The sequence below is a fragment of the Ascaphus truei genome, chromosome 2 (genome assembly GCF_040206685.1).
Source record: "Ascaphus truei isolate aAscTru1 chromosome 2, aAscTru1.hap1, whole genome shotgun sequence".
NCBI classification, from domain to species: domain Eukaryota; kingdom Metazoa; phylum Chordata; class Amphibia; order Anura; family Ascaphidae; genus Ascaphus; species Ascaphus truei.
The window spans coordinates 468,531,620-468,603,341 of record NC_134484.1 but is presented as its reverse complement, the minus strand read 5'-3'; the positions used below and the strand labels follow the sequence as shown (position 1 = coordinate 468,603,341).

At 48.2% G+C, this 71,722-nt stretch overlaps 2 protein-coding genes across 5 annotated transcripts; one reads left to right on the top strand and one right to left on the bottom strand.

The window, feature by feature from the left end:
- Positions 1-17,351: 17,351 nt before the first annotated feature.
- Positions 17,352-21,611, bottom strand: LOC142487981 (uncharacterized). 2 transcript variants are annotated; one of them, XM_075588231.1, is made up of 3 exons: positions 20,002-21,611; positions 18,475-18,711; positions 17,352-17,435 (listed from the first exon to the last, which is right to left on the bottom strand). In XM_075588231.1, the coding sequence occupies exon 1, from the start codon at positions 21,224-21,226 to the stop codon at positions 20,021-20,023; it is 1,206 nt and encodes a 401-aa protein (XP_075444346.1). In that variant the 5' UTR covers positions 21,227-21,611; the 3' UTR covers positions 17,352-17,435; positions 18,475-18,711; positions 20,002-20,020. The 2 variants fall into 2 exon arrangements, with proteins under 2 accessions (XP_075444346.1, XP_075444344.1); XM_075588229.1 differs by lacking the exon at positions 17,352-17,435 and having other exon boundaries at positions 17,455-18,711; positions 19,950-21,611.
- On the top strand, positions 21,244-66,447 carry LOC142487975 (uncharacterized). 3 transcript variants are annotated; one of them, XM_075588218.1, is made up of 4 exons: positions 21,244-21,602; positions 47,445-47,465; positions 51,687-51,813; positions 58,966-66,447. In XM_075588218.1, the coding sequence occupies exons 2-4, from the start codon at positions 47,457-47,459 to the stop codon at positions 60,786-60,788; spliced, it is 1,959 nt and encodes a 652-aa protein (XP_075444333.1). In that variant the 5' UTR covers positions 21,244-21,602; positions 47,445-47,456; the 3' UTR covers positions 60,789-66,447. The 3 variants fall into 3 exon arrangements, with proteins under 3 accessions (XP_075444333.1, XP_075444332.1, XP_075444331.1); XM_075588217.1 differs by having other exon boundaries at positions 47,445-47,483; XM_075588216.1 differs by lacking the exon at positions 47,445-47,465.
- Positions 66,448-71,722: the final 5,275 nt, after the last annotated feature.

Sequence of the window (71,722 nt, the reverse complement as noted above, 5' to 3'; positions counted from 1 at the left end):
AATTTGCTGGTGATACACAGAGTTTTCTGAACAATTCCTCCTAATTCTAAGTGCTTGCCCCTTAGGGATATTCCGCAACCAGTTGGGGTGATGGTGGCTGGATGCCAATAGATACGTATTGGCATCTACTTCTTTGTGGAAGGTTTTGGTATGGATGATGCCGTTAACTACGTATAGGGAAAGATCGAGAAAATTTATAGAAGTTCTATTCTGACTGAACGTGAACCTGAGATTCCGCGTATTATCATTCAGATACAGCTTAAACTGTTCAAGTTGATCTAGTGACCCCCTCCAGACACACAGCACATCGTCGATGTACCTTTTCCAGAGCACCAGGTTTGCACCGAATGGGTTGGAGGACCTGATATGGTCCTCCTCCCAGATGGACATAAACAAGTTGGCATAGCTAGGTGCAAACCTGGTGCCCATGGCCGTGCCGCATGTCTGGAGGAAGAACTTATGGTCATGACTGAAGAAATTATGCGTAAGGATGAATCTGATTCCATCCAGAATGAATTTTTTCAATTTCTCGTCTACTCCAGCGTCCTGTTCAAGGACTCTTTTAATAGCATCTAGTCCCATCTGGTGATCTATCACCGTATACAACGAGACTACATCGCAGGTGACCCAACAGAAATCTTCCCCCCAAGTCAGATCTCGTACGAGATTCAGTACCTGCGATGTATCTTTCAGATATGACGGGATCTGCACTACATACTTCTGGAGTAGATAGTCTAAAAATTGGGAGAGGTTGGAGGTAAGGGAACGGATCCCAGAAATTATTGGGCGGCCGGGGGGTCTGGTGAGGCTCTTATGGATCTTCGGGATAAAATAGAACACAGGGATTCTTGGCTGTTCAATCATAAGGAACTCCATTTCTTTATTGCTGATAATACCATCCCGAAGACCCTGATCCATAAGAGCTGCCAATTCTTCTTTGAAAGAGTCGGTTGGGTTGGACTCTAGTTCTCGATAGGTGGCACTGTCCCCCAAAATTCTAAGGGACTCCTCTTTATAATAAGAGGAGTTCATCACCACGACTCCTCCCCCTTTATCTGCCGCTTTAATTACAATCTGTGAATTGGACTCAAGGGATTTTACTGCCACCTTCTCCTCCTTGCTAAGGTTTTGTTTAGGGCATTTAAAATTAGTACTCGCTTCTTCTAAATCCGAAATAACCATTTCGGCAAAGGTGTCCACGAAATTCCCTTTCATACCTTTTGGGTAAAAGGTAGACGGCTTTTTAAATGGAGTAAGCGGCGGGTTTTTCACCAAAGTAGTGTTATTTGGTAATAAAACTGATCTACTCACCGCATCCTTGAGATAGTATTTCTTGAGGGAAATTTTCCTCAGAAATCTGTGGACATCAACAAAGATGTTAAACATGTTGGGTCCACTTACTGGGGCAAAGCTCAAACCTCGAGATAGCACGTCTAGCTCTACTGGTTTAAGTTCTGTGCTACTTATATTGAACACATTACTCTTTACCATTCCCTTGTGGGGTTTGGCCTTCTTTTTTCCCTTTCTCTTCCCTGTACCTCCTCTTTTCCCTCGGGCTCTTCCAATCTGGGCCTTTTCTTTTCTACCCTTGCTGGTTCTTTTCTGTCTGGTTGTGCTCTTGTGTCTCTCCACTGTTCCCGCATTGGGGCTCGGCCCTGGCGCTGTTCTAAAAAAGAATTCGTATTGTGGTTATTTGTCTCATAGTTGCCTCTATGTGTTCTCTCTATGGGTGATCTTTCACGGTAGTGGTGGCCCTCATAATTCCTATAGGCCGGTGATCTATCCCTATATTCATATCCCATATGGCTTTTATCCTCTTGGAAATTCCTATGCTCACTAAGATCTCTCTGATCTTGCTTAATGGACTTCTTTTTTCCTTTGCCGGGGTTTGGGATGGGCTTATTGTCTTTTTTGGGGGGATCATCTTTCCTTTCTAATATTACATCCTCTATCCCATCACTCCTATTGGAGTCTGTCCTTCCTCTAGGCGTACCCAATGACTGGTTAGACTCACACCCTCCTGCTTCTACTTCTACAATGGTTACTACTTTTTCTATTTTCCAATTCCTCTGTCTATTTTCATCATAATCCTTCTTGTCTCGGATAAATTTCTTATGCTTGGTTAATTTAACCTCTTTTTCAATCTTATCAATTCTTGAAGATGTTTTCTCTTCTAGGCTTTTATATTCCGGAAGCTCTACGAAGGGTTCTAACTGTTCTTTGATTAGATTTATTTGTCCGTCCAGAGCTTCAAGTGTGTCTGCCCTACGTTTGATAAGGTGTAGCATGAGATTGACCGAGCATGTGTCTAAAATGCAATTCCATTCTTTCAGGAATTCCTCGTTATCAAAATCAGACGTAGGTGGTTTCAGGACTCTAAGTCCCCGTGGGATCCTTTTATTCTCAAGATATTGTTTGAGAGTAAAGGTCTCCCAGATCTGTCGCATCTCCTGCGTCAGTAATTTTTCTAGTTTGGAGAACTGAGTTTCCAAGCTTTCCTTATCTGTTTCCATAAGGTCATTGGTATCATTGAAAAAACCGGCTAAGGTCTGTCCTCTCAGTGCTCTATTAGTAAATAGTGCCATTAAATGTGTGGTTTGCTGCTGAGGGGTTAAGGAACACAAAAATAAACAAAACAAAGAAAATAACCCCTCCAAAAAGCGCTAACCTACACTAAAACAAATTAATATGTGCTAACGATAATGTGCTAAACAATATGTGTCATGGTGAACATCAAGTGAGAACAAAATCTATAACATAAGCAGCTTGGTGACAATATGACAGGCTATTCCAAACCAACCAACTACCAACTACCATCTTGAAAGATCAGAGACTTCCTTTAAGGTCACGGTATCTTGGACTTATAGCGCTGGGGACTATATATTTGTTTGTGCACTTTTGTTACCAGGTTTGGAATAGCCTGTCATATTGTCACCAAGCTGCTTATGTTATAGATTTTGTTCTCACTTGATGTTCACCATGACACATATTGTTTAGCACATTATCGTTAGCACATATTAATTTGTTTTAGTGTAGGTTAGCGCTTTTTGGAGGGGTTATTTTCTTTGTTTTGTTTATTTTTGTGTTCCTTAACCCCTCAGCAGCAAACCACACATTTAATGGCACTATTTACTAATAGAGCACTGAGAGGACAGACCTTAGCCGGTTTTTTCAATGATACCAATGACCTTATGGAAACAGATAAGGAAAGCTTGGAAACTCAGTTCTCCAAACTAGAAAAATTACTGACGCAGGAGATGCGACAGATCTGGGAGACCTTTACTCTCAAACAATATCTTGAGAATAAAAGGATCCCACGGGGACTTAGAGTCCTGAAACCACCTACGTCTGATTTTGATAACGAGGAATTCCTGAAAGAATGGAATTGCATTTTAGACACATGCTCGGTCAATCTCATGCTACACCTTATCAAACGTAGGGCAGACACACTTGAAGCTCTGGACGGACAAATAAATCTAATCAAAGAACAGTTAGAACCCTTCGTAGAGCTTCCGGAATATAAAAGCCTAGAAGAGAAAACATCTTCAAGAATTGATAAGATTGAAAAAGAGGTTAAATTAACTAAGCATAAGAAATTTATCCGAGACAAGAAGGATTATGATGAAAATAGACAGAGGAATTGGAAAATAGAAAAAGTAGTAACCATTGTAGAAGTAGAAGCAGGAGGGTGTGAGTCTAACCAGTCATTGGGTACGCCTAGAGGAAGGACAGACTCCAATAGGAGTGATGGGATAGAGGATGTAATATTAGAAAGGAAAGATGATCCCCCCAAAAAAGACAATAAGCCCATCCCAAACCCCGGCAAAGGAAAAAAGAAGTCCATTAAGCAAGATCAGAGAGATCTTAGTGAGCATAGGAATTTCCAAGAGGATAAAAGCCATATGGGATATGAATATAGGGATAGATCACCGGCCTATAGGAATTATGAGGGCCACCACTACCGTGAAAGATCACCCATAGAGAGAACACATAGAGGCAACTATGAGACAAATAACCACAATACGAATTCTTTTTTAGAACAGCGCCAGGGCCGAGCCCCAATGCGGGAACAGTGGAGAGACACAAGAGCACAACCAGACAGAAAAGAACCAGCAAGGGTAGAAAAGAAAAGGCCCAGATTGGAAGAGCCCGAGGGAAAAGAGGAGGTACAGGGAAGAGAAAGGGAAAAAAGAAGGCCAAACCCCACAAGGGAATGGTAAAGAGTAATGTGTTCAATATAAGTAGCACAGAACTTAAACCAGTAGAGCTAGACGTGCTATCTCGAGGTTTGAGCTTTGCCCCAGTAAGTGGACCCAACATGTTTAACATCTTTGTTGATGTCCACAGATTTCTGAGGAAAATTTCCCTCAAGAAATACTATCTCAAGGATGCGGTGAGTAGATCAGTTTTATTACCAAATAACACTACTTTGGTGAAAAACCCGCCGCTTACTCCATTTAAAAAGCCGTCTACCTTTTACCCAAAAGGTATGAAAGGGAATTTCGTGGACACCTTTGCCGAAATGGTTATTTCGGATTTAGAAGAAGCGAGTACTAATTTTAAATGCCCTAAACAAAACCTTAGCAAGGAGGAGAAGGTGGCAGTAAAATCCCTTGAGTCCAATTCACAGATTGTAATTAAAGCGGCAGATAAAGGGGGAGGAGTCGTGGTGATGAACTCCTCTTATTATAAAGAGGAGTCCCTTAGAATTTTGGGGGACAGTGCCACCTATCGAGAACTAGAGTCCAACCCAACCGACTCTTTCAAAGAAGAATTGGCAGCTCTTATGGATCAGGGTCTTCGGGATGGTATTATCAGCAATAAAGAAATGGAGTTCCTTATGATTGAACAGCCAAGAATCCCTGTGTTCTATTTTATCCCGAAGATCCATAAGAGCCTCACCAGACCCCCCGGCCGCCCAATAATTTCTGGGATCCGTTCCCTTACCTCCAACCTCTCCCAATTTTTAGACTATCTACTCCAGAAGTATGTAGTGCAGATCCCGTCATATCTGAAAGATACATCGCAGGTACTGAATCTCGTACGAGATCTGACTTGGGGGGAAGATTTCTGTTGGGTCACCTGCGATGTAGTCTCGTTGTATACGGTGATAGATCACCAGATGGGACTAGATGCTATTAAAAGAGTCCTTGAACAGGACGCTGGAGTAGACGAGAAATTGAAAAAATTCATTCTGGATGGAATCAGATTCATCCTTACGCATAATTTCTTCAGTCATGACCATAAGTTCTTCCTCCAGACATGCGGCACGGCCATGGGCACCAGGTTTGCACCTAGCTATGCCAACTTGTTTATGTCCATCTGGGAGGAGGACCATATCAGGTCCTCCAACCCATTCGGTGCAAACCTGGTGCTCTGGAAAAGGTACATCGACGATGTGCTGTGTGTCTGGAGGGGGTCACTAGATCAACTTGAACAGTTTAAGCTGTATCTGAATGATAATACGCGGAATCTCAGGTTCACGTTCAGTCAGAATAGAACTTCTATAAATTTTCTCGATCTTTCCCTATACGTAGTTAACGGCATCATCCATACCAAAACCTTCCACAAAGAAGTAGATGCCAATACGTATCTATTGGCATCCAGCCACCATCACCCCAACTGGTTGCGGAATATCCCTAAGGGGCAAGCACTTAGAATTAGGAGGAATTGTTCAGAAAACTCTGTGTATCACCAGCAAATTGGAGATTTGAGAACTAAATTTATTGAACGGGAGTACCAAAAGCAGGGACTGGACCTTGCAATCAAAGAGGTCAATGGAATAGATAGAGCATCACTACTGTGTGAGAGGGGACAGACAGTTGATAATGGTCGGGCCCAGTTTCCGTTTTTTATCACACAGTATAGTGGCATAGCCCCAATCATTTCAAAGACCCTGAACAAACATTGGAGCATTCTCCAAAGAGATCCAGTCCTTAAGGGCATTCTCCCCACTAAACCTAAGATTGTGTTTAAAAGAGCTAAAAATCTTAAATCTTCCTTATCTCCCAGCTGCCCGATAGATTGCCTGAGAGATCGCCATGTAACGTGGCTAAATGATCTCAAGGGCTACTATACATGCTCCAAGTGTATCGGATGCAAGCACAGTATAAAAACAAAGACTTTTAAGTCTAATGTGACAGGCAAAAGCTTTAACATAAAAACTTTCATCAACTGTAAAACCAATTTCTGTGTCTATTTGCTGGAATGCCCGTGCGGCCTGCAATATGTGGGCCGCACGGGGAGACCCCTCAAACGGAGGTTCGCGGAACACGTTTATAACATCAGGAGGGGCCTCGAGACACACAGTGTCTCCAATCATTTCAGGCAACACCACAATCAGAATCCAGAAGGTCTAGTATGTGTAGGGATCGACAATCCAAAAAGTAATTGGCGTGGGGGGGACAGGCTCAATACAGTTTCTAAAAGAGAGAGTTATTGGATCTACACACTCAAAACCCTGTCCCCCCTAGGACTTAATATCGAGTTCGATCTTGCAGCCTTTCTGAAGGATTTCTAAATCATTTTATTCAATGTAGTGGGAATTTGTATATGTCAAATGAACCACATCGATTTCAGTGTTTTAATTATTTTATTAATTCTAGTGGATGTCTTATTATTACAATATGTTATTATTTGAATTGTGTCAATATTAGACATATGACAAGTAATGTGTATTTTTTAATTTTTTTATTTCTTATTATTTGTGATACTCATATCATTTCAACTATCTATGCAGTAGGGATTTTGTGTTTAGAGTTGCCATGGACACAACCCCAGTCGCGCGGTCACTACCAAGCAGACATTCCATGGTATATTGATAAGCTTAAACTCCACCCCCAGTAGGAGTCTCTCTCCATTTGGGTTTGCATATAAGGCAGCAGCGACTAGGCTCCACCATCCCCTGACGAAGTGACCACGTGTCACGAAACGCGTAGGGAGGAGGAGCCTAGTGAATTGAGCCATCGCAGCACCTGTAGTCCTGACACGAGGAGGGTTTCCTGCATCACTGACGTCACACGCCGAGTCGACAGCGTGTCCGTGTGCAGTATACCTCCCCGCTGTGTTGGAAGGATTTGCAAGCTGCGGACGGCATTAGCGCGGAGTATCATCCACATTGCACCATGTGAGTGTATTTTAAGCATTGTTTAATTGTTTTAGCCCAATAAAGTAATTGCATACTACACCATATTGTGCCCATCTTATCTCACGTCGGTGGGGGTGTCGCAACGGAACCATCCCTGACGTCATTGAGGACTGTGATTGATCCCAGTAAGCTGTCTCCACACGGGGGTTCGTGAGAGGAACAGAGGAGAAGGGGAGCCACCACAGATTCTCTCCAATGAACATACAGACATAACTCAAAAGCTTTAATAAAGGAACCTGAATCTAGGATCAGCGGCCCTGATAGTTGATCGAATACACCAGGAGGAACTTTGTAATAGAAAAACTCTTGGCTGACCACTGCATGTTGGAATCTGCGAGGAATGTTTCCTCTAGAAGGCTCCCAGGTAATGGTTAGTAAGGGTATAGGCTGGTTGGAAGCATCTCCCGGTATTGGTATGGAAGGTGACAAGGCAAGCAGTAAACCAGGCATAGGGACCGAAATCTTGGGATACGTACAGAGTATTTCCAACTGAGAGGAAATAACAGGGGCAACCGAAAATTCCGAGGGACAAAACCATGGTTTAGCAGGAGCAGAGAAGCAAACAACAGTAGAGCTCTTCAATACTGGTAAATCTTCATTGGGAGATAGTATTGTCAGTGAATCAGGAATAGTCCTTGGGATTTTCAAATCAGTAGCTTGAGAAAAAGGCAGAGCCAGGGTAGTGGTGGGAGGGAAGCTAACATCAGAAGCTGAAGTCTGTACCTCAGTGACAGGGACCTGAGAATCAACCAGCAGCAAGTATGAACTATGAAAACTCTTAATGACAGGCACCTTAGGAGTACAAGAAGTCCTCTCTAAAACTGCAATGGCCCAAACCACAGGGGTACCTAACCTGACAAAAACATGAATAGGTGTGTTTTCTAGTGCAAAATCTCTGATCACAGGACTCCTAACCGATAGTGAGGGTGTCTGGGTTTGATTAGAGAAAAAATCAGATGTAAAGATAAGTGACTTAGAAACAATTACTGAGGTTCTAGATTTGCTGGACATGTGAGAAAAAAATACCCTTTAAAACAGGAGCTTTAATTTCCTCCCAGAGTAACCCCATGTTTGCTGGGACATATTTAGACACAGTACTGAGGGACTGGGTTTCAGCAAAGGCAGGACAGCTAAAAAGCTCAGATTTAAACCCCAGGACTTGTAATATATGCATGGTGTCCTCAGACAGTACTAAGGGAGTGACCACAGATATGCTGATCCCTGGAGAATTAGCCTGGAGAGAGAAATCAGGGGGACCCCCATACAGGATACTCATTGTAGAAAGAGCTTCAGTATCAGCTAATATATGAAATCCGCTGAGACGGAAGAAACGCGTAGGGTCACGTGGTAGAGGCATCTACGGTGGTCGAGCAGCTCAGACACCAGAACTAGGACGTCAGTTCCGGATCCCTCGGCTCTCTGACTGTGGAGAACTCGTGTACAGCCTACGATCGAGGAATTCCTTCCGGGTCCACAGAGTTTGGAGCGGCAGCAGCGTCAACATCTACATCCATTTGCTGAGATTACAGCCGCTTGCAGACGGAGGAGAACTATGACAGTGTGACGTCGGCTTGGTGCATGGGCTGGTCCCATAAAATGCTTTTAACTTATTGAGAAAGTGTGAGTTGGCAATTGTCGTTACTTGGCGAATTAAACCTTTTATCACTGATTTTATACAAGGATCGGGCGCTTTTTCTTTTCTTTTTTTCTAATAGGTATCGTGGGAGGTTGGTGAGCCCAAGAGAGAAGCAGCCTGGACTTTATTTTTTCAGTAAAAAGGACATTCAAGTACAATTCATTTTCAATTTTCATTGTTTTTTCATCTATGTTTCATGTGTTAACCATTTTTTATATTTTTTCATTGCCACACATCTTTTCCTCTCTTTTTTATCACATTTTTGGCTAATTAAGTAATATATTTTTTATACATTTCACGGTTTTTATTTAATATTTTACATTTTTTCATTTTTTTATCTATTTTTTTCTTAATTATCCACTGTTACCTCACCACAATCTATTTTGGATTATATTGTATTATAAATAGACATCTGTGCTGGGTGTATCATCTTGCTGCATGAGATCAAAATATAGCAGTTTGGGTGTCACTGACAGGGGCGCTGTCTTAATATCATATATATATATATATATATATATATATATATATATATATATATATATATATATATATATATATATATATATATATATCAAATGGAAATATTACTGTATGCTCATTTGCATGTCTTAGACAGGTCTGCAACCCCGCCTTTCACTATTATCACCAAGCACACAGCACTTCAACTGCAGCAAGGGATTCTGGGAAATGACATGCAAATGAGCAGACGGTGCCACCTTTTGCTTCAAAACCATTCAACATGGTTTCCCTATAGGCTTAAGATTGCTGCATGGTCACAGCTTTGAGCACAGCCAGGGTTAAGATGCATAGCCAGTAACTGGGGGGAGAGTGAGGGAGGGAAACAAGTTCACTCACAAGGGTAGGATTAAAAAAACAGCTTTTGTGAATATAATATCACCGCCAGCAAGTTCCACTCAGAAATCACGGCCCACTTGTAGGGTTTCACAGCGTGAGTATAAACAGGCGATCAGCTGGAGACTCTGGACGGCAAACTGGAGTCCTGGTGTCAGCAGATTTGAAAATCGCGGCCTCACAGATGCTCCGAGCACGATCTGGCCTGATCGCGCACCTGGGTGATGACGTAATGTCGCAGAGTTGTAAATAAATAAATATATATATATATATATATATATATATATATAAAATCGCCCACAGCAGTACTCTGCGCTTTACAAGACAATACAGTGCAGCGATTTATAAATACATTAAGTGCAACAAATAATATCAGACAATAGGAAAGGAAATCCCTGCCTCGAAGAGCTTACAATCTAAGAGGTATTATGGGAGACTTACAGAGACAGCGGGTGAGGGAATAAGTGCAGTGCATGGCAGTGCTTGGTAGGAGCGACTGTGGGTGTGGGACAGTGACCATGAGTTTAAACTATTGAAACGGTTCATTTAAGAGGCGAGTGTTACAAGATGGGGAGAGAGGGTGCTCAGCGTATACCGAGTGTGAGTGAGTCCCACAGGTAAGGGGCAGTGAGGGAAAAGGTTTAAGGCGAGAAACTGCTTGTAGAGGTGAAAGGGGTGGGTAATTACATGCAAAAACAACGTCATTATCACAGGCTTACATGACATTATTATAGGATAACGTTGCTTTATCTTCCAATAACACGACGTTATGACAGCCTTGGTGTTACTCGGATTCAGACCCTGAAATAGGGCTTTTGCTGAAGTAGAGAGAGGGTGGGAACTAAAGTTCTCTTTCAATTATGCCTGGCTTTGGCCACCGCCGAGTCCCTATCCCAGTGTCCGGATGGGATTCACGCCATGTTTAGGTATAACTTAAATAACATAACATTATTTCCCTGTGTTAACCATAACGGCCTTTACTGGATATGGGATGTCATTATTATTATTATTACAAAACAAGGCATGGTTCCGCACACCCAAAAAAATAATAATACAAAAAGCAATAGAATGACGTTTCGCAGGGCTCCAGAGATAACAGGAGACCCCCCTGTCACATATAGATAATGTTAATGCATCTCCAGGCACCCCCAAACCTGATGAAGGCCGTTACAGGCCAAAACGTTGATCTTTGTTAAGCAAAAAACATTTTCTTTCGGATCAAATATTGAACTTGGAGAGCCGGATGATTCATCAACATTATTATCAGTTATTATAAAGCACCATCATATTCCACAGCGGGGTACAATGGGGTTACACAGCGATACAAATTACATTAACAGAATGACCTACGGAATAAGGACAAACAGATACAGGAGGTATCTTGCAGACGCACTTACCAGAACACCTTCCTACTGTCTCTGTACGTTCCTCCTACTTACCAATTAGATTGTAAGCTCTTCGGAGCAGGGACCCCTTTTCCTAAATGTTACTTTTATGTCTGAAGCGCTTCTTCCCATTATGTATTACTTGTTATTTATATGATTGTGACGTGTATTACCGCTATGAAGCGCTACGTACACTAATAACTCTATATAAATAAAGGGGGGGGGCGGGGGCAAGGATAATTGATGCGCCCCTCGTTTCTAACAAAATGGGCTCTGTCGACCCTTGGGCCTAGCGTCCCCTTGGGTATATCCACCTAAACAACTTCCGTGGATCTTTTGAAAGTGACGTTTTCCGTGGAAGTCGCCTATACCCATCGGTGGGTGGAGAGGCGGAAAGTAAAGTAATGTGAATAAAGATATACATACAGAAGGTAATAAGGGCCCTGCTCGGGAGAGCTCACAGTGCAGAGGGAGTAAGGGGCACAGTTACTAAGAAAGGTTATAGGTTATTGAAGATACACCGTTAGTGTTAATGTGACCTACAGTACGGAAGGCTCTTCCACACAATATTCGCCAAGCTCCTTCACTTTCCCTATTTAAAACCCAGCGGAAAAAAGTCGCCTCTTAGAAGCAGCGTCTCATTAAATGTTTTACACCTCTGCTATTAACTCCAGAGGTGCGTGACCTCCCGCGCCTGCGCCCCTAATGATGCACGTTTTACTCCTAAGGCTACGGCCCCGGTCCTCCTGGCGGCGCGTGCAGAGACTACAGTCTCCATGGGGAGCTCTAGGGAAGTGTGGGGGGCGGGGCCATGACAGGAGGCACGGCCATGACGGGGCATATCTGCCCTGCCATTGGCTGCGCAACCGACCACGTGACGGGAAGACAACATTCTCGTCTTCCCTGCTAGCGTACGCGTCACAGCGCTTTGCGCGCACACCCACAGCCACTGTGACCTGCCCCTTAGAGGGCTGTGCGCGAGCCGCCGTGACCACCGGGGACTCGGCCTAATGTGCTAGTAAGCCTCCCAACACCTCGATTATAAGCTCTTGGGGGTAGGGTTCCCTTTAGTAATACCAATGTACATTATTTACCACCTTATAGTAATGCTGTGATACATACATGACGTGAGCTGATACAGAGATCTGGGCCTTGGGAAGGTATCAGGCCTGGGAGGGGGCTGTCTGATCACTCTGAGCAGCATCATTAACAGGTTATTAGGGGTCTTTAAGACAAGCTACTGTAAGACCCTCTGTGCTAAGGGAGGAGGCTGGCAGTTGATTGTGTGGCAGTGAATGTCCCACTTAGCACCATGAATTGAGGTTTCAATGGAGTGAAATCACTCAGGCACCCAACACCTTCCTGGGACTTCTCAGCAGTTGGTTATTAACACATGAACCCCTTCAGTGCTAGAGAGGCCTGCAACACATGGCAGGAAAGATGGCTACTCCTCATTGAGACTGGTTTAAATCCCACTCTCCTTGTGACCTAGATCAGGCCACTCTATGCCCCCCAAGCAGGAAAATATTGGGGGGGGGGGGCATTCCCGGAAATGGTCAAAGATAAAAGGTGGTAATCTCAATGCACTGCAGCCTCTCAGGTGCATGGAGGGTCCCAAATTAGACCATAAAGCCAAGACGGCTTCTTCTGTGTCTTAATAATAATAATAATAATAATTTTATTTCATATATCGCTTTTCTCGCAATGGGACTCAAAGCGCGTCACAATTACAGTATAGCGCGGTACGCAGCATATAGGAATGTTACAGAAACAGGCCCTGCCCCGCAGAGCTTACACTCTATATGTTTTTGGTGCCTGAAGCACAGGGAGATAAAGTGACTCGCCCATGGAGCTGACACCAGGAATTGAACCAGGTTCCCCTGATTCACACTCTGTGTCATTGTTATCAGAGTCAGTGCCTTTACCCGCCGTGCCGTTACACACTCAGCCTTTACTCGCCGTGCCATTACACACTCAGCCTTTACTCGCCGTGCCGTTACACACTCAGCCTTTACTCGCCGTGCCGTTACACACTCAGCCTTTACTCGCCGTGCCGTTACACACTCAGCCTTTACTCGCCGTGCCGTTACACACTCAGCCTTTACTCGGCGTGCCGTTACACACTCAGCCGTTACACACTCAGCCTTTACTCGCCGTGCCGTTACACACTCAGCCTTTACTCGCCGTGCCGTTACACACTCAGCCTTTATTCGCGTTGCCGTTACACACTCAGCCTTTACTCGCAGTGCCGTTACACACTCAGCCTTTACTCGCCGTGCCGTTACACACTCAGCCTTTACTCGCCGTGCCGTTACACACTCAGCCTTTACTCGCCGCGCCGTTACACACTCAGCCTTTACTCGCCGTGCCGTTACACACTCAGCCTTTACTCGCCGTGCCGTTACACACTCAGCCTTTACTCGCAGTGCCGTTACACACTCAGCCTTTACTCGCCGTGCCGTTACACACTCAGCCTTTACCCGCCGTGCCGTTACACACTCAGCCTTTATTCGCCGTGCCGTTACACACTCAGCCTTTACTCGCCGTGCCGTTACACACTCAGCCTTTACTCGCCGTGCCGTTACACACTCAGCCTTTACTCGCAGTGCCGTTACACACTCAGCCTTTACTCGCAGTGCCGTTACACACTCAGCCTTTACTCGCCGTGCCGTTACACACTCAGCCTTTACTCGCCGTGCCGTTACACACTCAGCCTTTACTCGCCGTGCCGTTACACACTCAGCCTTTACTCGCCGTGCCGTTACACACTCAGCCGTTACTCGCCGTGCCGTTACACACTCAGCCTTTATTCGCGTTGCCGTTACACACTCAGCCTTTACTCGCAGTGCCGTTACACACTCAGCCTTTACTCGCCGTGCCGTTACACACTCAGCCTTTACCCGCCGTACCGTTACACACTCAGCCTTTATTCGCCGTGCCGTTACACACTCAGCCTTTACTCGCCGTGCCGTTACACACTCAGCCTTTACTCGCCGTGCCGTTACACACTCAGCCTTTACTCGCCGTGCCGTTACACACTCAGCCTTTACCCGCCGTGCCGTTACACACTCAGCCTTTACTCGCAGTGCCGTTACACACTCAGCCTTTACTCGCCGTGCCGTTACACACTCAGCCTTTACTCGCCGTGCCGTTACACACTCAGCCTTTACTCGCCGTGCCGTTACACACTCAGCCTTTACTCGCCGTGCCGTTACACACTCAGCCTTTACTCGCCGTGCCGTTACACACTCAGCCTTTACTCGCCGTGCCGTTACACACTCAGCCTTTACTCGCCGTGCCGTTACACACTCAGCCTTTACTCGCCGTGCCGTTACACACTCAGCCTTTACTCGCCGTGCCGTTACACACTCAGCCTTTACTCGCCGTGCCGTTACACACTCAGCCTTTACTCGCCGTGCCGTTACACACTCAGCCTTTACTCGCCGTGCCGTTACACACTCAGCCTTTACTCGCCGCGCCGTTACACACTCAGCCTTTACCCGCCGTGCCGTTACACACTCAGCCTTTACTCGCCGTGCCGTTACACACTCAGCCTTTACTCGCCGTGCCGTTACACACTCAGCCTTTACTCGCCGTGCCGTTACACACTCAGCCTTTACTCGCCGTGCCGTTACACACTCAGCCTTTACTCGCCGTGCCGTTACACACTCAGCCTTTACTCGCCGTGCCGTTACACACTCAGCCTTTACTCGCCGTGCCGTTACACACTCAGCCTTTACTCGCAGTGCCGTTACACACTCAGCCTTTACTCGCCGTGCCGTTACACACTCAGCCTTTACTCGCAGTGCCGTTACACACTCAGCCTTTATTCGCGTTGCCGTTACACACTCAGCCTTTACTCGCCGCGCCGTTACACACTCAGCCTTTACCCGCCGTGCCGTTACACACTCAGCCTTTACCCGCCGTGCCGTTACACACTCAGCCTTTACTCGCCGTGCCGTTACACACTCAGCCTTTACTCGCCGTGCCGTTACACACTCAGCCTTTACTTGCCGTGCCGTTACACACTCAGCCTTTACTCGCCGTGCCGTTACACACTCAGCCTTTACTCGCCGTGCCGTTACACACTCAGCCTTTACTCGCCGTGCCGTTACACACTCAGCCTTTACCCGCCGTGCCGTTACACACTCAGCCTTTACTCGCCGTGCCGTTACACACTCAGCCTTTACTCGCCGTGCCGTTACACACTCAGCCTTTACTCGCCGTGCCGTTACACACTCAGCCTTTACTCGCCGTGCCGTTACACACTCAGCCTTTACTCGCAGTGCCGTTACACACTCAGCCTTTACTCGCAGTGCCGTTACACACTCAGCCTTTACTCGCCGTGCCGTTACACACTCAGCCTTTACTCGCCGTGCCGTTACACACTCAGCCTTTACTCGCAGTGCCGTTACACACTCAGCCTTTACTCGCCGTGCCGTTACACACTCAGCCTTTACTCGCCGTGCCGTTACACACTCAGCCTTTATTCGCGTTGCCGTTACACACTCAGCCTTTACTCGCCGCGCCGTTACACACTCAGCCTTTACCCGCCGTGCCGTTACACACTCAGCCTTTACTCGCCGTGCCGTTACACACTCAGCCTTTACTCGCCGTGCCGTTACACACTCAGCCTTTACTCGCCGTGCCGTTACACACTCAGCCTTTACTCGCAGTGCCGTTACACACTCAGCCTTTACCCGCCGTGCCGTTACACACTCAGCCTTTACCCGCCGTGCCGTTACACACTCAGCCTTTACTCGCCGTGCCGTTACACACTCAGCCTTTACTCGCCGTGCCGTTACACACTCAGCCTTTACTCGCCGTGCCGTTACACACTCAGCCTTTACTCGCCGTGCCGTTACACACTCAGCCTTTACTCGCAGTGCCGTTACACACTCAGCCTTTACTCGCCGTGCCGTTACACACTCAGCCTTTACTCGCCGTGCCGTTACACACTCAGCCTTTACTCGCCGTGCCGTTACACACTCAGCCTTTACTCGCCGTGCCGTTACACACTCAGCCTTTACTCGCCGTGCCGTTACACACTCAGCCTTTACTCGCCGTGCCGTTACACACTCAGCCTTTACTCGCAGTGCCGTTACACACTCAGCCTTTACTCGCCGTGCCGTTACACACTCAGCCTTTACTCGCCGCGCCGTTACACACTCAGCCTTTACTCGCCGTGCCGTTACACACTCAGCCTTTACTCGCCGCGCCGTTACACACTCAGCCTTTACTCGCCGCGCCGTTACACACTCAGCCTTTACTCGCCGCGCCGTTACACACTCAGCCTTTACTCGCCGTGCCGTTACACACTCAGCCTTTACTCGCCGTGCCGTTACACACTCAGCCTTTACTCGCCGTGCCGTTACACACTCAGCCTTTACTCGCCGTGCCGTTACACACTCAGCCTTTACCCGCCGTGCCGTTACACACTCAGCCTTTACTCGCCGTGCCGTTACACACTCAGCCTTTACTCGCCGTGCCGTTACACACTCAGCCTTTACTCGCAGTGCCGTTACACACTCAGCCTTTACTCGCCGTGCCGTTACACACTCAGCCTTTACTCGCCGTGCCGTTACACACTCAGCCTTTACTCGCCACGCCGTTACACACTCAGACTTTACCGCCGCGCCGTTACACACTCAGCCTTTACTCGCCGAGCCTTTACACACTCAGCCTTTACTCGCCGAGTCTTTACCTGCCGCGCCTTTACACACTCAGCCTTTACTCGCCGAGCCTTTACTCACTGAGCCATTAACTGCCGAGCCTTTACTCACTGAGCCATTACCTGCCGAGCCTTTACTCGCCGAGCCATTACCTGCCGAGCCTTTACTCACTGAGCCCTTACCTGCCGTGCCTTTACTCACTGAGCCATTAACTGCTGCGCCTTTACTCACTGAGCCCTTACCTGCCGCGCCTTTACTCACTGAGCCATTAACTGCCGAGCCTTTACTCACTGAGCCATTACCTGCCGAGCCTTTACTTACTGAGCCATTACCTGCCGCGCCTTTACTCACTGAGCCATTACCTGCCGCGCCTTTACTCGCCGAGACTTTACTCACTGAGCCATTACCTGCCGAGCCTTTACTCATTGAGCCATTACCTGCCGAGCCTTTACTCACTGAGCCATTACCTGCCGCGCCTTTACTCACTGAGCCATTACCTGCCGTGCCTTTACTCGCCGAGCCTTTACTCACTGAACCATTACCTGCCGAGCCTTTACTCACTGAGCCATTACCTGCCGAGCCTTTACTCACTGAGCCATTACCTGCCGCGCCTTTACTCACTGAGCCATTACCTGCCGTGCCTTTACTCACTGAGCCATTACCTGCCGAGCCTTTGCTCGCCGGGTCTTTACTCGCCGGGCCTTTACCCGCTGGACCTTTACTCACTGAGCTGCTCCTTATCCCTTGGAGGAGAAAGAGGGAAAAATAAGTCGGCTTCATTTCTTTTTTTGGCTTTTTTGTTCCTGTTATCTGTACATCGCTGCTCTTCCCCTTTATCTTATTCCCTAAACAAAACAACAACGGGAGAAAGTCCGTGAAAGGGTTACTTTTTTACTTTGATAGGAATCACTTCACCCAATTTAGTGATTTGGACAGCACTGGTTTAGCAGTCTCCCAAACACAGACAAATACGAGCTCGGGAAGAGAGGAGTCAGACAACAGGTCTGCTTCCACACTTCAAAGTTTATTCAGTTGTGCCCCGACATTTATACAGAAAACTAAGGGCATGTTAATACATAACATATCATGTTTAATAATGAGAAATAACAAGTTTCTGTAGAGGTTATGTATCTGTGTCTTTGGACAAAGCATTAGTAAATCATTACATCTTGCTTATGTTTGGCCAGCAGTTTCTACTTCTACATTACAAAGAGAAATACAGGGAATGTTTCTCAAGAGCTTGCAACTGTATTGTTTGGGACATTTTACTGCTCTTGTGCTATTGTATAAAAGACAGACTGAGAACAACAGAAGTAAATAAAGATTACAATTAGCATAGTGAGTTAATTCTCTCAGTACTGGAACAGCCCGTATAAGAAAGATAAAGCTAGCAGATTATATTCACCCTTTCAATCCCTGAGACTTGTAGAGCTGACATATAATTTTAACCCCTTCAATTCCCTCCTTTTGTTCTAAAAGAACAACTATTTGACCAAACCCATTTATTCTTCTGCTCACCACTCAGGAGAGGAAAAACTCCCGGGGGAAGAAACCTCCAAAAGACCACGGGCGTGCAGAAACGTATCTCTTACTAGGTATCTCGTGTGACGATTAGAGATGAATATATGGGTGGTCTGAGAGAACCGCAAAGGTTGACATCTCTCCCTACTATGGTGGGGGACATATACATTTATATATGTGTATGTCTCCGTGTGTTGCATATAACAGGCAGTTAGTCCCGCAAATAGTCCCCAGATTATAGCTATTATAATAGATAACCACATGGTAAATATTAGGAGCTTGCCGACGGGTCCAGGATGGGTGGACCACGGGAACCAATTGGTGCGGTCTTCACACGGCTTGCGTGTATCCATGTTGGGCTGTCTTCTGTCAAGATTGCAGTACGGGTGACAGGGATGATGGTGGCTGGTTTGCCTAAGGGAGGATCCAGCGTCTTGTTTTTGAACAGTTGCTTGACCAGGACCGTGTCACCTGGTTTGAAAGGGTGTGTTGGCGTACCTGTGGGACAAGGAATAGATATAGATACATCACCATAAATGCCATTCAACGTGTCAACAAGGTGTATTACATATTCCTGTATTATACAATTCAGGTCGCCCTTTGTTTTTGGTACCCCATGAGTCTTTGTCCATGAATTAAGAGTCATAATATCAGGGGGTTTAGTAATCAACTGGTCGCCCACAGTCATAAATGGCATTGTAACAACAGTGTCAACCTGGGCTGAAGGTGCCACATAATCGGGTATGGGTTGTAAGAGACCTCTAGGACTACTCATGGTCCATGGCTTATTACTGCTCTTTTGAGGGCTGACTAACTCAGTGAGACCAGTTTTAGAAGCAGCCAGTTGCAGAGCAGCTTGTATTTTAGCTCGGGTACCCTCACTAACATAAGTGGAGAATATTTGTTGCGTACCCAAACCCGAAGGGGGTGGAGGGGTCTCACTGCGACTCACAGTCGGACTGGGGTCAACACGGGGTGTTATTGCTAATAAAACATCCTCATCCGAAAAGGGTTCCTGAGATAAACTAGTGTGCAGGGAAGATATATAAGGAGGTAGGAGGTGCGGAGGACACAATTTTATCGGGTGACATTTCACACGCGTAGGGGGCAATTTTAACCCATGCATTGGCAGATTCCCGCATATATTTCATATTCCACTTTGGGTTGGGACCAAACTACAACCAGTCAGGATCCCCCAGACAAGTGCCTCTGAGCATCAACATATGAAAATCATCAAAGGCACCGTCTCTTGGAAACGGACTAGTGGAACCCATTGCTTCAGTCCACCCAGACAAATTGTCCACAAACGGATCAACATAATAATCTCCGACAATCTGTACAACAAATTCTTTGGGGCGTTGACCTGGTTTCCGTCTACAAACGGTGACCTGTCCTACATTTTTATTTTTCTTAGTCTTTTTGTTAGTTTTATACTTAATAAACTCTGGTTTACCTCCCAGATTTTTACTAGTGTTAGTACCCATAATTAGTTTATATAAAAATGAAATGATTGCAATACAAAGGAAACTTATACAGAAGATCTAAAAGAAAAAAAACTCTGTAATTTAAACGCTTGTGCTCTACAATACAACACTGATACTCTATAATACAACACTGATACTCTATAATACAACACTGATACTCTATAATACAACACTTATACTCTATAATAAATCTGCTGTGTCCAGGAGAGCGTAAACCAGTCTGATAAACAACCACAATTAGGGACTTTATACCCGTAATTGGTATCAGGGACTTTATACCCCAATAATATCAGGGACTTTATACCCCAATAATGCCAGGGACTTCAAGGGGGCTGTGCCGGGAGATTTGGGAGAAGAGGGCTGTGCCGGGAGCTTTGGGAGAAGGGGGCTGTGCCGGGATAATTGGGAGAAGGGGATTGTGCCAGGAGATTTGGGAGAAGGGGGCTGTGCTGGAAGATTTGGGAGAGGGGGGCTGTGCTGGGAGATGTGGGAGAGGAGGGCTGTGCCGGGAGAGGTGGGTTGTGCTGGGAGATTTGGGAGAGAAGGGATGTGCTGGAAGATTTGGGAGAAGGGGGCTGTGCTGGAAGATTTGGGAGAAGGGGGCTGTGCTGGAAGATTTGGGAGAAGGGTGCTGTGCTGGGAGATTTGGGAGAGGAGGGCTGTGCCGGGAGAGGTGGGTTGTGCTGGGAGATTTGGGAGAGAAGGGATGTGCTGGGAGATTTGGGAGAGGGGGGCTGTGCTGGGAGATTTGGGTGAGGGGGGCTGTGCTGGGAGATTTGGGAGAGGTGGGCTGTGCTGGGAGATTTGGGAGAGGGGGGCTGTGGTGTGAGATTTGGGAGAGGGGGGCTGTGGTGTGAGATTTGGGAGAGGGGGGATGTGGTGTGAGATTTGGGAGAGGGGGGCTGTGCTGGGAGATTTGGGAGAGGGGGGCTGTGCTGGGAGATTTGGGAGAGGGGGGCTGTGCTGGGAGATTTGGGAGAGGGGGGCTGTGCTGGGAGATTTGGGAGATGGGGGCTGTGCTGGGAGATTTGGGAGAGGGGGGCTGTGCTGGCAGATTTGCGAGAGGAGGTCTGTGCTGGGAGATTTGGGAGAGGGGGGCTGTGCTGGGAGATTTGGAAGAGGGGGTTGTGCTGGGAGATTTGGGAGAGGGGGATGTGCTGGGAGATTTGGGAGAGGAGGGCTGTGCTGGGAGAGGGGGGCTGTGCTGGGAGATTTGGGAGAGGAGGGCTGTGCTGGGAGATTTGGGGGAGGGGGGCTGTGCTGGCAGATTTGGGAGAGGGGGGCTGTGCTGGCAGATTTGGGAGAGGGGGGGGGTGTGCTGGGAGATTTGGGAGAGGGGGGGTGTGCTGGGAGATTTGGGGGAGGGGGGCTGTGTTGGGAGATTTGGGAGAGGAGGGCTGTGTTGGGAGATTTGGGAGAGGAGGGCTGTGCTGGGAGATTTGGGAGAGGGGGGCTGTGCTGGGAGATTTGGGAGAGGAGGGCTGGCAGATTTGGGAGAGGAGGGCTGTGCTGGCAGAGGTGCTGTGCATGAGATGGGGAGTTCCCTGCTACTTATGCATGAGCTGGGAGGGGGAGGAGGGCGCAGGGACGGCCCAGCTCCGCTCTCCTGATGTCAGACAGAGGGTGGAACTTCCTGCTTTCCTCTCAATCCCCAGCCACCGAAACAGGCTCGTTTTTGGGCCTACCGACCCTGCACCCCCCCACCTCCGGCGGGTGCACCTGGGGGGGACGGGACGACGCGTGCGGCCCCCCCGCCAGCTTTGTGCGAGGCCGGCGCGAGGCCCCCCGCGCGGCGCCCCCATGATCTGCTCGGTGACGGCGGGGGACAGGCTCAGCGTCACGGCAGCCCGGAGGGGGGACCCCGAGAAGCCGGCGCCAGAGGGGGACGCAGCAGCGGCAGCGCAGGTAGGAGGCGAGCGGTGCTGCGGGGGGGCAGGGGGGGCCCTGCGGGGCAGGGAGGGGGGGTATCTCTGAGCCATTGCTGCCTGCAGAGACCCCCGGGCGGGCACTCGGCGCTTGGCAGCGAGCTGCAGACCGTACAGTCACAATGCGGGGGAGTGTGATAAGATGGACACGGATGTCCCTGCCCTGAAGAGCTTGCAATCTAATCGGCCTGTGTGCAGAGTGACGGAGACAGGAGTGCGCGGGGCAGTGTGAGTGTAGGAGCATACTGTAGTATGAGTGGTGGTCACCCAGGGCGATGGAGACACGGGGATGAACAGGGGAGATTTCAGAGCAGTGTGTACGCGCGTGTATACGTGCAGAGCAGTGTGTGCGCGCGTGTATACGTGCAGAGCAGTGTGAGCGCGCGTATACGTGCAGAGCAGTTTGTGCGCGTGTGTATACGTGCAGAGCAGTGTGTGCGCGTGTGTATACGTGCAGAGCAGTGTGTGCGTGCGTGTATACGTGCAGAGCAGTGTGTGCGCGTGTGTATACGTGCAGAGTAGTGTGTACGTGCAGAGCAGTTTGTGTGCGTGCGCGTATACGTGCAGAGCAGTGTGTGCGCGCGCGTATACGTGCAGAGCAGTGTGCACGCGCGTATACGTGCAGAGCTGGGTGTGTACGTGTGTGTGTGCGCGTATACGTGCAGAGCAGTGTGTGTGCGCGCGTGTATACGTGCAGAGCAGTGTGTGCGCGCGCGTGTATACGTGCAGAGCCGTGTGTGTGCGCGCGTGTATACGTGCAGAGCCGTGCGTGCGCGTATACGTGCAGAGCAGTGTGTGTGCGTGCGCGTATGCGTGCAGAGCAGTGTGTGCGTGCGCGTATACGTGAAGAGCAGTGTGTGTGCGTGCGCGTATACGTGCAGAGCAGTGTGTGTGCGTGCGCGTATACGTGCAGAGCAGTGTGTGTGCGTGCGCGTATACGTGCAGAGCAGTGTGTGTGCGCGTAGATGCGCAGAGTAGTGCGTGCGCGCGTATACGCGCAGAGCAGTGTGTGCGCGCGCGTATACGCGCAGAGCAGTATACGCGCAAAGCAGTGTGTGCGCGCACGTATACGCGCAAAGCAGTGTGTGCGCGCGCGTGTACGCGCAGAGCAGTGTGCGCGTGCGTGTACGCGCAGAGCAGTGTGCGCGCGCGCGTGTACGCGCAGATCAGTGTGTATACGTGCAGAGTAGTGTGCAGAGCAGTGTGCGCGCGCGTATACGCGCAGAGCAGTGTGCGCACGCGTGTACGCGCAGATCAGTGTGCGCGCGCGTGTACGCGCAGATCAGTGTGCGCGCGTGTACGTGCAGATCAGTGTGTATACGTGCAGAGCAGTGTGCGCGCGCGTATACGCGCAGAGCAGTGTGCGCGCGCGTGTACGTGCAGATCATTGTGTATACGTGCAGAGCAGTGTGTACACATGCAGAGTACAGGCAGTCCTCGGTTATCCGACACAATGCGTTACTCAAAATGGCGTTGGATAGCGAAACGTTGTAAAGCGAAACATGTTTTCCCATAGGAACACTGTTTAAATGAAAGGTTCCGTTCCTGAAGGCATTTTTAATGCTAAAATACACAAAATATTTTACGCAGGCAATAAGATATGCAGCACACACAAATTATATAGTGTATATACTGTATTATATATATAATATAACATAATATAAAAATATAATATATTATATAGTATAATATAGATATTATATACACATAAACAACTTTGCAAAGCGTTGTAAGAGCGTTGGATAAGCCGTTTTGGCGTTGTATAAATGAACATAGGTATGCATTGCATAGCGTTGGATAAGCCATTCGTTGTAAAGCGAAGCGTTGTAAAACGAGGACTGCCTGTAGTGTGTATACGTACAGAGCAGTGTGCATGCATCTATACGTGCAAAGCGGTGCGTGTGTGTATACAGTATACGTGTGTGTGTATATAATAGAATTGAGAGCAGGACTCGCGTCGAGCGATTAGGCACGCCCCCCGGCGGTTCAGCCAATGAGGGCGAACCTGCCGGGTGACGTCATGGCCGCGCCCCCATCACTCCTCCGCCACGCCCCCCCCCAGTCTCTGCTCCTGCAGTGAGCTGCAGACCGGGGAATCGGCTGAACGCGCCGCCAAAAGCGCGGGCGCGCGTTAAAGCGTCGTGACCGGGGCCTTAGCCTCCGTGTGTGTGTGTGTGTGTGTGTGTGTGTGTGTTTGTGTGTACAAGTAGGAGAGTTTGAGTGTATGAGAAGGGCTGGATTTGAGAGAGAGAGAGAGAGAGAGAGAGAGAGAGAGAGAGAGAGAGGCAGAGAGAGGCAGAGAGAGGCAGAGAGAGGCAGAGAGAGGCAGAGAGGCAGAGAGGCAGAGAGGCAGAGAGGCAGAGAGGCAGAGAGGCAGAGAGGCAGAGAGGCAGAGAGAGGCAGAGAGAGAGAGAGGCAGAGAGAGAGAGAGGCAGAGAGGCAGAGAGAGGCAGAGAGAGAGAGAGGCAGAGAGAGAGAGAGGCAGAGAGAGAGAGAGGCAGAGAGGCAGAGAGGCAGGGGCAGGCAGGGGCAGGCAGGGGCAGGCAGTGGGTGCAGGAGGCAGAGAGGGGCAGTGGGTGCAGGAGGCAGAGAGGGGCAGTGGGTGCAGGAGGCAGAGAGGGGCAGTGGGTGCAGGAGGCAGAGAGGGGCAGTGGGTGCAGGAGGCAGAGAGGGGCAGTGGGTGCAGGAGGCAGAGAGGGGCAGTGGGTGCAGGGGGCAGAGAGAGAGAGGCAGAGAGAGAGAGGCAGAGAGAGAGGCAGAGAGAGAGGCAGAGAGAGAGAGGCAGAGAGAGAGAGGCAGAGAGAGAGAGGCAGAGAGAGAGAGGCAGAGAGAGAGAGAGAGAGAGAGAGAGAGAGGCAGAGAGAGAGAGAGAGAGGCAGAGAGGCAGAGAGAGAGAGGCAGAGAGAGAGAGGCAGAGAGAGAGAGGCAGAGAGAGAGAGGCAGAGAGAGAGAGAGGCAGAGAGAGAGAGGCAGAGAGAGAGAGGCAGAGAGAGGCAGAGAGAGAGAGAGAGAGGCAGAGAGAGAGAGGCAGAGAGAGGCAGAGAGAGAGAGAGAGAGGCAGAGAGAGAGAGGCAGAGAGAGAGAGGCAGAGAGAGAGAGGCAGAGAGAGAGAGAGAGGCAGAGAGAGAGAGGCAGAGAGAGAGAGAGAGAGAGAGAGAGGCAGAGAGAGAGAGAGAGAGGCAGAGAGAGAGAGAGAGAGAGAGAGGCAGAGGCAGAGAGAGAGAGGCAGAGGCAGAGAGAGAGGCAGAGGCAGAGGCAGAGGCAGGCAGAGGCAGAGGCAGAGGCAGGCAGAGGCAGGCAGAGGCAGAGGCAGGCAGAGGCGCAGGCGCAGGCAGGCAGTGGGTGCAGGAGGGAGAGAGGTGGCGGTGGGTGGAGGAGGCTGAGAGGGGGAGGGATTGGGGGTGCTGGGGAGAGGGATTGGGGGTGCAGGGGGAAAGGATTGGGGGTGCAGGGATTGGTGTGCAGGGGAGGGATTGGGGGTGCAGGAGAGAGGGGAGGGATTGGTGTGCAGGGGGGAGGGATCGGGGCATTGGGGGTGCAGGGGAGAGATGAGCTGGGGGAGCAAGTAATGGAACGATTACTACCCTGAGAGCCTCTGTAGTGATTGGCTATTGGCTGTCATGTGACCTATTCCTGCTTGGAGCTGTCACTGAGGGGTTCTGGGACTTGTGGTCTCTGGCCTGTATCTTTTCTAGTATTGGACCAGGAGCTGGACTACAAGTTCCAGAAGAACCCGCACAGGTGGGAGGGGACGTGTGCAAGGAGGGAGAGGTGCGGCTGTGCGCTGGGGAGCTGAACAGAAAGTGAAGAGATGTGTGAGCTTGTGTGTATGAATTTGTGAGCGCGTGAGTTTGTGTGTGCGCGCGCGTGAGAGTTGGTGGGAGTTAGAGTGTGTGTGCACATGAGAGTGAATGAGTGTGTGAGTGAATGAATGAGTGTGTGAGAGTGAATGAGTGTGTGTGAGAGTGAATGAGTGTGTGAATGAGTGTGAGAGTGTGAGAGTGAATGAGTGTGAGAGTGAATGAGTGTGAGAGTGAATGAGTGTGAGAGTGAATGAGTGTGTGAGAGTGAATGAGTGTGTGAGAGTGAATGAGTGTGTGAGAGTGAATGAGTGTGTGAGAGTGAATGAGTGTGTGAGAGTGAATGAGTGTGTGTGTGAGAGAGAATGAGTGTGTGAGAGTGAATGAGTGTGTGAGAGTGAATGAGTGTGTGAGAGTGAATGAGTGTGTGAGAGTGAATGAGTGTGTGAGAGTGAATGAGTGTGAATGAGTGTGGGTGTGAGAGTGAATGAGTGTGGGTGTGAGAGTGAATGAGTGTGGGTGTGAGAGTGAATGAGTGTGGGTGTGAGAGTGAATGAGTGTGGGTGTGAGAGTGAATGAGTGTGGGTGTGAGAGTGAATGAGTGTGGGTGTGAGAGTGAATGAGTGTGGGTGTGAGAGTGAATGAGTGTGGGTGTGAGAGTGAATGAGTGTGGGTGTGAGAGTGAATGAGTGTGGGTGTGAGAGTGAATGAGTGTGTGTGTGAGAGTGAATGAGTGTGGGTGTGAGAGTGAATGAGTGTGTGTGTGTGTGAGTGAATGAGTGTGTGTGTGTGTGTGAGACAGTGAATGTATGTGTGTGTGTGTGTGTGTGTGTGTGTGTGTGTGAGACAGTGAATGTGTGTGTGTGTGTGTGAGACTGATACGTTTTGATTCTGAGGTGCGCCGGCCAGGTCGCGTGAGTGTTTCGCCCAATGTCCGACCATGCTCCCCCCTATCCTGAAACCTGACCTGTTGATGGCCCTTGAGGGCTGGAGTTTGCCGCCCCTGTAGGTGGTTTCATGAGCGTGGTACCTGATTGGACGCGGGCACAATGCAGGGGTCAGCGCTCTTCCCTTCACCATGCCCGCGGCCTTAGAAAGCAGTGGTACCGTGGCTGGTTTGAAACATCTGTCCATTTGTTGTTGTTGTTGTTGTTGTTGTTGTTGTTGTTCTTGTGCCGGTTTATTTACATTTGTAGTATTTCCTAAAGTTCTTGTACGATATTTACGCTCGAAAAACAGAGGCCGCGGAAATGTCAAATATGTTCCTTTTTAACGAAAAGGATATTAATATGGTTAGTTTGGTACTGTGAGTTAGTCAAAAAACAGGGGGGGGCGCTGGGGGGTAGGGGGGTGGGGGGGAGGGGCGCTGGAGGGGGGGGGGGGGGCGCGGGCGGCGCCCGGCCTCTGCAACCTGAACTTACCGAGATTCAGCCGGCTTCTGGACACGTCTCCATGGCAACGCGGCGTCATCATTTGACGCCACACTAAGGTAAGGGGGGGGGGAGAACGCGAGGGGCAAACAAGGCAGGGGGGCTCAGCAATAAAAGTTTGTGCACCCCTGATCCTAAGCAGTAAATACAAATCCCTTTGGGCGTATGACGGTGGTTCTCAACTCCAGTCCTCAAGAGTCAGGTTGGGGGCGCGGGGGGTTGGGGGCGCGGGCGGTGTTGAGGACTAGAGTTGGGAGCCCAGGGTGCCTGTCCCCTAAATACCAAACCATTGCTTTGGTGGCATGCCAGTTTAAATACATGGGCGGTCTTCATGGATCAGCCCTTATACTAAAATAAAGTCTTCCTTACCTTGTTTAAAAGTATCTCCCTCCCCACTCCTGCTGCTTTCTGGGATCTACCTGTCTACGTGGGGGAAAGCCCCTGCTGCTGGGATAGAACAAGATGGCAGATCCATCCAGATGAAGCTTTCATTCCAGTCTCATGATGTCCCTTCCCTCGCTTGGGAAGGATGGCCAATAAGCAGTGAGCAGGAGAGAAGCAGGGGATTCTGGGAGAGGAAATAGTGTCTCTTGACACTAGACGCATTCTTCCTAACTGCAATTGTTTCAGAAACGATAGATTTTTAGATGATTTATAGAAAAGGATTTAAATACTTTATTTTCGTGTCGCAATAAAATATCTGAGCAGGCGAGTGGAACTGAAGCGTTACTACGTGGAAATCTCCGGGATACGCGGTTTCCAGGAAGATTTCCGCTCTTCTTTTAATAATTATTGATGGGGGGGGGGGATGGAGTGAGTTTGTAACCCCTGCACTGCCAGAGAAGCCCGCAAAGCATTACAGTGTATGGGCTTAAAACCGGAGAGGGAAACCCTTTGCTGGGACATGATGTTCCCTGGAAAAACCTCCTCATCTTCCAGTGATTCACGCAGGTATCGTGGGAACGTTATTCATGGAGAAAGTTGGAAGAGATTCTATTTATCAGCGGAATCTGTCTGCTTAGTAGGATGCGATGGGTAATGTGGCTTCTGATTTGTGGTGTCATTGAAGGAAAATGATATCGCCCATGCTGACACACACACAGAAACACTGACACACACACACACACACACACACACACACACACACACACACACACACACACACACACACACACACACACACACACACACACACACACACACACACACACACACACACACACTGACACAGACATATAGATGCACTGACACAGACATATAGATGCACTGACACAGACATATAGATACACACAGATACACACACACACACACACACACACATACACTAACACAGGGGTGAGCAAACTTTTTAGGCCGAGCCCCCCATTTTCCTCCATGACATTTCTCGCCCCCCCCTACCTGATGTAATCAAAATCACATGAAAAAAAAAACCTTTATTAAACAGTATACAATTTAAATACAAATATGTCTAAATACTTATTTCAACAGCTCGCTCTTGCAAAATTAGGCATTTTCCACACTGCCGCTGAGAGCGGTGACATCACCAACTCTCCAAGCATGAGCACAGGGTGTCTTGCATAATTTTGCAAGCAAGAGCGGTTGGAGGGGGAGGGAGTGGGGAGGGGGGGCGTGGATCGGGGCTATTTTTGAGTGTGTGGCTGTGTGTGTGTATTGACTGCTGCTGAGCGCACTTCAAAGTCATTTTTGTTTGTCTTGCCAAGCTTTGGAGAGTGTAAGCCCCCCAGTTTGCGCTCTGGGATCCCTGAGAGGAGTAATGGGGCTGGGATCCCTGAGAGGAGTAATGGTGCTGGGGCCCTGGGATCCCTGAGAGGAGTAATGGTGCTGGGGCCTGGGATCCCTGAGAGGAGTAATGGGGCTGGGATCCCTGAGAGGAGTAATTGTGCTGGGGCCCTGGGATCCCTGAGAGGAGTAATGGTGCTGGGGCCTGGGATCCCTGAGAGGAGTAATGGGGCTGGGGCTCTGGGATCCCTGACAGGAGTAATTGTGCCGGGGCCCTGGGATCCCTGAGAGGAGTAATGGTGCTGGGATCCCTGAGAGGAGTAATGGTGCTGGGATCCCTGAGAGGAGTAATGGGGCTGGGATCCCTGAGAGGAGTAATGGTGCCGGGGCCCTGGGATCCCTGAGAGGAGTAATGGTGCCGGGGCTCTGGGATCCCTGAGCGGAGTAATGGGGCTGGGGCTCTGGGATCCCTGAGAGGAGTAATGGGGCTGGGGCTCTGGGATCCCTGAGCGGAGTAATGGGGCTGGGGCTCTGGGATCCCTGAGAGGAGTAATGGTGCTGGGTCCCTGGGATCCCTGAGAGGAGTAATGGTGCTGGGGCCTGGGATCCCTGAGAGGAGTAATGGGGCTGGGATCCCTGAGAGGAGTAATGGTGCTGGGGCCCTGGGATCCCTGAGAGGAGTAATGGTGCTGGGTCCCTGGGATCCCTGAGAGGAGTAATGATGCTGGGGCCTGGGATCCCTGAGAGGAGTAATGGGGCTGGGATCCCTGAGAGGAGTAATGGTGCTGGGGCCCTGGGATCCCTGAGAGGAGTAATGGTGCTGGGGCCTGGGATCCCTGAGAGGAGTAATGGGGCTGGGGCTCTGGGATCCCTGACAGGAGTAATTGTGCCGGGGCCCTGGGATCCCTGAGAGGAGTAATGGTGCCGGGGCCCTGGGATCCCTGAGAGGAGTAATGGTGCTGGGATCCCTGAGAGGATTAATGGTGCCGGGGCCCTGGGATCCCTGAGAGGAGTAGTGGTGCTGGGATCCCTGAGAGTAGTAGTGGTGCTGGGATCCCTGAGAGGAGTAATGGTGCCGGGGCTCTGGGATCCCTGAGAGGAGTAATGGTGCTGGGGCCCTGGGATCCCTGAGAGGAGTAATGGTGTTGGGGCTCTGGGATCCCTGAGAGGAGTAATGGTGCTGGGGCTCTGGGATCCCTGAGAGGAGTAATGGTGCTGGGGCTCTGGGATCCCTGAGAGGAGTAATGGTGTTGGGGCTCTGGGATCCCTGAGAGGAGTAATGGTGCCGGGGCTCTGGGATCCCTGAGAGGAGTAATGGTGCCGGGGCCCTGAGAGGAGTAATGGTGCCGGGGCTCTGAGATCCCTGAGAGGAGTAATGGTGCCGGAGCCCTGGGATCCCTGAGAGGAGTAATGGTGCCGGGGCTCTGGGATCCCTGAGAGGAGTAATGGTGCCGGGGCTCTGGGATCCCTGAGAGGAGTAATGGTACCGGGTCCCTGGGATCCCTGAGAGGAGTAATGGTGCTGGGGCCCTGGGATCCCTGAGAGGAGTAATGGTGCTGGGGCCCTGGGATCCCTGAGAGGAGTAATGGTGCCGGGGCCCTGGGATCCCTGAGAGGAGTAATGGTGCTGGGATCCCTGAGAGGAGTAATGGTGCTGGGATCCCTGAGAGGAGTAATGGCCCTGGGATCCCTGAGAGGAGTAATGGCCCTGGGATCCCTGAGAGGAGTAATGGTGCTGGGGCCCTGGGATCCCTGAGAGGAGTAATGGTGCTGGGGCCCTGGGATCCCTGAGAGGAGTAATGGTGCCGGGGCTCTGGGATCCCTGAGAGGAGTAATGGTGCCGGGGCCCTGGGATCCCTGAGAGGAGTAATGGTGCTGGGGCCCTGGGATCCCTGAGAGGAGTAATGGTGCCGGGGCTCTGGGATCCCTGAGAGGAGTAATGGTGCCGGGGCCCTGGGATCCCTGAGAGGAGTAATGGTGCCGGGGCCCTGGGATCCCTGAGAGGAGTAATGGTGCCGGGGCCCTGGGATCCCTGAGAGGAGTAATGGTGCCGGGTCCCTGGGATCCCTGAGAGGAGTAATGGTGCCGGGGCCCTGGGATCCCTGAGAGGAGTAATGGTGCCGGGGCTCTGGGATCCCTGAGAGGAGTAATGGTGCCGGGATCCCTGAGAGGAGTAATGGTGCCGGGGCCCTGGGATCCCTGAGAGGAGTAATGGTGCCGGGGCCCTGGGATCCCTGAGAGGAGTAATGGTGCCGGGTCCCTGGGATCCCTGAGAGGAGTAATGGTGCCGGGGCCCTGGGATCCCTGAGAGGAGTAATGGTGCCGGGGCCCTGGGATCCCTGAGAGGAGTAATGGGGCTGGGGCCCTGGGATCCCTGAGAGGAGTTATGGTGCCAGGGCTCTGGGATCCCTGAGAGGAGTAATGGTGCTGGGGCCCTGAGAGGAGTAATGGTGCCGGGTCCCTGGGATTCCTGAGAGGAGTAATGGTGCCGGGGCCCTGGGATCCCTGAGAGGAGTAATGGTGCCGGGGCCCTGGGATCCCTGAGAGGAGTAATGGTGCTGGGGCCCTGGGATCCCTGAGAGGAGTAATGGTGCCGGGTCCCTGGGATCCCTGAGAGGAGTAATGGTGCCGGGTCCCTGGGATCCCTGAAAGGAGTAATGGTGCTGGGGCCCTGGGATCCCTGAGAGGAGTAATGGTGCTGGGGCCCTGGGATCCCTGAGAGGAGTAATGGTGCCGAGGCCCTGGGATCCCTGAGAGGAGTAATGGTGCCGGGGCTCTGGGATCCCTGAGAGGAGTAATGGTGCTGGGGCCCTGGGATCCCTGAGAGGAGTAATGGTGCTGGGGCCCTGGGATCCCTGAGAGGAGTAATGGTGCTGGGGCCTGGGATCCCTGAGAGGAGTAATGGTGCTGGGGCCTGGGATCCCTGAGAGGAGTAATGGGGCTGGGGCCCTGGGATCCCTGAGAGGAGTAATGGTGCCGGGGCCCTGAGAGGAGTAATGGTGCCGGGGCCCTGAGAGGAGTAATGGTGCCGGGGCCCTGGGATCCCTGAGAGGAGTAATGGTGCTGGGGCCCTGAGAGGAGTAATGGTGCCGGGGCTCTGAGATCCCTGAGAGGAGTAATGGTGCCGGGGCTCTGGGATCCCTGAGAGGAGTAATGGTGCCGGGGCCCTGAGAGGAGTAATGGTGCCGGGGCCCTGAGAGGAGTAATGGTGCCGGGCCCTGAGAGGAGTAATGGTGCCGGGGCCCTGAGAGGAGTAATGGTGCCGGGGCCCTGGGATCCCTGAGAGGAGTAATGGTGCTGGGGCCCTGGGATCCCTGAGAGGAGTAATGGTGCTGGGGCCCTGGGATCCCTGAGAGGAGTAATGGGGCTGGGGCTCTGGGATCCCTGAGAGGAGTAATGGGGCTGGGGCTCTGGGATCCCTGAGAGGAGTAATGGTGCTGGGGCCCTGGGATCCCTGAGAGGAGTAATGGTGCTGGGGCTCTGGGATCCCTGAGAGGAGTAATGGTGCCGGGTCCCTGGGATCCCTGAGAGGAGTAATGGTGCCGGGTCCCTGGGATCCCTGAGAGGAGTAATGGTGCCGGGGCCCTGGGATCCCTGAGAGGAGTAATGGTGCTGGGGCCCTGGGATCCCTGAGAGGAGTAATGGTGCCGGGGCCCTGGGATCCCTGAGAGGAGTAATGGTGCCGGGTCCCTGAGAGGAGTAATGGTGCTGGGGCCCTGAGAGGAGTAATGGTGCCGGGTCCCTGGGATCCCTGAGAGGAGTAATGGTGCTGGGGCCCTGGGATCCCTGAGAGGAGTAATGGTGCTGGGGCCCTGGGATCCCTGAGAGGAGTAATGGTGCCGGGGCCCTGGGATCCCTGAGAGGAGTAATGGTGCTGGGATCCCTGAGAGGAGTAATGGTGCTGGGATCCCTGAGAGGAGTAATGGTGCCGGGTCCCTGGGATCCCTGAGAGGAGTAATGGTGCTGGGGCCCTGGGATCCCTGAGAGGAGTAATGGTGCTGGGGCCCTGGGATCCCTGAGAGGAGTAATGGTGCCAGGTCCCTGGGATCCCTGAGAGGAGTAATGGTGCTGGGGCCCTGGGATCCCTGAGAGGAGTAATGGTGCTGGGGCCCTGGGATCCCTGAGAGGAGTAATGGTGCCGGGGCTCTGGGATCCCTGAGAGGAGTAATGATGCCGGGGCCCTGAGAGGAGTAATGGTGCCGGGGCCCTGGGATCCCTGAGAGGAGTAATGGTGCCGGGGCTCTGGGATCCCTGAGAGGAGTAATGGTGCTGGGGCCCTGAGAGGAGTAATGGTGCCGGGGCCCTGGGATCCCTGAGAGGAGTAATGGTGCCGGGTCCCTGGGATCCCTGAGAGGAGTAATGGTGCCGGGGCCCTGGGATCCCTGAGAGGAGTAATGGTGCCGGGTCCCTGGGATCCCTGAGAGGAGTAATGGTGCCGGGTCCCTGGGATCCCTGAGAGGAGTAATGGTGCCGGGTCCCTGGGATCCCTGAGAGGAGTAATGGGGCTGGGGCCCTGGGATCCCTGAGAGGAGTAATGGTGCTGGGGCCCTGGGATCCCTGAGAGGAGTAATGGTGCTGGGGCCCTGGGATCCCTGAGAGGAGTAATGGTGCTGGGGCCTGGGATCCCTGAGAGGAGTAATGGGGCTGGGGCCCTGGGATCCCTGAGAGGAGTAATGGTGCCGGGGCTCTGGGATCCCTGAGAGGAGTAATGGTGCTGGGGCCCTGGGATCCCTGAGAGGAGTAATGGTGCTGGGGCCTGGGATCCCTGAGAGGAGTAATGGGGCTGGGGCCCTGGGATCCCTGAGAGGAGTAATGGTGCCGGGCCCTGAGAGGAGTAATGGTGCCGGGGCCCTGGGATCCCTGAGAGGAGTAATGGTGCCGGGCCCTGAGAGGAGTAATGGTGCTGGGGCCCTGAGAGGAGTAATGGTGCCGGGCCCTGAGAGGAGTAATGGTGCCGGGGCTCTGGGATCCCTGAGAGGAGTAATGGTGCCGGGGCCCTGAGAGGAGTAATGGTGCTGGGGCCCTGAGAGGAGTAATGGTACCGGGGCTCTGAGATCCCTGAGAGGAGTAATGGTGCCGGGGCTCTGGGATCCCTGAGAGGAGTAATGGTGCCGGGTCCCTGGGATCCCTGAGAGGAGTAATGGTGCCGGGGCCCTGGGATCCCTGAGAGGAGTAATGGTGCCGGGTCCCTGGGATCCCTGAGAGGAGTAATGGTGCTGGGGCCCTGAGAGGAGTAATGGTGCCGGGGCTCTGGGATCCCTGAGAGGAGTAATGGTGCTGGGGCCCTGAGAGGAGTAATGGTGCCGGGGCTCTGGGATCCCTGAGAGGAGTAATGGTGCTGGGGCCCTGAGAGGAGTAATGGTGCTGGGATCCCTGAGAGGAGTAATGGTGCCGGGTCCCTGGGATCCCTGAGAGGAGTAATGGTGCTGGGGCCCTGGGATCCCTGAGAGGAGTAATGGTGCTGGGGCCCTGGGATCCCTGAGAGGAGTAATGGTGCCGGGTCCCTGGGATCCCTGAGCGGAGTAATGGTGCCGGGTCCCTGGGATCCCTGAGAGGAGTAATGGTGCTGGGGCTCTGGGATCCCTGAGAGGAGTAATGGTGCCGGGGCTCTGAGATCCCTGAGAGGAGTAATGGTGCCGGGGCTCTGGGATCCCTGAGAGGAGTAATGGTGCCGGGGCCCTGAGAGGAGTAATGGTGCAGGGGCCCTGGGATCCCTGAGAGGAGTAATGGTGCCGGGTCCCTGGGATCCCTGAGAGGAGTAATGGTGCCGGGGCCCTGGGATCCCTGAGAGGAGTAATGGTGCCGGGGCCCTGAGAGGAGTAACGGTGCCGGGGCCCTGAGAGGAGTAATGGTGCCGGGGCCCTGAGAGGAGTAAGGCTACGTCTCTATTTACTAAGACGGAGCGGAGGGGAGGAGGAGGGGAGGTGCACCCACGCTGCGCGATCACATGTATTGTCCTCTTTGAGGGTGCCTATAGATGGCGCCAGCGCGCACATCAGACAGAGCTCAGAACGGCGCGAAATTGAAGACAGAGCCAAGTGATTTATTGCGCGATGGCATGATCACGTGACCTGTCTCCTCCAATCAAAGTGAAATTATATTTTCAAAGTGACGCCATTTTTTTTTGGTATGCCGGCGGTAAACACACACACAACACACACAACATACAGTGGCGGCCCGCTTTAGTTTAATGCGGCTTTCTCCGCGGGTATTTTTAAACCGCGTGCAGACGCGGGCAATTTTTTTTCTTTCGGCAGCTTCTATTGTTCAGCGCCATTAGGCTCTGATTGGAGAAACGCGTGAGATGCGGCTGGCGCTCGGCCGATTTCGCCGGCGAAAAAAAATGCGGTTAAGCTTTAGATTAAGCTTGGCCGCAACATTACACAACACACACAAAATGAAAGTTAATTCCCATAGCGGGGGAAGTGAGCTTGTCTGCCCAGTGCTTCACATGCTGAATCTGAAACAGTGCCCGTGGATCGGCATGTGAGGTGGGGACGTGACGTCCGCACCGGAACGTCATTGCCACGCCCCCAAATCTTTATTGCCACGCCCCCAAATCTTTATTGCCACGCCCCCAAATCTTTATTGCCACGCCCCCAAATCTTTATTGCCACGCCCCCAAATCTTTATTGCCACGCCCCCAAATCTTTATTGCCACGCCCCCAAATCGCGCCCGCTGCATACTCTGCAAAGCCATGGAAACGCTCAGGCTTTAGCGAGAGTATCGCAGCGTGGGCTCCCCTCCCCTCCGCTCTGTCTTAGTAAGTATACACGTAGCCTAATGGGGCGGGAGCCCTGAGTATCCCGCTCTCCCAGAGCAGAGAGAGAGCAGGGCCGATGCTAGGGGGCTGGGAAGTTTCCTCCATCCTGGTTGGCTACATTACTCAGCAGTAGCCAATCAGGAGGAGGCATCAGGAGCCTGGGGGTGGGGCCAAGCAGGAGGCAGTGGAATGGGCAGCAGAGAGGCGTGTGTGTGTGTGTCAGACTGTGTGTGTGTGTCAGACTGTGTGTGTGTGTCAGACTGTGTGTGTGTGTCAGACTGTGTGTGTGTGTCAGACTGTGTGTGTGTGTCAGACTGTGTGTGTGTGTCAGACTGTGTGTGTGTGTGTCAGACTGTGTGTGTGTGTCAGACTGTGTGTGTGTGTCAGACTGTGTGTGTGTGTGTCAGACTGTGTGTGTGTGTGTCAGACTGTGTGTGTGTGTGTCAGACTGTGTGTGTGTGTGTCAGACTGTGTGTGTGTGTCAGACTGTGTGTGTGTGTCAGACTGTGTGTGTGTGTCAGACTGTGTGTGTGTGTCAGACTGTGTGTGTGTGTCAGACTGTGTGTGTGTGTCAGACTGTGTGTGTGTGTGTGTCAGACTGTGTGTGTGTGTGTCAGACTGTGTGTGTGTGTGTGTCAGACTGTGTGTGTGTGTGTCAGACTGTGTGTGTGTGTCAGACTGTGTGTGTGTGTGTGTGTGTGTCAGACTGTGTGTGTGTGTCAGACTGTGTGTGTGTGTGTCAGACTGTGTGTGTGTGTGTCAGACTGTGTGTGTGTGTCAGACTGTGTGTGTGTGTCAGACTGTGTGTGTGTGTCAGACTGTGTGTGTGTGTCAGACTGTGTGTGTGTGTCAGACTGTGTGTGTGTGTCAGACTGTGTGTGTGTGTCAGACTGTGTGTGTGTGTCAGACTGTGTGTGTGTGTGTCAGACTGTGTGTGTGTGTCAGACTGTGTGTGTGTGTCAGACTGTGTGTGTGTGTGTGTCACACTGTGTGCGTGTCACACTGTGTGCGTGTGCGTGTCAGACTGTGTGCGTGTCAGTGTGCGTGTCAGTGTGCGTCACACTGTGTGCGTGTCAGTGTGCGTCACACTGTGTGCGTGTGCGTCACACTGTGTGCATGTGCGTGTCACACTGTGTGCGTCACACTGTGTGTATCACACTGTGTGCGTGTCACACTGTGTGCGTGTCACACTGTGTGCGTGTCAGACGCTGTGCGTGTGTGTATTTGCTCTGTCTCCTGTGACTGTCTCTGCCCCATGCGTCTCCAGTGACTGTCTCTGCCCCGTGCGTCTCCAGTGACTGTCTCTGCCCCGTGCGTCTCCAGTGACTGTCTCTGCCCCGTGCGTCTCCAGTGACTGTCTCTGTCCCGTGCGTCTCCAGTGACTCTCTCTGCCCCGTGCGTCTCCAGTGACTGTCTCTGCCCCGTGCGTCTCCAGTGACTGTCTCTGCCCCGTGCGTCTCCAGTGACTGTCTCTGCCCCGTGCGTCTCCAGTGACTCTCTCTGCCCCGTGCGTCTCCAGTGACTGTCTCTGCCCCGTGCGTCTCCAGTGACTCTCTCTGCCCTGGGGAGAGACACAGAGAGGGTGTGAGGGGGGAGAGACACAGAGAGGGTGTGAGGGGGGAGAGACACAGAGAGGGTGTGAGGGGGGAGAGACACAGAGAGGGTGTGAGGGGGGAGAGACACAGAGAGGGTGTGAGGGGGGAGGGACACAGAGAGGGTGTGAGGGGGGAGAGACAGAGAGGGTGTGAGGGGGGAGAGACACAGAGAGGGTGTGAGGGGGGAGAGACAGAGAGGGTGTGAGGGGGGAGAGACACAGAGAGGGTGTGAGGGGGGAGAGACACAGAGAGGGTGTGAGGGGGGAGGGACAGAGAGGGTGTGAGGGGGAGAGACAGAGAGGGTGTGAGGGGGAGAGACACAGAGAGGGTGTGAGGGGGGAGGGAAATAGAGACGGGTGTGTGGGGGGAGAGACACAGAGAGGGTGTGAGGGGGGAGAGACACAGAGAGGGTGTGAGGGGGGAGGGAAATAGAGAGGGGTGTGAGGGGGAGGGAAATAGAGAGTGGTGTGAGGGGGGAGGGAAATAGAGAGGGTATGAGGTGGCTGCTCGCAAGGCAGAGGGAAACTCTAGATTTATTTAGCATTTTTTATTTTGGGGGCCCTTTAATACAACAATGTTGAACCTTCAGGTAGCGTGGTACGGTATAACCTCTAGTTTATTTATGAGATGTATGTGTGTACTGTATGTGTGTATGTGTGTGTATGTATGGATCTGTGTATGTATGTTATGTTATGTGTATGTGTGTATGTATGTATGTATCTGTGTATGTATCTGTATGTGTGTGTGTATGTATGTATGTATGTGTGTATGTATCTATGTATGCATGTGTCTATGTATCTGTGTGTCTATGTATCTGTGTGTGTATGTATGTTATGTATGTGTATGTATCTGTATGTGTGTATGTATGTATGTGTCTATGTATCTGTGTGTGTATGTATGTTATGTATATATGTGTGTATGTATGTTATGTATGTGTCTATGTATCTGTGTGTGTATGTATGTTATGTATATATGTATGTGTGTATGTATGTATGTTTATGTGTGTGTGTATGTATGTATGTATCTGTGTATGTATGTATCTGTGTGTATATGTATCTGTGTATGTATGTTATGTATGTATGTATGTATGTGTGTATATGTATCTGTGTATGTATGTTATGTATGTATGTATGTGTGTATCTGTGTATGTATGTTATGTATGTATGTATGTGTGTATATGTATCTGTGTATGTATGTATGTGTGTATATGTATCTGTGTATGTATGTTATGTATGTATGTGTGTATATGTATCTGTGTATGTATGTATGTGTGTATATGTATCTGTGTATGTATGTATGTATGTATGTATGTGTGTATATGTATCTGTGTATGTATGTGTGTATATGTATCTGTGTATGTATGTATGTGTGTATATGTATGTGTGTATATGTATGTATGTGTGTATATGTATGTATGTATGTGTGTATATGTATCTGTGTATGTATGTATGTATGTGTGTATATGTATCTGTGTATGTATGTATGTGTGTATATGTATCTGTGTATGTATGTATGTATGTGTGTATATGTATGTATGTGTGTATATGTATCTGTGTATGTATGTATGTATGTATGTATGTGTGTATATGTATCTGTGTATGTATGTTATGTATGTGTGTATATGTATCTGTGTATGTATGTATGTATGTATGTGTGTATGTATGTGTGTATATGTATCTGTGTATGTATGTGTGTATATGTATCTGTGTATGTATGTATGTATGTATGTGTGTATGTATGTGTGTATATGTATCTGTGTATGTATGTATGTATGTGTGTATGTATGTGTGTATATGTAACCCTCCGTGCTCGGCTTCCAGACTGATGAGAAATATTAGTGCTGATCGGCCGGCACCCGGCAGCCCTCTTTCCTGAGGCCCACTGGAGTGGCGTTTTCCTTTTCATTACTTATTCAGGACCCCGTGCCTTCTTCCAGGGATCCTAACTTAACAGCTACTGTCCCTATCTACAACATAATAAACAGGGGGCCTGGTCTATATTATACTTAGAAACATTGTATTGTATTGTGTCTTTATATAGCGCCATTAATGTACATAGCGCTTCACAGTAGTAATACACATGGTAAACATACAAATAACAAATAATATAACTAACGGGCCATAGGAATAAGTGCTTCAGACATAAAAGTAACATTAAGGAAGAGGAGTCCCTGCTCCGAGGAGCTTACAATCTAATTGGTAGGTAGGGAGAACGTACAGAGACAGTAGGAGGGAGTCCTGGTAAGTGCGTCTGCAGGGGGCCAAGCTTTATGTATCGTGTTCAGAATATCCACAGTGCTATTCATATGCCTCTTTAAGCAAGTGTGTCTTAAGGTGGGTCTTAAAGGTGGATAGAGAGGGTGCTAGTCTGGTACTGAGGGGAAGGGCATTCCAGAGGTGTGGGGCAGTCAGTGAAAAAGGTTTAACGTGGGAGAGGGCTTTAGATACGAAGGGGGTAGAAAGAAGACATCCTTGAGAAGAACGCAAGAGTCGGGATGGTACATAGCGAGAAGTTAGGGCTGAGATGTAAGGAGGGGCAGAAGAGTAAAGGGATTTCAGCAGGGGAGACGCAGAGACAGATTTAGGAAAGAGTAGAGCGATTCTGGCAGCAGTGTTTAGGATAGATTGTAGGGAAGACAAGTGAGAGGCAGGAGGGCCGGACAGCAGGAGGTTACAGTAATCAAGACGGGAGACAATGAGGGCCTGAGTCAGTTTTAGCAGTCGAGCAACAGAGGAACGGGCGTAGCTTTGTGATATTGCGGAGGAAAAAGCGACAGGTTTTAGAAACGTTTTGAATGTGAGAGGAGAATGTGAGAGAGGAGTAGAGTGTGACCCCTAAGCAGCGTGATTGGGCTACTGGGTGAATGATCGTACTTCCAACAGTAATGTGGAAGGAGGTAGTAAGGCCAGGTTTGGGAGGAAGTATGAGGAGCTCTGTTTTTGCCATGTTAAGTTTAGGGCGGTGGAGTGCCATCCAGGATAATATCGCAAAGAGACATTCAGAGACTGGTTTGTACATCAGGTGTAAGGTCGGGGGTTGAAAAGTAAATGTGTGTGTCGTCAGCATAGTGGTGATATTTAAACCCAAGAGATGCGATTAGGTCACCTAGAGTAAGTATGTATAGAGAAAAGAGAAGAGGTCCCAGGACAGAGCCTTGGGGTACCCCCACAGAGAGATCGATAGAGGAGGGGGAAGTGTTGGCAGAACAGACACTGAAAGTACGATGGGAGAGTTAAGAGGAGATCCAGGATAGAGCTTTGTTCCGAATACCAAGAGTATGGAGAATGTGAAGAAGAAGAGGGTGGTCCACAGTGTCAAATGCTGCAGAGAGGTCGAGTAATATGAGCAGAGTGTAATGACCTCTGTCTTTGGCAGCATGGTGGTCATCAATTATTTTAGTGAGGGCTGTTTCAGTGGAGCAAGCAGTGCGGAAGCCAGATTGTAGAGGGTCTAGGAGAGAATAGGTGTTGAGAAAATGGAGCAAGCGAGAGAATACAAGACGTTCAAGGAGTTTAGAGGAAAAAGGCAGGAGGGAGACAGGTCGATAATTAGAAAGACAGGTAGGGTCAAGCTTGCTGTTTTTGAGGAATGGTACAACTGTTGCATGCTTGAAGGCGTATTGAAAGGTATCAGAGTAGAGGGAGCAGTTAAAAATGTTTGTGAGCATAGGGATTATAGTAGGAACAAGAGGTTTTAGGAGATGGGAGGGAATGGGGTCAAGAGAGCAAGTGGTAGATGGAGAAGAGGAGATCAACAGTGACACATCCTCCTCTGAGACAGTGGAAAAAGAGCCAAGGAAGGCAGTAGGAGAGTTAGGAAGCGTTGTAGGATGGGAGGAGGAAACCGAGAGGATGTTTTGACTTATGGATTCCACCTTTTCCTTAAAATAGTCAGCAAAGTCCTGAGGTGAGATGGAGGACGAAGAGGCAGCTGAGGGTGGTTTGAGTAGAGCGTCAGTCAGAGAAGAGTCGGCGTGGGTTAGACTTGTGCGTGTTGATTAGTGAAGAAAAGTAGGTTTGTTTAGCTTGAGAGAGGGCAGAGTTGAGACAGGATAGCATAAATTTGTAGTGAAGGAAGTCTGCGATAGTGTGAGAGATCCTCCAGAAGCGTTCAGAGCAACGAGTGGAGGAACGCAGCATGCGCGTGTGGGAATTTAGCCAGGGTCTGGGGTTAGAATGGCAAGGATGGCAGAGAGAAAGCAGGGCATGTAGATCAAGAGAGGAGGATAAGGCAGAGTTGTAGTTCCTGACCAGGTTGTCAGGGTCTGTATTAGAGCTGAGAGAGGAGAGGGAGGAGCGTAAAGTGGACTCAAAGGCTGGTAGGTTAATACTGATTACTAATCTACTCTCCCCGACGCCCCTCTCCTCATGTCATCCTGGAACCTAACCTTTTAGAATAGTCCCTCCTCCTTAATTACCCCTGCGTGACGTCTGGATCACCATAGCAACCCAGGGCGGGGGCCTAGCATACAACAGCCATGTTAGTAACCCTTTAGGAGGGGGTTACACTGTCCCCTATCTAAACCCAATGTTTCCCCCAACATTGCATAGGTAAACTGTAACATTGTTATACACACACAGTATATACACATTAGGTAATAACATTTAGTAACCTCACACATAAACATAGTTAACCATGAGCATTTAACCTTGTCCACATAGCAGTGTTATTCCCACATGGGGCGTACAGCATGTGCGTACTCTTTTATATTATAACAGCCTATATTGTAATGGATGTGGGTTAAATACGGCAGTGGAATCAAAAAACAATATATCTCCGGTCTCCGGAGGGTAATACACATAAACATAGCTATTCCGACAGGGACATCTGACCCAGATGGGATCAGACACTCACTAGCACATAGGGGAGTAGTAATACACAGACTACCAATAATGGGCCGGATCGGGCTTCCTAACCATACCACTCTATCCACCCGGTACTTCTACATAGTGAACCCGTCTAGCACCTTTTTCGTCTATATACTCCACCCGGTTTTTGTAAATGCTCCGACCAATGTGCCATATTCTCACTATTTTATCTATTCTATCTGATTTTCTGCAAGCCGGACATGCCTACACTGGGAAATGTGAGCCTTAGCTTTACATTGTAACCAGTGTTTCCTGAACTTATCTACGATATCCATAGTATCCCCAAGCACATATGTGTGCTCATAACCCCAGGTCTCCTTGGCCCGTACCCACATCATGCGATAAACCCGACTCAGGGGTGTTAGCTTATGGCCCATCGAAGCACCAGGTAGAACCCAGAGTAATGGCTTCTCTTTGGGAAGCTCAGCCATAACTGGGATTTTTGCTTACTGCTGTGTTTCGTCAGCCCCACCCTCTGGAATGCTAATGCCCTGGAGGACAAAAGGACAATAAAATCACAGCTGCATTCATTCTGAACCCCATCAGTCTACATCTGCGTCGCCCCAAAGGCACACAGGCGAAGGGCAGCCAAAGGGTGTGAGCCGTTTGCTGCCGTTTGCTGATGTTTGTTGGTGTTAAAATTGCTGTATTTCAATCTGAAACTCTCCAGCCCTTTTATCCCCTGCACTTAATTTTCCAACTCTAACTGTCCATGAAATGCCTGTGTGAATTGACTGTACAGGTGCGCCGACGAGTATTCTAAAACTTGCCTTAAACTTGCCTTGGAAAATCTGGGGCTATCACCAACAAGACCCAGGTACATGCTGGGTACATTCTGCAACATTTCAGTGACATTTCTGCAGAGACTAATGGCCCATCGGATTAACTGGGGCTGTTAATCCGATGGGCCATTAGTCGGTCTGCAGAAATGCCACAGAAATGTACCCAGCATGTACCCAGCATGTACCCGGGTCTTGTTGGTGATTTCCCCAGATTTGTATTAGAATACTCGTTGGCACTAAAGTATAACCCTACTACAGTATAACCCTGTTCATTTAATGTAACCATGTATTGATATAACTCTGTGCCCAGGACACACTTGAAAACGAGAGGTAACTCTCAATTTATTACTTGCTGGTAAAGCATTTTATAAATAAATATAAACATGTCCCACTGTACATCGTCACTGAAAAATAAGAGATCTACTTCTTTAGTGGGCCGTATATAGTCCTCGGTTTCCTCCTAGAGTTCATAGGGCCGACTGCCCACCATTGTTCCACCTTACCTCATCGGCATGACACCATTCGTGTCATAACAACATCTGGGCACCATCCTGCAGCAAATCTGTCAACTGGTATAAGGAGGGGTGCCTCCGTTTCTGCTGGAAGCTCAGCGATGGATCTGTCGATTTTCGCTTGTGTCCCCACTCCCTTGGGCAGAGGAAATGCATGACTCCCATCATCCGATTAACATACGGCCGCATGTAAAGTAATCCGCACGCTGCACACTTGGTAGTACTAGACAAAGCTCCTTCGAGACGTCTATAATGAAAACAAGGAACTTATAGGAATTCTGTGTCTCCTACGGGGATGTCAAAGTGCACTAGCTGTGGAGTCCTGGCAGCAGCCGCCATTTCACCAAAACCACAGTGAAATAGTCCAGCACACACAATCATGAGAGTCAGGGATATGGTCACTCCCTGTTCCACTTGTTTCTGTCTCTCTAAAATTCAGTCCCTCCCCCAACAAACTGTCAGGATCAAGGTGTGGCCCATATTGATCTGTACCCCCAGACTGTTGCTGGAGGGGAGGGCATGGCCACACACTTCGTGCCACTAGGCAATGGGCTCCGCACATGGTTGCTACGATGCAACTTTGTTAGGAAACGTTGTCCCTCTTCCCTCTTGACTGGTCGGGAAACGCTGTCCCTCTTAACTTGAGCAAACGGTTTTCTGTTAGCGAGGAGTTGGGCTCACCACGATATTACTGTACTGGGACTCTCAACCCCAAGCGCACTTAGTTTTGACCAACAGTCACTTATGTCCCATGTACACTCACAATTTTCTCAAGGATGCCATTTGGGCTCTGCAGTAGGCTAGTGCCGTTGGGTGCAGACCGCCTCGATTTTGAATGTATCACTCTTCTTTTCAGGCTTTATGCAATTGTAACGTTCGTATTTCAGGAAAGCTTTGCAATACATAGTTCACATATAAAAAAAACCTCTTCGCCCTAAAAGTCCCAAAATGGGCAAAACACATTCTTCCTCTCTTTCTCTTGCTTGACGTGCCCCAGGTTGGGCGCCAAATGTAAGTCTCCGTGCCCGGCTTCTAGGGAGATTATATCGGTGTGTATTATATGGTTACTCCGCATGGGTTACCTTGACTAGGGGCTGGATTCTGGTGGTTGGGCGATGAGGTAGCAAGGTTGTAGAATAATGGGCGCCAGGACCGTTTGTAGTACAACAGTCATTTATTCGTGTCCCCATGGACAGGGACCGCTTATACACACATTAATGTTTGTACTGTATTTTGTGACAGACATACATGAATACAGTTCTTCCATCAGTGCCCACTATTAACACGCCAATGAAGGTACTTTGACTTGGTTCCCCTGAGTAAATGTGGGCCCCGGCCCCCCTTGTTGCTTTGGAACCGTCCTTGTTATTAAACCCGATGCCTTTGGGCCCCTATAGGAATACTGACAGGTCTTTTCTTACCTGACCCAATAATACCTGTTGCCTGTTTGGGAATTGCCACTTCCACACAGACTGATGAGGAATATTAGTGTCCCTGAGGCCCACTTGAGTGCCGTATTCCATTTAATTACTTATTTAGGATTCCATGCCTTCTTTCAGGGATCCTAACATATCGGGTACTGTCCCTATCTACAACATAATAAACAAAGGGGGCCTGGTCTATACTACTACTTTAGAAACATTACTGATCTTCTCTTCCCCGTGGCTCCTCTCGACATGTCCTCCTGGAACCTAACCTTCTAGAATAGTCCCTCCGGTGCTAGTCGGGCCTTTTGTTGCCGCCGGGCCCGACCTCTCCCCAGCTGCTTGCCTGCGCCTCTCCTGTATTGTCCCAATATGTATTGTCTGCGACGTCAGCTCGCGCCGGAAGTTGCGACACGCACCGGCATTAGAGCCCGGCGTGGGACAGTACAGGAGAGAGGAAGGCAAGCAGCTGGGGAGACATCCGGCGGCAACAAGAGGCCCGACCAGCGCCGGCCGGGCCCCCTCCGCAGCCACCGCCAGGATAGTGAAGGACAGAGGCAGCAACTGGGAGTCGGCAACCTGCAGAGAGCCGTAAGTAGGAGCGAAAAGAGCCGACCCCTGCACTAGACGTACCTAGAGATGTAGTGATTCACTCAATTAAAGGTTTTTCGATGCCGGAATGCGTTATCCAACGCTCGCCGCCACTGATTAACATGGGACTCACTTTACAACGGTTTCACTGTCCAGCGCTACTTCCAGAACGGATTCCGTTGGATAACCGATGTCTGCCTGTATATTAAAAAAAACCCACTATTATTATACAAATAATGTGTATAAATCCTGTTACTAACAAGAATTAGATGGTGCTAATTAGCTCCCAATATATCAAACTGTGTGTGTGTGTGTGTTCTATATTGGTTAAGTATATATATAATATATATATACTTGGTTAAGTTATGGTGGGTAAAAAAAGTGACAAAAACCCTCCACAGCAAAGCATATAGCAAATGGAAATATTACAAATATGCAAATGAGCATACAGTAATATTTCCATTTGAGATATATATATATATATATATTATGTTCTATATTTATATATAATATTTTATATATATATTTACACGCGCACACCCTTCCATCTGCAGACACTAACTATTTTCATGTCTCATACCGATTGAAACCAGCTGTACCTAGCTGTGCTTGTGTGAGAGGGGAGGAGCGCTGGCTGCCCCCCCGTTGGCAGAACCTCTGAACCTTCGGCAGCTTGGGTGTGGCTGACTAACTTGATAAATGATTATTGGGCTATACGGGATGCTATACGGGATGTAACTTGGAGAACAAGGAGAAGAATCCCAAGGGATGCACTCACTGAAATAGGAACTCAAAATAAATACATTTTAATGATATCAAACAACAAATTTTCTAATTAAAACCTAACTGAAGAAGCGCATGTTTGTCACAGCGAGGTATGGAGTACTGACTACAAGCCTAATCCTAGATATGAACACTGTATTAGTGATCCAGGCAAAGGGCTAAGTAGTGATAACCTGGTGGTAATGATGGTATAGATAGGCATCTGCTCAGGTGAGTATGGAAAATCTCATCAGTGGTGTTCACACTCAGAACAAATAAATAATGGGGTAGGTACACAGCCAAAATTGGTGCTGATGTGCCACTTTTCCCTCAGGAATGAGGTGGGTCAGTATGGTTGGCCCTAAGGATACCTCTGTTCAAATGAAGGATAAGGATGTGCTATAGTCTGTATATATTGTTATGTACAAATCCAGAAACACAAGTGTTTATTGGTACAACAATCTTTACATTGAATAAATTGCATGTATTTCGGGGTCATCATCGGGGAGTGTGGGGGTCACCTGCTTGTAAGCTCCTGTATCCCACATTGGCAGGGGAACTGAAGTGCTGTGTACCTATAGTATTCTCACAGGTCTGTATACCTGCACACATGCGTACCATATACACATGCAGAGCTACACATACTTGCATACATGTGGAATACCTACCAGGGCAAGCTCACGGTGTACCAGTACGCAAGGTGATATTGAATTCTTGGTCCCACATATACACGGCTTGCACTGGTATTCACTCACTGGCACTTGCCACCAGGCACACATTGGCGTCAACACCCACACTGCTGACTCACAGGCAGGATACCCGCAATGCATCTGGCATCACTGATTTAACCTGTTCAATGCCAGTGGCCTAAAGAGTACCCTGCCCTGTCTGCTGGCCCCAGACACTCACTGTGGTGGGCACATTTAATCTGAGGTCATTTATCAGAGACATAACAGAGGAGGGTTGCCTTATTACCACTATATCTGCTGTGTTTGTTTGTCTTTTGTCCCATTTGTGCTCTATACTGCGTATGTATACAATACCGTTCGCACGGGAATCAGCGGACAGCACTCAGGTTTGAATAGTTGAAAATATATATTGTAGATAAGACACAAGTCACCAACGTTTCGCCCCCACAAACGGGACCTTCCTCAGCGTAACTATTCATATAGTGCGGTATCGTATGCTTATTTATTTGTTATGGGACATATGCACCTACTGCACATTGCAACAATTGGAGTGCCGGCGGTTCACATTTATATATATATATATATTTTTTTTCCTTTTCATTTTTTCAACTAAACGACTTATTTTACAATGTGTTTGTTCTCGTTACAATTCGACACCTCAGCCCTACTTATATCAGCGATAACCTGACCCTCCCCCCATACACAGTGGCTTTTGTTATGATGATGATGATGTCTTCTACACAAGGATACGATGCACCTGCACAGGGGGGAGTTTGTGGGCAGGCTGTAGCAGGTCACCCAATGTAACGTCCTATACGCCTCCTTGCTTCTAGCTTTGCCATGATTTGCCATTTTCTTCCCATTAGGATTGAGCGCCGATGCTTCAGGTACGAGAGAAACCACCGGTATGTGCTGCTTTCAGTTTTTGTCTATCACTTTACCTTCTTCTTCTTCACTCTTCCACTCCTCACTCCTCTCTTCCTGTGACGTTTTCCCTCCCCCTCGCCGCCGTCGTCGTTCTTTTTCCTCTGCCGCCACCCCCCCCCCCCCTTACACGTCGAGGGGTTAAAATGTCCTCTACAGCGGTTTTCCATTGTGATTTTCGTCAGCCGGGGAGCTTGTGTGCCTAGCATAATGGCGGCGTTTAAATGCCTAGCATAATGGCGGCGTTTAAATGCCTAGCATAATGGCGGCGTTTAAATGCCTAGCATAATGGCGGCGTTTAAATGTCTGGCGGGCCAAATAGGAAGCTGTGACGTCATTGGCCTGTGTGACCAGGACCTTTAAACTTGCCAGAGATACCGGTATCCCCATACGGAGGTATCGCTGGAAGCAGGGGGGGAGGCCCGGAGCTAAAATCAACGCAGTTCAACTCCAGGAAGACCCTCCCCCTGATTCATTCCTGCAATAAAATATAACTAAGAAAATTAAACCTGATTTGCTGCTTTACGCACATGATCACTGCTCTCTAAAAGCCAACGTGGCGTCCGTTTCCGGAAGCCATTCCTCTGTCGTTTTACAGAATGGATGATGTTGGAAAGGGCGGGTTTTTCCCCCCCGCAGAATTTGGATTCTGAGCGAATACTGTGTGGGGGTTTTTTATTTTTATTTTTTGGCCATTTTTTAAAAATATTCCCAAGTTCGATGGAGTTTGAAAAAAATCCGCCACCAGACGGAAAATAATGAAAAATTGGCAAAAATAAATAAATAAAAAAAATAGAAAAATAAATAAAAGTTTTTTTAAAAAAATGTTTGCAAATTTTAACATAAAAATAAAGAAGAATTTTCGACACCTTTGCCCGTCTTTGCCTGTTACATTGAGGACTACTTTGTCCTCCAGGTGGGTGGAGAAATCTACCAAATTTCTAAAAAGGCTTCGCCGCGTTTTATTTGTAAGATTTCTTCACCTGGCCATAAAATAGAGGTCTGTTTAATTTTCAATATTTAAGTACTTTTATTCCTCAAACAATGTGCCAAAGACGGAAAAGAAAAGAAAAAACGAATCTGAACCCGTCGCACTTTGTGACATCACGGAGTGTCACACGACCTCATCAGACCGGTGTAGGGAATGGGTAACACGGAAGCTGCGGGGTGATGCAGCGTGAGGATAGGCAGCGGAGGCGGGATGCGTGGGGACATTATTACCGCTGCCGGCTTTGGGGCGAGTTGAAATGGTTTTGAATAAATGAGAGCGCGGTGGGAAAAGATGCATTCAGTTTGGTATTTTAGTGTCCCGCACAGAGTGCGCTTTCAGGAGCAGTTACTTTCCGAGCGCGGCACTTTAACAAAACTTTTGTCTTGTGTACGTTTATTCTTTTCTTCCAGGGTTAAGTATTTCAGAGCACAACCTCTTGTTCTAGCTGCTAACACTTCTCTCTCTGAAATATGCTCCCTTCACCTCCATGTATTTGAAAGTCTCTCTCATACTCCCCCCTCCCTCCTTACTCTCTCATACTTCCCCCCTCCCTCCTTACTCTCTCATACTTCCCCTCCCTCTTTACTCCCTCATACCCCCTCTCCCTCCTTTCTCTCATATACCTCTCTCCCTCTTTTCTCTCATCTTCCCTCCCCCTCCTTTCTTTCTCATATCCTCCCTCCCCCTCCTTCCTCTCTCTCATATCCCCAGTCCCTCCTTTCTCTTTCATATCCCCCCTCCTTTCTCTCTCTCACCCCCTCTACTTCCTTTCTCACTCATATCCTCCTCACCCTCCTTTCTCTCTCATATAGGGGGATATGAGAGAGAAAGGGAGAGGGGGGATATGAGAGAGAAAGGAGGGAGAGGGGGCTCCTCTATCTATTCTATCTCCTCAATATAGAAAGCTATAATACATTCCATTATAATACATGATTGGGTAATAAATACTCCTTTGCATAAGTTATATGGAGACACAAAACCGCTTGGCCTTGCATTCTGCTTTTTCACCACATGGCGGAGACGGTTCCAGCTTTAGAAAAATAATCTTCTAGGTTTACAGTAGCAATATCCATGTTTGTATTCTCTCTGTCTCTCTGTCTCTCTGTCTCTCTGTCTCTCTGTCTCTCTGTCTCTCTGTCTCTCTGTCTCTCTGTCTCTCTCACTCTCTCTCACTCTCTCTCACTCTCTCTCACTCTCTCTCACTCTCTCTCACTCTCTCTCACTCTCTCACTCCCCTTCATATTCAGTGGTACCTGCTGTGATACACTATTTGGTCACGGCCATTTTAATAGCCCGTTTTCATTCTCTTGAGCACCGATGTATCTGCAGTGTTAAGAAATATCTATGCTGCTAACTAACTTAAAGCAGCGATCCTGCGCGGAAACTTCCTGATCGATGATTGGTTTCCCCGAGGGTCCGGCGACCCCCCCCCCCCCCCCCCCTGGCCGGACGCACACTAAATAAATATATATATATTATATAATATATATATATATATTGCCACAAGGATGTGTTGACATTAGTTTGTTGTTGCTGCAGATAAGGGCCGGCATTGTTGTAGACTTGCTGAGTACTGACATCACGTTCCACTTTCTTCCCTAAACTCCAGGGTTCCTTGGTGTCAATTTCATTTGCATGCCTTTTTTCCCCCTCTACTGTAGCAACATCCACCACCTCTGCTGGGATGCTGTTCCACACATATACTACCCTTTCGGCGAATGACTTTTGTTTTTTTTGTTGCACATTTTCTTCCTAGGTCGTCCACTTTTGCTGAGTCAGTGCATGATCTCGTTATTCTAAGTGTCTCCCCTCTCTTCTTAGCGCGGCATATTGTGTGATCTGTAAAGCGGTGGGGGAAGAAAAATGACCAGAAATCGCTCTTTTTTGTATAAATCTTAGTCTCTGACGTTATACCAGTTATGCATCCCATCTTCAAAACCCCCAAAACATTTTTCTATGATTATCAGGAAAATATATTACCATCTAATATATATATATATTTTTTTATGATCGCATATCCAACCACCCAAAAGATATATAGATATATATATGCATAGCCAGAAAACCCACCCACAGACAGCTGTTTCGACCTTAATGGGTCTCATCAGTGTGGGGTTGGTTAACTGGCTATGCATTTCTGGCTATGCACCTTAACCCTGGCTGTGCTCAAAGCTGTGACCATGCAGCAAGCTTAAGCCTATAGGGAACCATGTTAAAAATGGTTTTGAAGCAAAAGGTGACACTGTGTGCCCATTTGCATGTCATTTCCCAGAATCCCTTACTGCAGTGGAAGTGCTGTGTGCTGGGTGATAATGGCGAAAGGCGGGGTTGCAGACCTCTCTAAGACATTATTTATATATATATATATATATGTGTGTGTATATATATATATATATATGTGTGTATATATATATATATATATATATATATATATATATATATATATATATATATATGTGTGTGTATATATATACACACACACACACACACACACACACACACACACACACACACACGTATTTATATATCATACACGCATATATTTGTGTTTTTTATATAGTTACTGTGTGTGTTTTATATTTTTATATATATATATATATATATATATATATATATACAAATAGAATTACACATCACTAGATAATATATATATATATCTTAATAGTTATCAGTTGTCATAATCAAAAACCTCGCAGTAGGTTAAAGTATAAGGAAGGCATTTGATTATATGATGAAGAAATGACACAATGTATCCAGTCCATAGGACAATGGGACCATATTTACTAAGCAGTGTTTTACCATAAGACCCCTTCTGGCGCTGGAAGACCTCCTACAGCCCACGCCAGCGTCTGGTGTCAAATCGCGGTGCAGTAAATATGGGCCCACGTGTCTCGTTTACAATTTCTAAAACAAACAAAAAAAAGGTTATTGCCACAAAGTGGAATAAAGCGTTGGAAAATGCAGCAAAGTCTGCTGAATGAGGGTTGTAAGGCGATGTCGCTCTTTTTCCTACAGACCTACTGATGCGCCCCAGGAAGTCCCCCCGCAGCTGAGCTGTGTGTGTTTGTGTCTCGTTACCTTGCGAATGGTGGAGGACCGGGGGGGTGGGGGGGGAGAAGGGGGGGGACTTTCCCCTTGGTTTTTTTTGCCGCTGATGGCTGAGCCTCTGACCTCTCGCGACCTCTCGTTTCAGGTCCCCGTAACCTTTGACGACGTGGCCGCCTATTTCTCGGAGGACGAGTGGAAGGATCTGGAAGAATGTCAGAAGGAGCTTTACAAGGATATGATGAAGGAGAATTATGAGGCTCTGATTTCTATGGGTAACTTCATTTTTGATTACGGTAAAAGACCAGAAACAGTTGGGAGTATGTCTATCTTACACGCGGAGACTCCACAAGCCTGTCCCAGGCAGATAACCCGGCTGTGCATGTGTTCACGAGTACAGTGAGCTGGTCCGTTTGCATCTTCTATAACTGCGTTCCACTTCAGTCTGCTGCATTACACGGTGCGTGTACGGCCATGTCCCAAAATGGCACCGGTATCGTCCTGTTGCCAGTGTCTGACGCCTCCTTTCTGAAGCCCTCCTGCGGAATTCTGGCATCAAATGACGCCCACACCGCTACGTCACACGGCGTCTCATTGCCATGGCAAAGCGCTTTACAGCTTAGCAATGCTTAGTAAATGCCAATTCTTGTATAATAATGTGTCATCGTGTGCTAGATTAGATTAGACGCAGTAGATTTAGTAATTGTATGTGGATAGCTATGAAGACCAGTTTTTATTTCAGTCAAGATGTTTGAACTTTTTAGGTTATTACAAGAATATCTTGAAGGGACTTGATTGTTCACTGAGCTGGTCCTGGCTGGGCTTAGTGTTGTAGCGGATTGAGCTGTGGCAGGGAACTCGGCACAAGTAAGGAGCCGAGTATAAATAATCAGGGGGAAGAGGCCAGTTATGAGCTGATCCATCCCAATGGGTTTGCCAGATTTGAGTGAAGATATTGGGAGAGTCGGGACAGGAAGAGCAAAGCTGGGGGGAGACCGATTTCTCTAGCAGCCAGGAGAAAAGTCCCTCCAGCACAGAAGGGACTTGGGATATGCAGGTTGTGGTGATAGGGGACTCAATCATTTAAGAGGGGGTAGAGAGGGCAATATTGCTGTCACCGTATGAACTGAACAGCTTATCTCCTGGCTGCTCGGCTCTGACACATTGCGGATTGGTTAGACTGATTGTTGGGAGGGGCTGGGAATGACCCAGTCTTGGTACACGTTGGCATCAATGTCAAAGTTAAAGAAAGGAGGAGGGTCCATTCTAAGCCGCATGGTTAAGGCAAGCACCGCCAAGGTCGTATTTTTAGAAATACTGCCATGCGCTGCCCCAGGGAGCCAGTCGGAGTTTAGGGAGGTTAATGCATGGTATAGAATAGGGGAGTGGGAATTGGTTTTTTAGAGCACTTGGGTCCTTCTCTATAATATGCTTTCCTTATAGTGGGGATGGATTGTACCTCAGCCAAGAGTTGTACTGGGGGATAGGATGATTACCTCTGTAGGAGGTTTTATAATGGGAGGGAGGGAGTGTGATAAGCAAGAAGTAATGGGCTACATAGAATAGATAGGGAAATATCTATGAATCATATTAAATACAGATACTACTACAAAACCTATGAAGATTAAAGTCCATGGGATGCGGACGGTGTCACGATGGACCCAGCTTATTAAGACTTTTAGTTACCGGGATCATTGATTGAGCAAGCAGAGAGATAAAAATAAATTGCGTTTATTCACCTAATGAACGCACACAACTAGGCTACACAAAAATACAGTAAAAAAACACACTTACATTGGAAACTGGGATAACAAAACTAATCTTTCCTAATTGCACACACACAGCAAAATAATCCTGGCCACTTCTCATTCCTGTGGCCTCTTGCTGTGGAATTCCGGTCACCCCATCTGGGTAATGGGGAACCAATCTTGGCTTGGGAGCCAAATTCTGCCCTATTGCAGGATTGCCAGTAGTCCTGGTAACCGGGCAACAAGCTTCGCCCACGTCCCCTCGCTTAGCGTGCCTGGCCAAACCCCCTGTGCTCAGTGACAGAATATCTGGTTCTGGTCAGAGAATCCCCCCAGTTGCTGGCCAGCTGTTTTACCCCTTTGAAGCTCTAACGTTTTGTATACATCCTGGAGGGCATCTCCCCAGGGTCCCGTAGAAGCAGGGCCTTCGGTTATGCATCCCTGCCCCCTGGAAGGGTGGGTCATAAACTAGCAGGGTGAATCTTTTAATGTATCCTGTCCCCTGCCTGTCATGTAAATCCCCCCCCACCTCTCATAACTAAAGGTACCTACACAGGGGCCATGCCCGTTTATGCATTTACACACATGGTACTATTAATAAAATCATAACGGTCTACATGTCTCTCTCCTAATCGTTTGCATACAAAAAATTAGAACATTAGGACATTCCTTCAAACATATCAAGCTTGGGGGATGTTTAACCCTCATTCTCTTTTCCCTTATTCAAAAGCATTGTTACCATACTTCATACATTACATGATTTCCCCCCTGAACCCTATTTTAATCAAACAAATCTCCGTCTTATACCTGGCTGGAGTGTGGGGATATACATTAACCCCTTGTGTCCCATTTTTACCTTTTCCTGCTCTGTGCTGAAGCAGGGGATCCCGGCACCTCTGGAAACGATAAAACACAAATGGCAATTGTCTCATATTTTGCACACAGTCACAGTAATGCATACACAATGCCCAGGCCCAAGAACTGACACTCTAGGACCCCAAAACACGGGTCAGGGGTAACCAAGTGGGCTTGACCTTTTATTATAAGCCTGGTTCTCCCTTCCCCCCGCCACAGACGGTAGGAGAAATTATGCTAACAGATTAGTGTAACACGTAAAACAATAGCACAGACTTGCAACAACCTTAAGTACGTGCTTGATAATGCAAGAAGTCTGCCAGATAAAATGGGGGAGCTTTAATTAATTGTTAGGAGCAGCGTTGACATTATTGGACTGGATGGTTATGTAGAAGGCTGTTGACTATTTCGGATGGGGCAAATAGAAGAGGTGGTGGAGAATGTTTTATATGTTAAACCAGATTACAAATATGTTATACGGGAAGCTGCGTATGAAGGGATTGGTGAAAATGTAGGAATGCTGGTATAGATTCACTAAAGGTTGATATGGGAGCGTTATTAAGAAATGGGATCCCTATTAAGAAATGGGATCCCAGTAGTATGTTTCAGAGCTACGGACATACAGTATTCATAAATAATTAGCTATACGCATCTCATTTGTATTAAACCAAAGTTAAACGGCGCTAGCAAATAAGTGTTAAGCTATAGAACTCCGCGCTGGTCAGCGCTCGCAATGCAATAAGGGAGAGGTGGATTAGGTAATGGGATTTCTTACTTAACCCTATTGCAGAAAAGTCTTTGATGCCGGAGGCTACCAATGCATTGCACATTTATGTGTTTAGGCACCAAAGGGGTTAACATACAACATATACACCCTACAAATAAAACAGAAAAAGCATAATATCCATGTCACGTACACACACACACGCATGGTGTGTGTGTGTGTCAGGTTAACAACAAACCCAGCTGTCTCTGGCTTCCCTCCAGGACAACAGCGTAGGCATGCCCACCCCAGAAACATCCTCACACAAGACCCCAGTTATGCTGCCACACCAGGATTAGTTTAATGTCGTGCACCTATGGAGTTTTCGGTCCCCTTAATCGCAGACAAATGCACAAATATATCAAGTTCCACTTTAACAAAACAGCGGTAAAATGTCAGAAAACGAGGACAATCCCTTCAAAGGTGCAAAATTTCAACCAGAGCCTAAAGGCGGTACTTGTTACATGTTAGATTTAATATAACGAAAATAGTTACCGTTTTTATAAAAAAAAAACAAAAAAAAAACAATAAAAGAATTATACAGGATTAGAATACCGGATAGTTTATAATATGAAAGGGAATAAAACAGAAAAACCTATACTTGACTTTACAAAGTACCTCAAGTATGTCAAGTATAGTTTCCCCCAGGGGATCGTGGGTAGAAAGTAGGAGTTTAACACACACTCTGTTTCACACACGTGTTTACCCAAGATAAATCTAACTCACATCTTTATATCCCCAAGCTCTTTGATCTGTGAGAGACTCCAGACCTTCGGACATGGCCTGGGGGGTGTATCTTCACAGTCATTTGTCAGTGTAGTCTGGCTATGGACCGTTTTACAGCCAGGGATCAAGAAATCAATTGGTGTATTTCAAATTTAATCTAGGAGTGCAGTAGGCTCAGTAAAACCTTCTCAGTCATTACCAGATTCATTGTCCAAATGTCATTAATATTAAGATGGAGGCGGCACGTGTGTAAACGCAAAAAAAAGCTTGTTCTGCATTTATTGCATTCAAATAAGAGCAGGTACGTGTTGCGTTTCGGGTACACAGATGTGCCCACCCGTAGCAGGTCACCTCCATCTACATAGTGTTTGTACTCTACGGCGGGGGTGCGCCTCACAGGGGAGGGGCTGTGGATACAGAGGCCCCGCGCTCTTCAGCGTGAGGCCTCTGTAAACTCACCTACCAGGCTTCGGTCCACGCGTCTCCATGGCGACGGGCGTCAAATGACGCTGCGGGTCACGTGACGTCACATGACCCCACCCCCCCCCCCCCCCCCCCCGCACCCCTGCTCTACGGGATCCTGAATTGGGGCAATGCGCCAGACTTGAGGATGAGATGATATAATCTGCTACTGGTCCCCGTGGAGTCCTATTAGTTTCTGCCATTATTTTAATTTCTGGTGGCCTGCCGTGAATAATAATGATAATAATGACTGTGAAATCCGTGTCCTCCTGTTTAACCTTTTAGACTACGGTCCCAAAGAGTTTTTACAATCGCCTTTGAAGTGACGCAAATGGCGCCTAACAATAATGCATTTTACATTCTGGAGAGTGTCACGCGGCCGACGCGTTGACCGCTTGTTACAGAGATCAAACTCCATCTGTGCTGATGGCACATGTTGTCATTTCCAAAACGTTTAAGATATAGATACCTAGAAGATTATACAGAAACTATTGAACACGTGCTGACTCCCGGGAAAATAAGATTTCTCCACTTTCCAAACGCTTCCCCCCCCCCCCGCGGCTCCGTACCCTCCCGAGATCACCGGGGCAAACTTCCAACACACGAAAAACCAGGAAAGAGCGCAACGGGGAAACGTACAAGTATAAAAATATGTCTTATGTCGAGAGAGATAATAAAAAAAAAATATACACCTAAAATATTTAAATAGGCACGGGCGACCTCATCGTTCATCACTCAGAAGTAATGAGTTGCGCTGTTTTCTTGTTTTTGCCACATATAAGATTATGCATTTGAAAAGCAAAGATAAGCGTGCTACCTACACATTGAGTTGGACGAAAGTAGGTCAATCCCTGATGGAGAGGGATATAGGAGGGCTAGAAGACAATAGGTTTAGTAGTTACGCTCAATGTCAGGCATCAGCTGCAAAGGCTACCAGGATATTCACATGGATAACATGGGGTATGGATGTAAGGGAAGAAAGCATCATTTTACCCCTGTATAAATCCCTATTAAGACCACCCCTTGAATATGTACAATTTGCTGCACCTCTATATACAAAATACATTATTGAATTGGAAACAGTGTTATTAACTTGATAAAGTTGATCAAAGGTCTGATTTATGAAGAAAGGCTACCCAAATCAGACACCTCTTTTCTATTGTAAACAATCCTAAGAGGGAATATGATTACTATTTAGAAATATATTCAAGCTCAATGTAAGGAACGACATGAGAATTCACCAGCAACAAAGGAAAGGGTTATTTACAGTAACATCATTGTCAAGGTGGGACTTGCTACCCTGGGAGACGGTGATAGCAGATACAGTAGGTACAGCGGTTCGGCATCTTTTTCAATAGGAAAGGTATACAGGGATATACCAAATAATTTAAACATCGAAAGGATCTTGATCCAGGGAGAAATCTGATTGCCATTACTTGAGTCAGGAATTATATCACGTATAATATGCATGTAAAGAGCGGTAATCATACCTACATATGCCTGTTATTTGCTGTGCTCCATCTTGCAGGAGTGGCAACTCTAGTCCCCGAGGGCCACCAGCAGGTCCGGTTTTAAGAATATCCCTGCTTCAGCACAGGTGGTTCAATCCGTGGCTCGGTAAACAACTGAGCCACTGATTAAACCACCTGTGCCGAAGCTGACATATCCTTAAAACCTTGAGGACTGGTGTTGGCCACCCCTGATCTAGTGTGTATGCCCACGAATTTGCAGTGTACCCCTCATTCCTATCAAATGTGTCTTCTTGTGTCACACTGATTTCTTGACTCTATCCTTGTCCTCAGCCTTCTTTAATCTCTGTATTCTTGCGCCATCGAACATTCTCCCCTGACTACCTTGACAAAGCAGAAATGAAAGTTGCACGCTAAACTATGTAAGCACAAAAAGATAATGATGAACATAATATATACAACAAAAGACAAACACTCCTACTGCTACATCCAATATGACAAAAATGATATAGTTAAATATTTAACTGTTAGTGTTAGGACCTGTTTATACTGGTCATGCGTGACGTGGCTGCAGACTTATAACGCTCCTTTTGACACAAATATATGATCTGGTGGGTGTTGGGGTTAGAGCTTACAGGGATTGCGTAAGTCTGCGTCCACGCTGGCGCTGAGCGTGCTTGGCGCTTGACGCGTTTACCTCTTTGAATCTTTATCTTCACGTCCACGCGGCGCGCACACTTTTATGCTCGCGGGCGCTGGGTGCTTGCCGAGACAGACAAAATTGTTTTTTCAGGCATGCTGAAGGGTCACATGACCGCCTCGGCCAATCAGCGCCAGTCACTGCTCGTCCACGCACCCGGCGCTCGCGCTTACAAAAAGAATTCGCCGGACAGCCGAACGCTCATGCTTGGAGAGTTGGTGACGTCACCGCTCTCAAGCAGGAGCGCGGGCAGCGGGGATGCACCCTAAGAGTGATACACATTAATAAATATTTGTTTATTAGGGTTGGACAAAGTTTGGGACATCCATTAGGAAATTCTCTGAACCCTGCACACAATTGCTTTAAATACACAGAGCCATATTCTCTTCCCCTTAACTGTATATAATAACATGTTGTTCTGATATTTTGTACAGGTTTTCATTTTGTTCAATAGTAAGGATTTAGGCCCATATTTACTAAGCAGCGATATTCTATAAGTCACATCCCAGTGCCAAAAGTGACATTAAAACCCATTCGCTACCGAAACAGGAAGGTGTCTTACGGAATAGCACCATTTAGTAAATATGAGCCTGAATCCCCTTTATAATGCCACATCTAACTCAACTGGAATCCCTTGTTTTGTTTATGATGCAAAGCCAAATAGCTGGATGAGAGCGTAACTGGTCTTTCTGTCTCTTCTACAGAGGATGGACCCGTGAATGATAAAGAAAAACATCACCCTAGATATAGCGAGAAGCTGGAGAACATCGAGGCTCCGTCTCTGCCCGTCCTGGAGCATTCCACACAGTGCCCGGATATGGGAAATGGGTGCCGGGGTCAGTCTACGCTAAATAGGCCTCAGAGAAACAGGGCGGGGAGCAGACTGGATAATGTCACTTCCTACGCTGAAGGCTTTGGCCCATTAAATAACCAGACTGGCTCCGTGAAGGAAGAGGAGGAGAAGCTTTACCAGTGCACGGAGTGCGGGAAGACCTTCCGCAAACGGGACAGCCTGAAACGCCACCAGCAGACGCACAGCGGGGAGAGGCCCTACACCTGCATAGAGTGTGGGAAGAGCTTTATACAGAAGCAGCATCTGGTTACCCACTTGAGGACACACACTGGGGAGAGGCCATACAAATGCGACGAGTGTGGGAAGAGCCTGAGCACTAATGAACGTCTGAAGATCCACCAGCGAATCCACACGGGTGAGAGGCCCTACAAGTGCGAAGACTGTGGGAAGAGCTTTAGGGCTCATCGGGTGTTGAAAGTCCACCAGCAGACCCACACAGGGGAGAGGATACACAAGTGCGAGGACTGTGGCAAGCGTTTCAGACACAAGCAGACCCTGACCGCTCACCAGAGAACTCACACGGGTGAGACCACATACCGATGTTGCGAGTGTGGAGAGAGCTTTCGCACCTTTAAGCACTTGAAGTTCCATCAGAAGCTGCACCGTGGGGAGAAGCCACACGAATGCGAGGACTGCGGAAAGGGGTTCAGGAAGCGTGAGCACCTAAGACGTCACCAGCAGATCCACACAGGTGAGCGTCCCTTCTCCTGCAATGAATGTGGTAAGGGTTTTATCCAGAAGCATCACCTGGTGAGGCATCAGAGAACTCACACAGGGGAGAGGCCCTTCACCGTGGTGATCGTGGAGGAGTTCCCTTACACCAATGCCTCTCCTGGTTCCTGTAGGGGGAGTCCTCACATTTGCAGTGAGTGTGGCAAGAGCTTTACCACATACGAGCACCTCAAGCGCCACAATAGGATCCACACTGGGGAGCGGCCTAACAAATGTGTGGACTGCGGAAGGACCTTCAAATCGCAGAAGCTCCTAAAGGCCCACAGGCAGGCGCAGGATGAGGAGACAGGACTGTGCAGGGACGAGGACAGTGAGAACAGCGAGAGCCAGCGTCCACAGCCTGGGGAGAAGCCGTTTGAGTGTGGGGAATGCGGGAAGACCTTCCGCTTTCTAAAGCACCTGAAGTTTCACCTGCACACGCACACTGGTGAGAGGCCCTTCAAGTGTGAGGCATGCCAGAAGACGTTCAGGAAACGAGACTGCCTAAAGCGGCACCAGCAGATTCACACGGGAGAGAGACCCTTCACCTGCGCGGATTGCGGCAAGGGCTTCATCCAGAAACAGCACTTGGTGAGACACCAGAGAACTCACACAGGGGAGCGACCCTACATCTGCAGCGAGTGCGGAAAGACGTTCAGCACCTGCGAGCACTTGAAGATACACAGCCGCACCCACACAGGGGAGAAGCCCTACAAGTGCAATGAGTGCGGGCAGAGCTTCCGCAAGCGGGAGTACCTCAAGTGCCACCAGCAGACACACACTGGGGAGAGGCCCTTTACCTGCTCGGAGTGTGGGAAGAGTTTTATCCAGAAGCACCATCTTATTGCACACCTACGGACCCACACAGGGGAAAGACCTTACCAATGCAACGACTGTGGAAAAACCTTCAGGCACAAACAAAACCTGACCACGCATCAAAAGACCCATGGACTGGGCTTGTAACCCAAGAATGGCTTGTAAAAGCCAGAAAGCGGTATTAGAATGGCTTGTTTAGGACAACTTTTAAACCACCTATGACATTTTTCCCCTTCCCCAGATGTTGTTTTTTTTTTTTTTACATCTTACTGCCCTCCGTTCTTCTAGGACCATCCCAGTTTTTGTAGATATTTAACTCTTTCTGTTAAGGGATATTGAAATGGTTGCCATCGTTGACAGCCAACCATTGAATAACAACATTTCAATGCACAAAAAGGAGGGGGGGGGGCATCATAATGATGTCTCCGTTTGTTGGCTCGCTGACCTGCGCCATTTCTAATGTAATAGAAGAGTAAATAAATATATATTCTGATCCCGGGTGGTCGGTAGAAGCAGTGCCAAGTATAACACAATAATTTCAACTGCCTAAAGCTTCTTCCTCTTATACAATGGAGACTCAGAAAACAATGCTGTGGATATTTAATATGTGCTAAGCCCCGTTACCCTCCATCACTCCCCAAATACCATGAAAGATACCCTTACTGTGAGGAGTGACCATCAGCCCTTAACTCCTATACTGCCAGTGGGGTCAGTGACCCATGGCTCTGCAGTGCATTGTAGGCACTCTGGCCAGGAAAGGATTATTGTGAGTTACACGGGTGTGTGCATTTTGGCCGCTGTCGAGAGCTTACTTGCGGCGGTGTCTCTCGGTCTTCTCCATCTTGCTCTTCAAATTCATGTTTTTTCCCCTGCAGCAGTAGTCAAAATGGCTGCGGTGCGTCGTGACGTCACCGCGTCCCATTGCCATGGTAATGCAGTGTCGTGATGTCGCGCGCCCATTTTGACTACTGCTGCAGGGAAAAACATGGATTTGAAGGGGACAAGACAGGAGAAGGCCGGGAGACGCCGTCAGGACCCCGCTGCAGGCAAGTGTCGTGGGAGGGTGTGTTTTGGGGGGACGAGTGACTTTTGGGGGAAAGGAGTGAGTGGGTTTTTGCCCAGTTTGTGGGGCCCTGGATATAGGGAAGCACCGTTCATTTCATAGAGGACAGCTGTGAAAAGTGCAGAGTTTCAGCATGGTAGTCAGGAGGGGAGTAGCTGGGGTTAGCCTAATTCGTCTTCTAAACAAGCTATGCACCTTTTAAGGGTAATTTAAGTATTCAGCTTTTTGGAATTCATCTCGTAAAGTGTCCAGGTATCAAGACTCTGGCGTAGAACAAACGTCGCCTTATTTTAGACAACAATCCATAATCATTTCCCCAAATGATATAGCATAAGAACTGGCACTCGGCAACAAAATAATGGTATAAAAGGGAATAGATACAACGGGGCCCAATATTTCAAATCCACGGTTTGTGTTCCCCTTATTGATAGTCACTTTTTTGTACACGGGTCCTTGTCCTTAAGCTCTCGTTTTTTGGGTCTGTGATTTATGAACTTGTTGCCTGTGCACCAATGGCTTCATTCTGTGTGCCGCCGACTTCCTTGGAGATCTCCAGAAAACAGTATTTTGAGGTCGGCGCTGTTCCTCTTTGCTCACTTCTTTCCTTAACCCGCCCGGCAGCGAAGGGTTAAAGAATCTGTGGCGGCTGTTCCGATTTACGTATCGAGAGAGAAAAGGTTACAAAGAAAGAAAATGATTCTGTGTCTACTTGCCAGTGGCTCTTTAACCAACAAAAGGCCACGTCACTGAGATCCACCAGGTGGGATACCAATGCGGTGTTCCCTCTGGTGCCCAAGAGGTTACAAATTCAATGCCCTTACAGATGTCTAAGCACTTTTATGGTCCAAGTAATGAAACGTACTCTGCGGGTGGGACGGGGGGGGGGGGGGGCAAACGGAATGATTTGGCATTATTTACAATCACTAGTGTTACGTTGGCGATTCGCATCTTACTGGATGAACCTTGGGCGCCATCGGTATGGTACGTCTCTCAGCGTCGCTGTGTCAGTAAATCCTGGCGTGTCAGTGGGAGGAGTGAGATGGGAGTTGAGTGGGACAGTATAGAAAGGGATATATCAAATGTTGCTTGGTATGTTGTCTCCATTATTATTGCCTCAAAAACTCTGCCGGGTCGGTGACGCCGTAGACCTCCCGTCTTACATGGGACCCAGCTACATGCAGAGGATTGAAAGCAGGCCAGATTCACTAAATGGTGCCAACCATGCAATTTATAACTGAAGGAAACATTACATTCGGATGAAGGGGCTGTAAGGTGTTTTATGGGTCAGCACCGCTTAGTAAATATGGTCCAGTGAGTCATGCTGCACCTTTTCTGCCTTAACCCTTAGAGGACCCTAATGGCAGTACAGCTGTAGATGGCGCATGCGTGATTGTTGTGCGGATGTCGGCACATCACTTTCTAGCTCTCGTTCTGTGGATCGGAAGGGAGCAGGGGGCTTCCTTACCTGCTGAGGGAACACAGCGGAGGGATGAAGCCATGTGATCAAACAGCGCTCACATGACTTCAGGTGATGTGGCACTTTGTGCTGCTGCACATTTAGACTCAAAGGGTTAGTACTCCCTCGCTCACACACAAGCTCACTCGCAAACACACACACACACACACATGCTCAATTCAGTATCATTAACTCTTGAATCAGATTTGGGCCTCTTCCCTGTCTCGAGCTGAACTTCATCTGCTCATCTCTCTCACGCTCATAGGGTGGATCTCTCAGACCGCAACGTTTAAATTGTGTACCAATCGGCAGATCTCCCGTAGATGGGATATAGTGGGAGGGGATGTTCTACCAGAAGGTCCACATCCCTTCACGCGATGGCCAGTATGTTTCATTCTTTATTGTACGCAGTGTCAAATTGACACTTCAACTCCAATTAAATTTGCTATGAAGCCTCAGCACGGGGAAGCCGGCTTCACTGCAGATTGGAAGGAGGCTCTAGAAGGGCATTCTGATCTTGCAGTATATAACTGACTAGGTAGTATGTATTTAAATCGGCACAATCCACATTGCTTTTTTTTTCTTCTTTTGAAAGAGTACCTGAAGTGCAAAATGTGAGTGTGGGGCCTCTTGCACTCCTCTGAGCCCCTCACACTCCTCTGAGCCCACCTGTGGGGCGGTGCTGACACGGAAGTTGGGCCCCACCGGAAGTCGGGCCCGGCTTCCATGATTGCTGCCTGAGTGGGCTCCCTCTGTTGCCACCTTCCCCCCCTTACAGGTAGGGTCCTGGGGGCCTTTGGAATTACAGGGCCCGATGCAGTCGCCCCGTTGGCACTGCCCTCAAGCTGGCCCTACTTGAGATGTCCAGTGGCTACTACCTTTTAACATAATATGGACACAATATTGTGAGGGTCACCCTCTTTCTAGTGGCCAATAGAAAGTGGCCATATTTATTATTATTATTTTTTTAATGTTACTGACATATTTAACGGTTAGTATCTGGGGGGGGGGTTCTCCGGTGCTGCGACCCGGGGGAACTCACTGGAGCAGGTACTGTTACAAAAAATATCGATTTTGGGGAGGGGAAGTGTTGCTTTAAAGAGAGGTTCCCTCTTAGGATGAAAGTGACACGTTAAACAGGTGTAATGTACCTTTAAAAAGAGAGAACCGCGACAATTATTTCTAAATATTCTTTTAATTTAACATTGCGATGTTGAACAAAAAGCTTCGGGCAGTTTTTACAATCTTTATCTGATGTCTTTTGGTGATGAGGCTGCCTGTCCTCAAAACTAGACGCGAATAGTTTTTAGTTGTGTCCGTTGTTTGTATAGTAATTTAGAAGCCCTAGTTGGCCAAAACAGATGAACACAAGCCGCTGATACGATTTTGAATTCAGCGGACCCAGCAAAAAGGGAAACATATACATTTTTTTAAAGGATAAAAATAGGTAAAAGTGTAAAAATTTTTATTGGATCTTTCCAAGGAAGCTATTGACACGAGCGAGTTGTTTTTAACCGGCGACCTGTTTTTGTGTTGATGGCCGGTCCGTGGTGGTATAACCCTTCCTAGCCAACAATTGCACTTAAGAAACGAGAAGGAAGTAACACAATTGCGTTCCAGCCCAGGTTTCCGTGCCTTGGTGATCACACGCACATCGCGTTTTTACTCCCGTATACACTCACTATCCGCATTGCCCAGACGTGTTCTTCATTTGCTGTAGAAAGACAGTATGACATACTTGCGTTTAAGCAGCGTTGCCACCACTGTATTAAAGGATTGGGATTTCCAGTGTTGCAAAACAGTACCACTACTTTTTTTCTTTTCTTCTGGCTGTATGACTGTGAAGATTTTGGTCGGGTCTGACCCCCCCGATTCAGTATAGTAAGATGTGAGGTATCCACGCGTTAACTTCCATGAAACTGAATGTAAGATCCTGTATGGCTAGCTGGGCATTACGCTGCTTCTCAGTGTAATGAGCTGGGGGAGGTGGCTGGATGATCAGCGATGGTCCTTTTCTCCCCCCTTGCCCCCCCCCCTACTTGGCTCTACTGGATCTTCTAAAATCTCACAAATCTCTATTTAAAGGCTCACGTATAAACTACATATATGGAGATCTCATGTTGGTACCAGCGCCTGCGGGATGATTGAGGGCTATGTTGCCTAAGGTGTGCTACACACCCTCTGTGGGAGCCCTTGCAGTCTGTTCACTTGAATGAACTGTAAGGCAGGGGTGCTAAACGCCAGTCCTCAAAGCCCCCCCAACAGATCAGGTTTTAAGAATATCCCAGCTTCAGCACACGTGGTGCAGTTGATTCAGCCACCTGAGCTGAAGCTGGGATATCCTTAAAACCTGACCTGTTGGGGCGGGGGGGGGGGGGGGTCTTGAAGACTGGAGTTGAGCCTACCTGCTGTAAGGGACCATTTTTTACAATGGCCCTACATTTTCTAAATGTGAGATGGTAGATCAGACATGGCCGGAAGCATCTCTTTTTAAAGGGGACTTCTTGATAGTGCAAGCAGTGGGACCCGTAGTGTTATCAGTGCTGTGTATTAGTGGGTTTTTTTTTTAACCTTTTAAGAAATGCTGAACAATATCAATATGTATGTGACGCCACAGAATCTCAGTCTGCCCATACTACAGAGGTAGCATGATGCGCTCTCCCCGGCGCCTCGGTCGAAGAAGCTAAAGTCTGCGGCGCCGGAGATAGTGTCTGCTGCGATCGCGGGGGGTCCATGTTTCCAAATGGGACTCCCTGCAGCTTTAATGGTCCGGCGCCGTGACAGTAAGGTGGACAACATCTGTACGTAACAACTGCTAATGCAACATGGTTTTAGCTTTTTAAAGCGGTCTAATATAATTTTATATATATATTATTACAAGTTCACTTTTTAAATCCTAAAATAAAAAAGAACATGACTATTAAAATATATGTCAATACCAATTTTTTTTGTGTGGACCTTTTCCCCCCGAGGTTTCATGGAACACACTGGAGGTCGAAAACCACTAGCATGGGTCAGTGGAGAAGACACCACAGGGAACACTGCACGTACAGTACTGTATGTCTTCTCTCCACTGTGTCAATGCATAGACAGTCGTCCAAAGGAAAACCCCATTCCTCCCCCTTTTTACTGACGCCCCTGTCCATACCCCGTGTTGACCATTTCGGTATTCGACGGACAGGTAATTATTCTACTTTAATATCTTTGAGCCACGGGACGCACCAGGAATTGCCGATTGGGCATGGAGGAATTTTGCAACGAGACATGGGGGGGGGGGGGGAATAAAACTCTCTCCCTTCGCCAACACCCCAGCGTTTCTTTGTCGAGTAATGGTTACCAGGTTCACTCATTGGCTGCCCAAGGTGTCGGTATGGGAAAGGTTTGCCGTGGTAGAAGTGCATTGTTCTGTAACTGCTCCTCATGCAGCCGGATCACAATGGACACAAGGGAGCCCGTTCCATACACTATAGATAAAGATGCCATTTTTCCGTGCTAATGCGGTATGCTTTGTCCTGTTTATGCACAGACTTGTTTTGCCATCCTGGTGAGAACGAAGCGACGCGAGACATTTGCGCTGCTTTGTAAATACCTGGCATGGAAAAGCATCCAAATTCCTGTCTTGGCAAGCAAAAACTAAATACAAGCTCACCCATATTTATTCTAAATTACTCTTGGTTTGGGGAACCATCACATTTACATTACACACACACACACCCCTTGTGTGCGTTTGGTTTGTTGGCACAGAGCACAACGCCTGGCTTATGATGGGAAAACCTTTGTAAGTCGCACAGGGAAAATTAACAGCAAAGTGCTGGAGTTTGGGACTTTGCAGCAGTTTTTAAGGATTGTACCTGCGCCCCACAGTACGTTACCAGATGAGCTCCTTTACTGGGAGGCTTACACAGAATAAATTAACCACTAACTCCTTTTCTTACCTTTTACATTGTAGATATTTTAAGTGTCTTCCAAACCTTTGTATGGTGTTCAAAGCAGATTTTATTTAAACACATTTTTTAAAAAAAATATTTCAACCCAGTAGAACAGGGGGGCTCAACTCCAGTCCTCAAACCCCACCCCACCCCCCAACTGGTCAGGTTTAAAGGATATCCAAGCTTCTGCACAGGGGGTGTAGTCTATGACTGAGACACCTGTGCTGAAGCTGGAATATCATTCAAACCTGACCTTTTGGTGGGTGTCTTGAGGACTAGAGTTGAGCCCCCCTGCCATAGAAGACCCTTCTTGCCCTATACCCATTACCCAAATTCTCCTGTTCACTATCTTTTCCAGTAGGTTACATGGGACAGGCCCCACATACCCATGTGTCTGAACTGATGATGTAGACTTTGGGTTGTTGTACATCCATAGAGATACTGATGGCCCCATTCACTAAACCATGCTAACGGCTTCATGTGCACTGATACCACCCACTTCAATGGCTTTCATGCACACTAGACCGCTTGCACTATTTGGGAATATGTCAGTACATTGTGTTTTTTATGGAAGTGGCTAAATGCATTTTTACCTTCAAATTGTATTTTTTTTTCTTCGTTTTTTTTCCATCTTCCACACAATCCCCTTTTTGCTACAAGGGCAATACGTTGCTGATCCCTCCGGGAGCATCTGGGTTAGCTTCTGCTTCATGTCTTAGATTGGATTGCAAAAAAAGAAGTAAAAAAAAAAAAAAAAGAGGTATAGCACAACATGGACTCTTTCCATATTTTGACATTTTTTGTTTAATCCACTTTTATCTTTTTTTTATTTAAATAACCATAATAGTGATAATGTTCCCCCCCCTCCACCGTGACTTCTGGATGAATGGAACATTCTAACATTTGTTTTGATCAGACAACAAGTAATCGCACACGTGAGCCAATTGCAGTGCTCCGTTTCCAAAAGTTCTGTGAAAGTCGGATTGGTTTATCCCACAACCTTATGTGTAATAGGGGGGATTCCAGGTACTTCCTGTATGAAGTACAGATGCCAGAAACAATAGGGGAATAGATGCTTCCTGAATACTCTGAATATTCTGTATGTAAGCAATAAATTAGGTTCTGTTGGTCATTACAGTTTTGTGTTTAGTTCAAAGTCTGTTTCTCAAAGGTGCAGTTTCACCAGCGTGAGCTAATAAGTGATATGTTTAATGTGTTAAACAATAAAACAAATAAGTATTATTTTTAACATTTTATTTGTACTGTTTCCCTGGTAACCAGATAGTACAGCCAAAGGGATTCGATGGATCCTTATCTCATCTTCGTAGAATATTGATCTTCTGCAGGAATAGTATTACCACCTCATACCTTATCGGTTTGTTCATCTAGGCAAGTTACTTTGATGCCACCATGAGCAGGGAGGAGAACATTATGGTCCATATTTACTAGGTGCTGTTCAGTAAGACTCCTTCCCTTGAATAGGCTGTACGGTGTCTTCCAGCGCTGAACGGTGACTAATAGAATAGCGCTGCTTACTAGGTATGCACCTCTGTATCTGGAAGATGAAGAATTTCCATGTTTCTGTTGTTTTTCATAGGGCACAAACATGTTGGGATTTAGGGTTATTGCATCTGGTTAGAGAAGCCGGTTACGTTGGATGCACTGTTTGAAAGGTGTTCACTTGGCAGCTAAGCGTTCGAAGGGGATTTGTAGCTTCCTTATGAGTGATTGCACAATCCGTATTGAGCAGAATGTTCTTTCTGCCATTCCTGGTGGTCATTGCCCTAGGGGCGAAATCCTGCAGAATGGCCATTCATTTTTTTATGGCTCCCTTCCAACCTTGTGACGAAAATGGAGATGTTAAAAGTGTTTCGATACACAGCACATATCTGATACATTAAGCAAAAGGAAAAAAAACTAACAAAGGAGAGAATACAGAGATATAAATTGCTACTTGACATCCATGTCGGATGATGTAGTATAGTGTCCAGTAATAGAGCAAGGTTTCAGTTTTGATGTGAGTGGCGACAATTCTTCACTGAATATGTGGAGGAGACGGTCAACGGCAGTAACATTGTATCTGTTGAACCATATTAGCGTCTCGGTGTCACGAAACCGATATGAACTCTGTTGCCAATGAGGTCGGCACTGCAAAGGTTTAAAGCAGGGGGGGGCGGGCAACTCCAGTCCTTCAGGGGCCACCAACTGGTCAGGTTTTCAGGATTTCCCTGCTTCAGCACACGTGGCACAATCTTTGCACTACTTGTGCTGAAGCAGGGATATCCTTCGAACCTGACCTGTTGGTGGCCCTTGAGGAGTGGAGTTGCCCACCCCTGGGTTACAGTGACAATCACTCTGAAGGATGACGTTGAAAGTTTGTTGTGTTCACCCTGTAACGGTTGCTTTTTAATCTCGGCTTGTATTATTTATGAATATATCCTCTGATCCTTACTGCAGACGTGTTCTGAGGGTGGCTATAAATGCTACGAAGAAAAAACACCCCTCTAGTTTTGCCAGAAAGATCCCTGTGGCCGAGATGAAGTCAATGCGTTTTCTACTCTTCCCAACACAAGCCAATGGAAAATGGCCAGGTTTCTCCTTTTCTCGCACAATATCTTTGCTTCCCACCCTCCCCCAAGTTATATTCGTTCATGGTTCTTTGTTGTCGAACAGAACAAATGGATCACTAGAACGTGTTACAATTGCAACCAGAGGAGAGCAGCTAATGAATAATTAAGATTGCACCTACCCATCCTCGGTATCCGTTAATAGCACATGAATCTTCTACAGATTCCTTTTCCAATTCTGCGTACAACAGAGGTGGCAGAATTGGGATTTTATTGCTCTTGCTGATAACACAACATATTACATCAGAAAGGAGACTATATTGCTTCGTAAGGCAGAATATCGCTGTTTCCATAGGATTAAATGGCAGGGATAACCTAGAATATCACGACATATCCCACCATCTGCGGGAGCAATCGCCTTCTCTGCGTCTGTAAGGTGGGGGGAGAACCAGATGGGCTGATGTATTATTTGACTCAGAATCTATGCTTTTCTTGTAACTCGTCTCATATATATATTTCCATTTGCAATATGCTTTACTGTGGAGGGTTTTTGTCATTTTTATTACCCACCATAACTTTACTAAGTGTGTGTGTGTGTGTGTGTGTGTGTGTGTATGTATATATATATAATATATATATATATATATATATATACAGTGTTCGACAAACCTATACATTTGCTCGCCCCGGGCAAGTGGATTTAACCCCCGGGCGAGTAAATATTGGCCCAAGCAGCACACGTTTGGTACTAGGTGGCGAGTAGATTTTTTTGTGTGGCGAGTAGATTTTTTGGTGATTTGTCAACCACTGTGTGTGTATATACATACATATATATATATATACATACACACACACACACACACACACACACACACACACACACACACACACACACACACACACACACACACACACACAGTAAAGTTATGGTGGGTAATAAAAATGACAAAAACCCTCCACAGTAAAGCATATTGCAAATGGAAATATTACTGTGTGCTCATTTGCATGTCCTAGACAGGTCTACAACCCTGCCTGTCACCATTATCACACAGCACTTCCACGGCAGCAAGGGATTCTGGGAAATGACATGCCAATGAGCACACAGTGCCACCTTGTGCTACAAAACCATTTAACATGGTCCCCTATAAGCTTAAGCTTGCTGCATTTCACAGCTTTGAGCACAGCCTGGGTTATATATATAATCTCTGCAAAGGGGTTAACTCTGCCTTTCCCCCAAAAACATTCTGATATGGTTACCACTTAATTTCCAGCGGGTTTTCTTGATATATAATAAGCAAACTTACTGTACATATCTCAGGAAATGCGAGAGCCCTTTCTAACCGATGGAGAGGTTGAATTTTATTGAACAATATGTTGTTTTTTTCTTTTCTCTCTTTCTTATCAATTTGTCTCGATTGTAAAATCCATTTTTATTGGCTGATAAATACAATTCTGTGAATACCATATTACATTTTTATCATCTATTTAATAACTCAAATAAAATGTTGGTGTATTACATTTTGTTGAACGTGTATGTTTCGTTATTTTTACCTGCAACATCTCATTTTTCATACCCAACACACTGTCACTTTGGGCCTTATTCAATAAACTTCAAAGTGGCTTTGTCACACCGTTATCAGACAAAAAAACTCCCATTGACTTTATGGGGTGTTTTTTATTTTATTTTTGTCCAACAATAGCCCGAACACCCTCTTCCGGATATATTGAATTACCCTGTGGATCCTTTTTCTGCCAGAACCCCCATGGCGGTGAAGGGGTTAATAGAGCTTGCCCAATGCATCCAAAACTTAGATTTTCAAGTCCTAATTCTGTTCCTTGACCTCCATAGCTTCCCCCTTAGCACGGTCCCCTGTAATGTCAACAAACCCTAAAAGTAACCAGGAAAGACTAACATGGGGACAAGGCCACAGCGTTTATTAAACATATAACCATAGTAATAAAATGGTAAATATGATGCGTATCCCCATACCGTGCCAGCCATAACTAGTACCATAAGTCCTACACTCAAATAACCGTTCTTACTATGAACCTGTTAAAAATGTACT

What these genes read in the sequence shown, in the direction of transcription:
- LOC142487975 (XM_075588216.1), top strand. Translation starts at nt 21,255, where the DNA reads ATGAGCTGGGAGGGGGAGGAGGGCGCAGGGACGGCCCAGCTCCGCTCT. An exon ending in ACGCAGCAGCGGCAGCGCAG is followed by an intron (nt 21,603 to 51,686) that starts GTAGGAGGCGAG and finishes CTCTCGTTTCAG; the next exon opens with GTCCCCGTAACCTTTGACGA. An exon ending in TGAGGCTCTGATTTCTATGG is followed by an intron (nt 51,814 to 58,965) that starts GTAACTTCATTT and finishes TCTCTTCTACAG; the next exon opens with AGGATGGACCCGTGAATGAT.
- LOC142487981 (XM_075588231.1), bottom strand. Translation starts at nt 21,226, where the DNA reads ATGCACAGCACCTCTGCCAGCACAGCCCTCCTCTCCCAAATCTGCCAG.